The sequence below is a fragment of the Lactuca serriola genome, chromosome 9 (genome assembly GCF_051521515.1).
Source record: "Lactuca serriola cultivar US96UC23 chromosome 9, Lser_US96UC23_V15, whole genome shotgun sequence".
Classification (NCBI taxonomy): domain Eukaryota; kingdom Viridiplantae; phylum Streptophyta; class Magnoliopsida; order Asterales; family Asteraceae; genus Lactuca; species Lactuca serriola.
The window spans coordinates 213,823,048-213,883,995 of record NC_136416.1 but is presented as its reverse complement, the minus strand read 5'-3'; the positions used below and the strand labels follow the sequence as shown (position 1 = coordinate 213,883,995).

At 39.9% G+C, this 60,948-nt stretch overlaps 3 protein-coding genes across 3 annotated transcripts; 1 reads left to right on the top strand and 2 right to left on the bottom strand.

Annotated features, from left to right (window-relative positions):
* Positions 1–18,177: 18,177 nt before the first annotated feature.
* LOC145074121 (Glycine cleavage T-protein family) lies at positions 18,178–21,145 on the bottom strand. Its single transcript, XM_079020539.1, has 12 exons — positions 20,753–21,145; positions 20,217–20,318; positions 20,072–20,105; positions 19,903–19,976; positions 19,771–19,836; positions 19,622–19,686; positions 19,434–19,521; positions 19,246–19,311; positions 18,971–19,136; positions 18,790–18,873; positions 18,587–18,714; positions 18,178–18,510 (listed from the first exon to the last, which is right to left on the bottom strand). The coding sequence occupies exons 1-12, from the start codon at positions 21,017–21,019 to the stop codon at positions 18,325–18,327; spliced, it is 1,326 nt and encodes a 441-aa protein (XP_078876665.1). The 5' UTR covers positions 21,020–21,145; the 3' UTR covers positions 18,178–18,324.
* Positions 21,146–22,548: 1,403 nt separating this feature from the next.
* Positions 22,549–28,368, bottom strand: LOC145072447 (ARM repeat superfamily protein). The gene is made up of 21 exons (XM_079018866.1): positions 28,034–28,368; positions 27,520–27,652; positions 27,239–27,375; positions 27,114–27,159; positions 26,820–27,032; positions 26,241–26,747; positions 26,037–26,171; positions 25,729–25,944; positions 25,546–25,635; positions 25,211–25,458; positions 25,037–25,125; positions 24,814–24,854; positions 24,654–24,684; positions 24,429–24,551; positions 24,106–24,323; positions 23,932–24,027; positions 23,734–23,846; positions 23,506–23,641; positions 23,300–23,404; positions 22,892–23,211; positions 22,549–22,812 (listed from the first exon to the last, which is right to left on the bottom strand). The coding sequence occupies exons 1-20, from the start codon at positions 28,306–28,308 to the stop codon at positions 23,011–23,013; spliced, it is 3,153 nt and encodes a 1,050-aa protein (XP_078874992.1). The 5' UTR covers positions 28,309–28,368; the 3' UTR covers positions 22,549–22,812; positions 22,892–23,010.
* Positions 28,369–50,445: 22,077 nt separating this feature from the next.
* SAG18 (senescence associated gene 18) lies at positions 50,446–52,721 on the top strand. The gene is made up of 7 exons (XM_079021350.1): positions 50,446–50,716; positions 51,365–51,464; positions 51,561–51,681; positions 51,780–51,901; positions 51,974–52,095; positions 52,176–52,335; positions 52,462–52,721. Exons 1-7 carry the CDS (start codon positions 50,590–50,592, stop codon positions 52,580–52,582), a joined length of 873 nt encoding a protein of 290 aa, XP_078877476.1. The 5' UTR covers positions 50,446–50,589; the 3' UTR covers positions 52,583–52,721.
* Positions 52,722–60,948: the final 8,227 nt, after the last annotated feature.

Genomic DNA, 60,948 nt, shown 5'->3' with positions numbered 1-60,948 from the left:
TTCCAAGATCAACAATGGCCCTTAAACTTTGCTCCAGATGCACCCAATCGATTTAGGGTTCTTCTCAGAAGGCCAAAATGAACAATGACGGCCAATAAGTGCCTCTTATACGTCCCAACTTGAACGGTTAGGGTTTCCGCTGAACAGCGTCGACTCGCCGAGTCCATATCTGGACTCGTCGAGTCCAGTCGCGATCCCGCGACCAAGTCTGCGATCCTACTCGGCGAGTCTAGGCTCCAACTCGCCGAGTCCCCTCTTAAAACACCCCCAAATCATAATTATATCAATATTTGAAATTTCGGGCTGTTACAACTCTCCCCCACTAGAACTAGACTTCGCCCTTGATGTCTCACTCTGAAAATAGCTCCGGATGCTGCCCCCACATATCACGTTCCAGATCACAGTTCATTTTCGATCCCCTCCGGTGCTGCCACTGAACTAACACTAGAGGTATCTCCTTATACCTCATAGCCTCGATCTTCCGATTTCTGATGGCCACGGGTCTCTCAGCATAATTCAGGCCCGCATCCACCTGAATGTCTTCTAATGGGACCACTGCCGACTCATCGGTTAAACACTTCCTTAATTGCGACTCATGAAATATCATGGATTTGTCTCAAATCCGTGGGCAACTCCAACCGGTAGACCCTCAGGCCTACCCCCGCAATCACATGAAAAGGCCCAATATACCGGGGCCCCAACTTGCCCCTCTTCTTGAATCGAATCACTCCTCTCCAAGGAGAGGCCTTCAGGAGTACGAAGTCACCGACCTGAAACTCAAGCTCGGATAGGCGTCTGTCTGCATAACTTTCCTGTCGGCTCTGGGCGGTCAATAACCTCTGTCTCATCTGCTGAATTTGCTCTGTCGACTGAAGCCCGATCTCTGTACTGTCCATCGCTCTCTGTAACCGAGAATTACCCAAGATGCAACTCTGCTCTAAATCCCAACAATCACTCGACCAATAAGGGTTAGGAAACCATGAACCACCGGATCCCCGATCCAAAGCCCACTTTGTCCATCCCGGACCAACTGAGAGATCCATTCTCACTCTCAGAGTAACTCTCACAAGTTCTCCTCTTGCCATCATATACACATGCTGAACTAGCCCCAACACCCGCAGGTTGGAAGACCCGATACACTGATGATATCCTCGAACATCTCCCAAGATGAACCACTACATCCACCCTACACTCTGATCAGAATCACACTGAGAATTTAAGATTCTCTCTCCCCCTGCATCCCTTCTGAGCCTCAACAGACATCCCAAACCGGATGGGCTCCTACTTCGCTGCCGCGAACACGATGCTCAAAGGCATACCCGAAATACTCTAACCATAACTCTGCTCTGCAGCTTTCCTTCTCGTGGACTTGCACTCCCCTTCGGAGTTACACACCTTTCTCTTTTCCTTCCAAGGGACCCTCTTGGCCATACTGCCACTCCAACCGGTGCCACGGTGCTTGCCCCAAGCGACACCACCCTTTTTGCGTAACAGCTATTCACATACTCTGGTTCTCATTGCAGGGGCTCTCAGTCCCATGCACTCTCTCCACTCATCAAAATCACTGCCTTAGCTAAACAAGATCACTAACCCGGGGACAGACCTTCCAATGCAATCATACTGCAACATATACGATCCGCAATCTCAAACTGATCCAACAATACCAACAGAGTCTCCAGCATGACTGGACCGACTCTCATAACACATACTAGCCACTCGAGGCTATATCCTTGTGGGTCCGTACACCCAAACTCTGCGAACCCTCAGGTTCTAACTCTGGGAACCTTCCGGTTCCAGCTCTAGAACATGCGCAATATAATCCCGTGGGATTAATGCAGTACAACCCATCACGTACCTCAAACATACAAATACTCTGATCGCATAACCCCGGTTACTTACTCAAGCTTGATCCCGGCTTTCTCTCAGGCCTCCACAATCAAATGCCCTAGGTCTGTATCCCGCCCCGCATACCCGACACTCGCTCTCGTCGGCCTAAACTCTGAGCTGACATACACTGCTGAATCCCAACAGCTAAGCTCCCTCACATACTCATCGATCTCCCGGAGAATTCTCCAATTCTCCCCCACTAAAGCACTGACTAACTGACACCGATCGTCATTAACGACCTTTCAGAACAATCCTGCACAAAGAGAACATTTACACACTGACTGCTTCCCACAAGCATAAGCAACCCTCAGCAAAACACATCTCCTCCCTGATCAATCCACTCAAAAGAATCCGGTCTTTCAATTGTCCACTCTACGACTGCAGATGCTACCCGACATTCAACCCAGTGCCGCATCTCCACTATCAACTCTCACGAACGATAACCAACGAAATTCCCAACAATAACCCGTAACCAAACCCACCACCTGCCAAAGGATGAATACCACATCGAAAACCGCACAAGGCTACCGGCACCAAAACACCAAACTATAACCATACCAACCCATCAGGGAACAACGAATGCCAAAGCGAAAACCTGAAGCACCAATCCATAACCATGCCCAACCCGCGAAACAACGAATACCGCATCGAAATCCACACAAGATACCAGCACGAAAAATACGCCACAATCAACGCAAGGCAATCAAGACATCAAGAAAGCCTCATACCCGCAGCTGCCTCCGGCACTGCACCGTCTCCCTCTGCCGCAAGCCGATAAGCACGACCCTGAGCCCTTGGGGCTCCGCTCCATCCTGTCCTCCTCCTGAACTCCTCGAGGTGGCCGGTGCTAGAGCCTGCACCGGTCCTGCAGAAAGCTGTGGACAGTTGACCCTCAAATGTCCAACCTGCCGACACTGATAACAATCCTCAAATCCCGAATTGGCACTGACTGCCGGCAATCCCGTGCACCGTGCCCCTCCTTTCCGCACTTGCGGCATGCACCACCGGACCAACAAGCTCCGGTGCCATCCCTCCCACACTTCCCACAAGTGTGGCCGCTCCGATCCCCCCCATTCTAACATCTACGGTCCTGGACCGCTTCGGCGCCGACTGCGACTGCATCGGGGCCTGCCTCAGCTCACGCAACTGTAATTCAACCTCTAACTCACGCCACATAGCGGCCTCCTGCAACTCCAACAAGGTCTCACACCTCCGCGCAGACACGAACTGTCTGATATCCCTCTTGAGCATACTCAGATATCAGGACATCTAAGTCTGCTCCGAAGCGAACTTCAGGGAAAAACATCGCCCTCTCAATAAACATCCTGGTGATCTCAGTCACCGACTCCAAATCCTGCTTCAGCTCAAGGAACTTCCGAGCCAATCTCTCCTTTTCCTCCCGCGGAACATAGCGAGTACTGAACATCTCTCTGAATTGATCCTATAAAACCGCAGCCCTCTGCGCATCGGAAAATGACCTCGTAGTCAATCTCCATCAATCCTTCGCTCCTAGTCTCAACAGGTTCAGAGCACACCGCACCCTCTGATCAGCAGGGCATAAACTCGTGGAGAAATACCCCTCCACATCTGATAACCATCTCATAGCAACAATCGGGTCCTGAACCCTATCGAATGTGGGAGGCTTCGTATAATAGAAGTCCCAATACTGAAAACCCCGACTAGCTCCTCCCTTCGCCGCTACTACAGCCGTTGTAGCCGCCGCGGCAACCGTCTCTGCGAGAGCCGCATATCGCTCGTCGAAACACTCAATCATGGCGGTCTTGATCGACCCAAACAACTCCGGCAACTCAGCCCGGAACAATGCAGCAACCCCATCACGCAGGATCCCACGAATCCTCGCATCCCGCTCGCTCGTGCTCGTCCGATCGATAACCTTCGACGGCACTGATCCACCCGGAACTCGTTCTCCAGCTCCCGATCCTGATCCGGATCCGCTATCATCATGCCTCGAGATCTCCATAATGAAGACACCCTACCAATCTCAGACACTTCCCAAAATCCTGGGATCCAGCTCTCGCAACCCTACCCTAGAGACCATGGTTTCCCTGATACGCGTATGGGTCCTGTGCTTTCAGTAGTACGGGCCCATACTACCTTCCACACCTACCCATATTTGTATGAAGTACTACCACAATACCCTAGGGGACATGCATAACAACTATCAACCCTCCCCACTAGAGGAACACTGAGAACATCCCATAAGGGACCCTAGGCTACAGGCATCACATATCAGGCAACATTATCATGAATTCCTGAAGATCCCTAGCCTAACTCTAGCATGTTGTTCTATCAAGCTCAATAAACAAATATCATGTATGGTATCTTGGGGTTACTTACTGGCTCCGGCTGATCGTACCTCCGCGTCCTCCTTTTACTAACTTGAAAACCATTTTAATTTCTCATTTTAATTTTTCTTTTTAAAATCCTCCTCGATTTGAGACTGGAGTCACACGAATGTTTCCCCAATTCACTCAAACCAAGGCTCTGATACCAACTTGTAACATCCAAAATTTCAAACAAATAAAACTTTTCAAAATCACCCATTTTATTAACATCGTTGCAAAAAGGTTTTCAATACATTATTAAACAGAGTAATTTCCCAGGTTCAATTCATAAAACACCAACACGAGGAACGGTACGATCACGCCTTTGCCTTGCCGCAGACTCTTGAGAACCTGAAACATAAAACCACAACTGTAAGCCCGAAAGCTTAGTGAGATACCCCCAGAATACCAACCACGTATACGCCTTTCCAGGCCCTGACCTTCCGGTCCATGTGTCTCAGGGGACTTCCGTCCCTGCTGGGTAAACCTTCCGGTCCTACCCACGCCGACCTTCCGGTCCATCACACAACATAATCGCCTTCCGGCCCATGACATATTGCCTTCCGGCCCATAACATATCGCCTTCCGGCCCATAAGCATATAATGCATATATAAAATAACAACCAATCATATAGCAGTTCATAGACAACAATCGATCAACAGATCACATATCATAGCATTACTCTAACAAGATACCGCTCTAGCCGGTCACTATCATAACATTACCCTATGAATCAGTCAACATACTAAATGCATACATACGCCTTTCCAGGCCATGACCTTTCGGTCCACATAGTAATGCCTTCCGGCCTGTAACATATAATGACAACTTCCCGGATTTCCATCCGGTAAAAAGGGTCGGCCTTGGTGCCATAAACCCTAACGATATAGTGAGGATAACTCACCTCGAAACTGCCGACTGAACAGATAGCTCAAGCTGCTCCGATCACTGATACGATCTCCACCTCTGGATAGTCACCAATGCACTGAACTCAAACGATAACCACAATTACCAAAATACCCCTAGAACCACTGGTAAATCCTTGGTCAAAGACAAGGTCAAAGTCAACCCCTGACTGACCCTACTCGCCGAGTCAACCCTAAGACTCGTCGAGTCCCCAGGCTCAGAACTTCACTCAACCCGCGACCTAACTCGCCGAGTCACCCCAAGACTCGTCGAGTTCAACGAATCTGAGTCCACTCGCCCTTAACTCACCGATTCCTTAAGACACCCTTTCTACACGTCGAGTATCCCCTTTTTACTCGACGAGTTCCTCCTGGAAGAATCGCGGGGCCACCCCGACTCAACTTGCCGAGTCTGAAGAACAACTCGACGAGTCCCAGTTATTCTTCAAACTACTCGCCGAGTCTGTTCATCAGACTCGTCGAGTCCATGCCATGCAGTCGATCAAACTGCTTCCTGAGATAAGTATTGCCCCGAAATACACAAGCATGGGACCTTCTGGACCTCTAAGGTCCTAATACAGGGTTATAGTCGTTTGGGTAACAAGGGTAACACTTAATCTAATCACAAAGGGGTTCCATAAACCCTAATTCCATAACACATCAACATAGCAGAGGATAATTCGAGTTCTTACCTGAATAATGTGCCCTCTGTGTCCCCAAATCCTCAGAACGTGACTCCCTTGCTGTTCCTTTAGCCAAGCCCTTCTCTTCCTTGCACCACAACCCTTCCAAGATCAACAATGGCCCTTAAACTTTGCTCCAGATGCACCCAATCGATTTAGGGTTCTTCTCAGAAGGCCAAAATGAACAATGACGGCCAATAAGTGCCTCTTATACGTCCCAACCTGAACGGTTAGGGTTTCCGCTGAACAGCGTCGACTCGTCGAGTCCATATCTGGACTCGTCGAGTCCAGTCGCGATCCCGCGACCAAGTCTGCGATCCTACTCGGCGAGTCTAGGCTCCAACTCGCCGAGTCCCCTCTTAAAACACCCCCAAATCATAATTATATCAATATTTGAAATTCCGGGCTGTTACATAGAAAGAAAATCAGATGTAGTATATACAAGGAGATAAGTCACAAAAAGAACACTTGTCCAGAGAGAATACCCTAAAAGTTAAATGTGAAGAAACAAAAGAAACAAAAAGTTTGTGTGAAGCAGAATGTAGGATAGGTAAAACCATTTCAAATTTAAGTTTATTTACATATGATTTTCCACTAACATTATTATATCATGTCATGTAGGATAGTAGAAGTGAACCTCAACAAGATGAAGAAGTTGAAATGTGTGACATCCCAAAAATACGAGCCAAAAATTTCATTTTTAAAACATATACTTAGTAAAGCATTTAGAAGTAAAAGCGTCACCGATCATGACATTTCATAAACAAAATAATGTCAGAGTACAAATCCCCAGGAAGATCTCATAATGCGGAATACGAGGCATGTGTGTAATGGGCCGCTACCGCGCCGGCTCCTTCCCCTTCGAAGAAGAGGTACCTAAAACCAAAACTGAAAACTGTAAGCACGAAGCTTAGTGAGTTCCCCCATAATACCTCATACCATACAAACATTCAATGAATAGCTAAGAGATACGGGCCTCGCCCACACTCCGCTAGCTGGGAGATACGGGCCTCGCCCACACTCCGTTATCTGAGAGATACGGGCTTCGCCCACACTCCACTATCAGAGAGATACGGGCCTCGCCCACACTCAGCTGCTAACCCATATACAAGTATCACACAGACAACGAGTATAGACAAATCTATCATACTGGCATATATCATAATCAAACTCGACCATGAGATACGGGCTCTGCCCACACTCCGACACTAGCATATCGTCTAATCGGGCCGGCCTTGGTGCCTTAGACCCGTTACTACTGGAAGGAAACTCACCTCGAAGAGTAGCTACCGAAAGTCCGACTGCTAGACGTCTGGCTGCTGTACCGGTAATCCTCCGGCTACAAACCCATACACATAGATTAGCCACTCATAAATATCCTTAGGTCAATTGACTGGCTCATCCCTGGTCCAAGGTCAACTCCTTGGTCAAGGTCAACTCGCAGTTGACTGGACTCGCCGAGTCGTGGCACAGACTCGCCGAGTCCTTCTCCTACTAACCCGGTCCTACTCGCCAAGTCTCTCTTTCCACTCACTGAGTCACCCCTGACTCACTACTCAGGACTATGGAACCGACTCGTGATCCAACTCGCCGAGTCCGAGAGCAACTCGCCGAGTTCCACGAGCAGATCCCCTACTCGCTTCTAATCCTCACCAGAACATCCCGTAAGAGGATTTGGGGTTTTGGGGCTATGTTACACTGCTAATTCCGCGTGCAGATACGAAGGGTTGGACCTTCAACACTTAAACCCCTCTTACTTAGTGAAAGTTCATATGACTCGCCGAGTTTGAAGAACGACTCGGCGAGCTCCAGGCAATCTTCATAGGATTCGCCGAGTTGTTCATCCAACTCGCCGAGTCTAAGACCATCTTCATAGAACTCGCCGAGTTCCACTTTGGGACTCGCCGAGTCTCTTCGACCCACTTCCCATACAGACCAAAACTGAGACATGCAACGCTTCTAACCCATAGACCTATGCTCCTAGAGCATGATTATCACGTAAAGTTGCAAACTTTACATGCATGCATGGACATATGAACTCAAGAAGGCAAATCCAAGCTCTTTAAGGGGGAATACACTCAATAGGGACCTCAATAATCCCAACCACAGAGACTTTATACTTCTAGGATGTCCATAAGATCCCAATCTGAAGTCCCTTCAGAACTCAAAGCATAAATACATGGAATTTGAGGTTTTAGGGCTTGAAACCACTAATTTGGGACAAAAGGGGATCTAATGAACTAATGATCAAGGTAAGAACTTTTCTACCTGAATTGGAAGCTTCTCACAGTGTAGATTTCGGATCTACCTCCCCTCCTTGCACACTTCAACCTCCTCTTCCTTCCTCTAAGCTCCAAACCTTCTCCACAAAGCCAAAATCACTCTCAAGAACAATATGGGGGCTAGGGTTTCTTTCTACAGTTCTCTAGAAGTGTTAGGGACTAAGGAGGCCAAGTTAGAGCATTTAAATAGGGTGAAAACGCCCGAATTAGGGTTTTTGTCCAAACAGGGTCTACTCGCCGAGTCCGGGGACCGACTCGCCGAGTACAAAGTTCAAACCCCACGCCTTATCCCGCTCCTACACGGCGAGTTGGTCCTTCAACTCGCCGAGTCCAAGGCAAAAAAATGCATAAAATTAAAATATTAATCATAAAGAGTACGTACCAGGAACCAGGTGCTACAAATCTCCTTTACTTATTTCAAACTTCGTCCTCAAAGTCTGCTGCTCGATCCTGAAACAGCTCGGGGTAATGCTCCATCATCTCTTCCACCGGCTCCCAAGTCCACTCTGATCCCTTTCGGTGCTGCCATTGCACCTTCACGAGTTCCACCCTCTTGTTCCTTAGATCCTTCGACTTCCTGTCGAGGATCGCCACAGGCCGGTCGATGTAATTCAGGTTGTCATCAACCTGAATATCCTCCAAAGGCACTACTGTCGAGTCGTCCACCAAACACTTCCGCAACTGAGAGACGTGGAAAGTGCTGTGAATCTGGCTGAGTTCGGCTAGCAGATCCAACCTATACGCCACCTTGCCCACCCGGGCTACAATCTTGAATGGCCCGATAAACCTTGGGCCCAACTTGCCTCGCTTCCTGAATTGGATGACGCATTTCCACGGTGACACCTTCAGGAGAACCATTTCCCCGACTTGGAATTCCAAGTCTGAACGACGCTTGTCGGCATAACTTTTCTACCGACTCTGGGCAGTCTGGAGCCTACTCCGGACCTGCTGGATTTTCTCTGTCGTCTGGAGCACCACTTCGGTGCTTCCCATGACCCTCTGGCCAACCTCTCCCCAACATATCAGGGTCCTGCACCTCCTTCCATACAACATCTCAAAGGGAGGGCAGTCGATGTTTGCATGATAACTATTATTATATGAGAACTCTACCAACAGGAGGTAGGTATCCCAACTACCTCCGAAATCCAGAACACATGCCCGCAGCATATCCTCTAACGTTTGGATGGTCCGCTCGCTCTGACCATTAGTCTGCGGGTGAAAAGTGATGCTGAAATGCAGACGAGTACCCAACTCGTCATGGAACTTCTTCCAAAATCTGGAAGTAAATCGCACATCTCACAGTCATAATCCTTAACCACATCGAGCCACCGACGCTGCCTCATGTTCAGATTCGGCTGATCCATAAGGTACCTTAAACTCTTGTGGTCCGTGTAAATGGTACACCGAACCCCATAGAGGTAATGTCGCCACATCTTGAGGGCGAAGACCACCGCCCCCAACTCTAAATCATGCGTCAGGTAGTTCGCCTCGTGAGGCTTCAGCTACCTCGAAGCGTAGGCAATGACGTGCCCTCTCTGCATCAGTACCGCGCCCAACCCCGAAATGGATGCGTCACAATATACCACAAAATCCTCTACGCCCTCTGGCAGGGCTAAGATTGGCGCCACACACAATCTCTGTCTCAGAACCTCGAATGCTGCCTGCTGTTCAGGCCCCCATCGAAAGACCACAACTTTCTTAGTCAGCCGCGTCAAGGGTACGTCTATCTTGGAGAAGTCATGAATGAATCTCCGATAGTAGCCCGCTAACCCCAGGAAACTTTGAATCTCGGATGGAGACTTCGAAACCTCCCATCTCATCACGGCCTCCGCCTTAGCCGAGTCTACTGAAATCCCGTTCTGATTGACGAGGTGCCCAAGAAACTGCACCTCGCGCAACCAAAACTCACATTTAGAGAACTTGGCGTACAAGCTCTCCCTCCTCAAGGTCTCCAAAACTTCTCTCAGATGCTCCTCGTGCTCCTCGTGCGTCTTGGAATAAACCAAGATGTCATCAATGAAAACTATCACAGGCCGATCCAGCATTGGTCTACATACGTGGTTCATGAGGTCCATGAACGCGGCAGGAGCATTAGTGAGCCCAAACGGCATCACCACGAACTCATAATGGCCGTAATGTGTCCGAAACGCGGTCTTCTGTACATCCTCCTCTCGGACCCTCATCTAATGATACCCTGAATGCAAATCAATCTTGGAGAACCAAGATGCTCCCTGCAACTGATCAAAGAGGTCGTCAATCCTCGGGAGTGGGTAACGGTTCTTCACTGTTACCTTATTCAGCTCCCGGTAATCAAGGCACATCCGATGCGACCCGTCCTTCTTCTTCACAAACAGGATCGGGGCTCCCCAGGGTGAACTGCTCGGTCGAATAAATCCCTTGTCTAGCAACTCCTGCAGCTGCGTAGACAACTCCTGCATCTCGGGAGGAGCCAACCGATAGGGTGCCTTGGCTATCGGAGCCGCACCAGGAACTAGGTCGATCCTGAACTCTACCTGACGCTCCGGAGGTATTCCAGGAAGCTCCTCCGGGAACACATCAGCGTAGTCTCGCATCACTGGAACCTCGCTCACCGTCGCCTTACCCGCCTCCCGGGTATCCATAACGTACGCGACATATCCCACGCAACCCTACTGAAGGTAGCGCCTAGCCCTTGCTGCTGAATATACTGTGGGTCCATGCTGTGGCCTCTCGCCATGGATCACCAACTCTCCCCCACTTGGGGTCCTGATCCGCACTAACTGTTGTGCATAATCTATCACCGCCCCATTAGGGCTCAACCAATCCATGCCTATAATCACCTTGTTCCCCTGCAAAGGGATGGGAACCAGATCCACCAAATAGCGCTCCTCAAATAACAATAGGACACAATCCCTGAATATTGCCGACGCTCGCACCGGTCGATCATTGGCAATCTCCACCTCTAAAGGGCAATCCAACCTGCCCGAAGACAGTAAACCTCTTGCTAAGCGCAAGGGAAACAAATGATCGGGTGGCACCCGAGTCAAACAACACCTGAATAGGAATACCGTTCACATGGAACGATCCTAACGCATATACACAGAGCACATATCAATATCATAACATCATAAAAATAAGATAGAGGGAAAGAATCATATCCGTCACCACATCGGGTGTGGCGCGTGCCTCCTCTGTCGTCAGCTGAAACGCCCGACTCCTCACCACTGGAGCCTCTGCCTTGCCCTGCCGGCCATCTGTGATCCTCAGAGTCGTTGGAGCTGGCGCCTTCACTGGCGCTGATGCTGTCGTCAACTGGGGGCAATTGGCCCTCTTGTGGCCCCTCTGGTTGCAGTGGAAACACAACAACTCAGATGTCTGAACAACCGAGACAGGGGCAGTACAATCCCTGCTAAAGTTCCCCGCCTTGCCGCACTTGTAGCAGCCTGATGATCCTAACCTACATGCTCCCTCATGCGACCTGCCGCATTTTCTGCAGCGGCCCGGCCCCCTTGACCTTTCGGCCTACCATCTGATCCCTTGGGCTTCTTCCCCGAAGCCCCAACCACCTGCCCCGTCTCTGCCTTTCTCTTTCGAATGTGCTCCAAATCAATCTCCATTTCCCTCACCATGGCAATCATGGACTCCAGGGTAGGGCAAGCTGAAAAGCTGACATGCTCCCGGATGTCGGCCCGTAGCATGTCATGATAGCGGGTCCTCCTCATATCCTCATCTCCCGCATACTGGGGCACCAACAATGCTCTCTCCCGGAACTTGGCGGTGATCTCCGCCACAGTCTCCGTTGTCTGTCTCATGTCTAAGAAATCTCTGGCCTGCTGCTGAAGCTCGACAGTCGGCGCAAACTCTGCCCTGAACCTGGTCATGAAGTCCAACCAGGTCATAGCCTCGACAGCCAAGGCTCCCAACGAGTCACTAATGGACTCCCACCAATCCCTAGCTCGGTCTCGTAAACATCCCGCTGCATATCTCACCTTCGACCCCTCGGGGCAGAAGTTGGTCAGTTGTGCAGACTCAATGTCCGCAATCCATCGTCTGGCAGCAATGGGGTCCTTCGCCCCATGGAAATCCGACGCACCACTGCCCCTGAAGTCCTTAAAGGACAGTGTGCGAGATCCTGACTGGCCAGATGCCATGTCACTCCTGAACGCCTTGAGGCAGTCCTCCATCAGCTCAACTATCCCTTCCTTGATCGACCCGAAAATGACGGGGGTCGACTCAAGGATGCCCCTGGTGATCTCTGACGCCATGAACTCGCGTAGCCTCTCATCTACTGGCTCGGATCCTGATCCCGAACCCGATCCCTCTCCAGAACTGCCACCAGCTGGCCTTTGGCGTAGTACCACCATTCTGCAATACACACAGACAACCATTAGTGATACTGATACCTCTAAAGGGGTCACATTTACTTCAAGTTCCCTGGTCTTGTCTCAGCCTTCTTTAGTTCGGGTACGGATCCTCTGCTTTCAGTAGTACGGGCCCATACTACCTTCCACATCTATCCGTACCTTCTTCAAGGACTGCCTTGACTCCACCAGGTCCCTTTCACTATTGCTAATCACTGTTATACTCATCCTAGGCTTGCCCCAGGAAAATCTCTAACTCCACTCTACCCGGTCCTCAGCTGTTGAAGGCCTCCTTGTAATGTCAATTAGTCATTACCTGAATACCATCACATGCGGTGAGGCTCAAATAATCCTTCGAGTAACAGACTCGGCCCTTCAACGGTTAGACTCAAACAAGAGCTACGCAATAGGGCCAAATCCAGCACTCTAAGATTATTCAACCCTGACCACATGTGACGTGACGTATTCACCTAATTTCTAACTCCCATCACTCAGAGTCCCACGAAGCACAAAGCAAGCAGCATTCAGACAAAAAGGGAACATTCTCAAGCATATCTGTCCTCATAGAGAAAAGTTGAACTAGCATACCATGCTAAACTCATACTATCAGGCATAACCCTATTAGGCTATCCTACGGATGTCTACTCAATTCTAGCATGCAATTTTCATACACTTAAACATATAAAGCAGGCACATAAGGCATCACTCCTAGATCCTTAGTCCTATTCTAGCATGCTGTTCTACTAAAATTGATAAACATAACATAAGTTGGTATGAGTACTTTGGGGAATACTTACTTGAGCTCGGCCGGTCGCACACATCACACACTTCTTCTTAAAACTCTTTACTTAGCTTTTTAGAAAATATTTTCTGCTTTAAAATCTTTTAATCCCTCGATTTGAGTTCAGACACCCCCGAAAGTGTCTCCGAATCCCTCAAACCAGGGCTCTGATACCAACTTGTAACATCCCAAAAATACGAGCCAAAATTTTCATTTTTAAAACATATACTTAGTAAAGCATTTAGAAGTAAAAGCGTCACCGATCATGACATTTCATAAACATAATAATGTCAGAGTACAAATCCCCAGGAAGATCTCATAATGCGGAATACGAGGCATGTGTGTGATGGGCCGCTACCGCGCCGGCTCCTTCCCCTTCGAAGAAGAGGTACTTGAAACCAAAACTGAAAACTGTAAGCACGAAGCTTAATGAGTTCCCCCATAATACCTCATACCATACAAACATTCAATGAACAGCTAGGAGATACGGGCCTCGCCCACACTCATGAAGGTACGGGCCTCGCCCACACTCCGCTAGCTGGGAGATACGGGCCTCGCCCACACTCCGCTATCTGAGAGATACGGGCCTTGCCCACACTCCACTATCAGAGAGATACGGGCCTCGCCCACACTCAGCTGCTAACCCATATACAAGTATCACACAGATAACGAGTATAGACAAATCTATCATACTGGCATATATCATAATCAAACTCGACCATGAGATACGGGCTCTGCCCACACTCCGACACTAGCATATCGTCTAATCGGGCCGACCTTGATGCCTTAGACCCGTTACTACTGGAAGGAAACTCACCTCGAAGAGTAGCTACCGAAAGTCCGACTGTTAGACGCCTAGCTGCTGCACCGGTAATCCTCCGGCTACAAACCCATACACATAGATTAGCCACTCATAAATATCCTTAGGTCAATTGACTGGCTCATCCCTGGTCCAAGGTCAACTCCTTGGTCAAGGTCAACTCGAAGTTGACTGGACTCGCCGAGTCGTGGCACAGACTCGTCGAGTCCTTCTCCTACTAACTCGGTCCTACTCGCCAAGTCTCTCTTTCCACTCACTGAGTCACCCCTGACTCACTACTCGGGACTATGGAACCGACTCGTGATCCAACTCACCGAGTCCGAGAGCAACTCGCCGAGTTCCACGAGCAGATCCCCTACTCGCTTCCAATCCTCACCAGAACATCCCGTAAGAGGATTTGGGGTTTTGGGGCTACGTTACACTGCTAATTCCACGTGCAAATACGAAGGGTTGGACCTTCAACACTTAAACCCCTCTTACTCAGTGAAAGTTCATATGACTCGCCGAGTTTGAAGAACGACTCGGCGAGCTCCAGGCAATCTTCATAGGACTCGCCGAGTTGTTAATCCAACTCGCCGAGTCTAAGACCATCTACATAAAACTCGCCGAGTTCCACTTTGGGACTCGCCGAGTCCCTTCGACCCACTTCCCATACAAACCAAAACTAAGACATGCAACGCTTCTAACCCATAGATCTATGCTCCTAGAGCATGCTTATCACGTAAAGTTGCAAACTTTACATGCATGCATGGACCTATGAGCTCAAGAAGGCAAATCCAAGCTCTTTAAGGGGGAATACACTCAATAGGGACCTCAATAATCCCAACCACAGAGACTTTATACTTCTAGGATGTCCATAAGATCCCAATCTGAAGTCCCTTCAGAACTCAAAGCATGAATACATGGAATTTGAGGTTTTAGGGCTTGAAACCACTAATTTGGGACAAAAGGGGATCTAATGAACTAATGATCAAGGTAAGAACTTTTCTACCTGAATGGAAGCTTCTCACAGTGTAGATTCCGGATCTACCTCCCCTCCTTGCACACTTCAACCTCCTCTTCCTTCCTCTAAGCTCCAAACCTTCTCCACAAAGCCAAAATCACTCTCAAAAACAATATGGGGGCTAGGGTTTCTTTCTACAGTTCTCTGGAAGTGTTAGGGACTAAGGAGGCCAAGTTAGAGCATTTAAATAGGGTGCAAATGTCCGGATTAGGGTTTTTGTCCAAACAGGGTCTACTCGCCGAGTCCGGGGACCGACTCGCCGAGTACAAAGTTCAAACCCCGCGCCTTATCCCGCTCCTACTCGGCAAGTTGGTCCTTCAACTCGCCGAGTCCAAGGCAAAAATTGCAAAAAATTAAAATATTAATCACAAGGAGTACGTACCAGGAACCAGGTGCTACAAAATGACTCCAATTGATATGGATACTACTCAAAATGATATGCAAGCTATTCCTAATGTTGTTGAATCCAATAGCACATGAGATTTTAGTCAATATATGCAAGTTACTCCACCTAGAAGTTATAAATGTGAGGAGGGTGTTGTGGGTAAGGAGGTTGTTGAGGTTGAGGAGGGTGTTGTGGGTGAGGATGTTGTTGGTGCTAATGTTCAAGTTGATGAGGTTATTCCTAATGTCCAAGTTGTTGCTAATGTTCAAATGTAGGAGGTTGTTCCTATTGTCCATGTTCAGTAGGGTAGAGTTAAACCATTTCAAAGATTTTGAAGAAGATAAGGAGAAGAAAGTCAGAGGGAATCTTGAAGTTGAAATTAGGCGAGAAAATTGGTGGTGTTGATGATCCAGGAAATTCTGAGGGAAAAGCTCTTCTAATTGATTAGTGTTGAATTTTTCTTTGTGTTATTTGGATTTAATGTATGTGTATTAGGATGATGGTAATTTTCATTTGATTTTAATGTATGTGTATCTAGATTGTTGTTTGAGTTTAAGGTAATTGTCTTTGTTATGTACATGTGATTTGAAAAGGTTATGTTGGTCATATTTATTCCATGTTGTTGTTATTAGTAAATTAAGGACGAAAAGGGTAGTTTGGTAAAGTTTTAGAGTGAACTTTTAAAGTATATTTCATTTTGTATGTAAATTAATGACATAAAAGGATATTTTGGTCACTTATGAATGTATGTTGCCTTTTTTTAAGTAAACTCATGACATAAAAGGGTATTTTGGTCATTTATGAAATTATGTTGCTTTTTAAGTAAACTCATGACATAAAAGGGTATTTTGGTCACTTATGAAAGTATGGCTCCTTTTTAAGTAAATTAATGACATGAAAGGATATTTTGGTCACTTATGAAAGTATGTTGTCTTTTTAAGTAAAGTCATGACATAAAAGGGTATTTTGTGCATACATGTGAATGTGATAAAGGTGGTCTTTACGACAGATGGCTTTTTATATTTCTGCATGGAAAATTTTAGAATCATGTGCATGCATGTGAATGTGTTATATGGTCCTGGATATTGCTCTTAATGGGTTGAAAGGTCCCATTTTTCAATTATAAAAACATCCACCGACTATTAAGTGAAAATGGTCCCCATACATAGTGTACTTTTCATATGGACCACTTTCTACTTTATTCCTAATATAATACCATGCACTGCAACCAATTTAATTATATATAATAAAAGGAAAACAAGGCATGCATATTTTAATAACATAAACATTTCCAACATCTAATTATACAAAATGCCCTACAATTGGGACTTTCAATTTGGCTTTACAATAGTTATAAAATGCCCTTTCATTAGGGACTTACCAGCTTACAACATCAACACACCAAGGTTGACACCCCCAAATTCTAACTAAAAGCAGCTTCCAAACATACAAAATGCCAATCATTATTGAGTTTTCTAGTATGCCTTTACAAAAACATACAAAAGCTTACACCAACCCCCCTAACTAACTACAATCACTCCCTAACATCAAAACACAATATACCAAGCCAACAAACAACAATGCAAATATCATCTTGTATCTACATATTTCCTTCCTTTAATCAGAAACATCTTTCTCACTCTTTGCCACCTTACACTTCTCTTGTGACAGCAGGAACTCAACTACAGCAATCGTTGTCCTCAAATTGTTCATCTCAGATAAATCCTCTTTAGCATCCAGTTTTTGCTTCAGAGAATATAAAAGGTTTTTGTAGCGCTCTTGTTCCTGTTCATCGTCTTTCCATTCAAAGAAGTTACATTTCTTGAGCCTAGTGTGTAAATAGCCAATCCATTAAAAAAAATGAAAATGCTTTGATTTAGATAGTAAATAAAGATTAAGGAAATCAAATGCCTTTAATGTATTAACGAAATGGGTTTGATTCATGATCACAAAGATTCCTCAAGAAGAAAATAAAATTAGGGTTTTTTTTCAAAATACAAATCTAGCATGATTGGCTTTTCACGAAGAAACACCACAGTCAAACCCTAAAATACGAAGGTACCATGATTGGGATTATCGGGACCTACCAAACTGTTTTGACAATTTCAGAAACGCCTCCTAGGGTTTGTTATCTTCCAACACGTTTGTACTTTAGCTAGAACGTTGCAATCGCAAAGCTCTACCCCTTCTCGCACTTGAACACAAGTCACTTGTAGCCGATTCCTTGAAGTGGACAAGCTGGAAGACATTGTTTTTGAGGATGGCAAAAGTCGGTGGAGAGGATTTGACTTTTCACAAAAGGGTAAGTAACATTTGAATAATGGTCTAATTCAGGGTTTCAATTAAAAAGGGTTGTTGGACGAATCAGCTTCTTCGACACATCAATATCCCACATACGTGTTACAAATAAGCTTATTGGACACATCACCCAGCCACATAAGTATCGGAACCGGTAAACCGTCTAATTTTTTGAATAATGTACCAAAAAAAAACTTTAGTAACCAAATTTGACAAATACCAAAACTTTCATGTGCTAAAGTGTCATTTTCCCAAGTTTATTACAGGTTTAGCTTTGAATGTAAGGTATAGACTACACTATATTTACACATATTTTGTCTTTTTAAAATGAATGGTTTTTGAGTTAAGTGATGCCGAGTGTCTCAACTCAAATAATTGTATATCTGGGTTTCCTTCTTCACTTATGTTTCAGAATTTACATCGATAATGTCATCATACGATTCTCAATTGTATAAATGATATGGTTCTGATTCATAGATAATAGAAGTTAAAACTCAGTATACGAAAAATTATAGCTTTCCAGTAAAGGATGTTAGGAAGTTAAGGATTGGATAAAGTGTTTATGAACAAACAGTGTTTCTTTTTTAATCCATACTAAGATTTTGAACTCAACGCCAATGGCTGCTGTCGTGCAAGATAAGGAACTTCCACAACTGTCCCAATAACATCATCTCCAACAACAACTTTGTCCCCTTTTGAAGCAGCTTTTCTCTTGATATACCCTAAACCAAAATACTCATTTCCCCCTTTTCCACCAGTATAACTTGTCAACTTTCCAACCTACAAAAAAACATATTATAACATATCATGGTTTCTTTATTTTTAATTTTGAATTAAAAAAAAAATTTAATTATACCTTCTTTCCTTCAACTGTAATTGGAGTACCGGGTTTCACTGGGGATGAAAGTTGAATGCCCCATAACTTCTGTTTTATGCCATCGTATGTGATTAATCTGGATATGGTTTCTTGCCCTTTGTAACAACCTGATACGATTTTTTACCTTTTACTTTTTTTATTTTAATAAAATATTAAAAGAAAAATAATAAAATATTTAATACCTTTGTTTAAGGACACTGCATTCCAAAGACCAGCCTCCAGAACATTAAACTCATCGGTAAGCTCATTACCAGGTGATGGCCTTCCTGTACATTTGAGGAATCTATCCGATTATAGCATTGTACTTTTAATTTATTTTTTTAATTATGAAAGTAAGTTGCTATTTTTTTTTTTTAATTTGACCTTGAAGAATTCGATATGTTTCAAATGCATTTGAACCCATTGGAGTTGCATTATGACTTAAAAGAGTTTTCCAAACCATTCCTGCAGCTGATGGTGACATCATCAGTGAGAAACCTTCTTCAGAGATCACACTTCCCACTGCCACAGTTACTGGATTACCGCTGACCTGGAATTTTAAACTTTTTAAATAAATTCTCCAACTAAATAGTCACCAATTTTAGCAAAATAATAATTTTGTTATTACTTTAATAAAACTGCATACAGAAATAACTTACATTGTAATGCTTATGTGAGCCATAAGGTTGTCCAATAAGATCACCAAGATTCAAATCCACCATTACCTGTCAAAATACCATATACAGAATTATTAAAATCATTGCACTTTGAGAAGATAAATAATGGAATTTTTTAAAAAAAATTAAAAAAAAAAAACACTTAAAGTTGAAGTTCATGGAAGCCATACTTGATTGCTTTTTGGTCCAATTAATGCAAATAAGCATGTCTTGTTAGTAATGTCTTGAATTTCAACCTTGTCAGCAAAAAATATGTACCTAAATTTTAATACAAAGCAATAATTCAAGAAAGTTGTTTATGTATTAACTGTCAAAAAAGTTGGTTACATTCTGTTATAAAATGTGTCAAAAAACTTACTTATTTAACATTTCACTGATACTTTTACTTGTCGATGGTGATACAACTAGTGTAACTGCTGTTTTCTACAAAATAGAAACACTTGTGAGATTTATAAAACAACTTTTTTTAATCAAGTAATACGACATTTTTGGGATTAATAAAATTACCATGATCCATGCTTGTGCAATGTCAATTGTTCTAGCAGTTGGAGTAACAAAGACAGTGTCACATCCCTACAAGATTCAGTTTTAAAATAATCAAAACCAAGATTAGACAAAGTAACAAAAAGACTGGCTTACCCCTCCTTCAGAAAGTGCTTCAAAGTTTGCAGTACTTTGGTTGTGAAGAAATGGGATGCGATCTTCTCCACTCACTGTGTATCAATAGAAATTTGGAAATTCAAATACTACATAATTAATTCTGAGAGATTATAAAAAATATGTAGAAAACCTTTGTGTGAAAGTTTACCTCTTATTCTACCATAATGGGAAAGATCAACAACCTGCAAACAGTGGAAAAAGTAAAATTACTCTGAAAAATGTATAAAACATTACAATGTGAAGGATACAAGAAGATTAACAATGACAAGCATAAAGCACCTGTTAGTACCCACCACAGTGCCATTGTCAACTGCATCTAGCGCATCTTCATCGTTATTGAATGTTTCAATAATCCAATCTTCTGACACTTTTGCCCCTGCTATAGCCATGTCATCCTACAAGAACCAAATTATTCAATTTTTATTGGCTTAAAGTTGAAGGAACATTAGTGTATAATTATCTGGTTTCTGAGTTCTAAATCTAATAAGAAAGATATGGATAAAGCAAATGTCATCTTGGCTGTTCAATTATACTTATAAATGATCTTACAGACTTAAGATCATTTATAAGCAGCATTAAGCATACAACCTCATCACTTGAAGAAGTAAATTAAGGAAAGCAGTAAATCACTACAACAGTCGGTCAAATAGAATAACCTAAACTTTAAAAATGAAATTTTGGATGATTAGTACTACATTTAACACGCAATAAGACGAAATTAAATCTCAGATACCATCAATAGGTTTTAATCGAACACTTCTACACGACATCAGAATTGTTACAAAATAGAAAACTTGAAATTAAACACTTGTGATTCATAGCTGCTTACATAAAGGTCGTGGTCAATCGGAGGAGGAGAGAGGTCGAAAGGTATTGCAGCGACGGGTGCGAAGTTGGAAGAATAGGTGATTGGTGAGAGTGGCTTCCGACTACGGATGCAAACCGCATCGTTGTGTGAACCACGAGAACCGAACGCCGACAACTGAAAGGATGAATGAAGTCGGGAAGAGTGCGTTTGGTTGACGCTCCGGCGATGGAGTGTGGAAGTGGTGGCGTTAGAAATCGCGTGGCTAACAGAGGATAACAGTGCGACCATTCTTTCTATTTGTGTTTTGGCTTATTGCTGATTGCTCACTGCTCCCACTTTAACGCCTTCTTCCCGAGTTCTAGGAGAGAAATGGAAGGATAAGTGAGGGTGTGGAAGGAAACTCGTGTTACGAGTTTTCAGAGTTTATTAATGGAAGGAAAGTGAGGGGAGGGGAAGGATTTTGGAGTTATATTTTCCTTCCAAATTTTGCTCCCAAATTGAACGGATTTGGAAAGAAAGTGAGGGGAAGGAAAATTTTATGTTTTATTTTCTTTTTCCTCCTAACTCGGAAACACAAAAGCTTAAAATTTTTCTTCCATTTCCTTTCATTTCTTTCGAACTCGGGAACACGGAATAATGAATATTTTCCTTCACCTCCCTTTCTTTCCGTCAAAATTTTATTTCCCTTTCTTTTAATGAATTTACAAAAAAACCTCAGGAACAAGGCGTAAAGAATCAAGAATAAACTACATTTTTGTCGATGTGCTTGAGCTAACTTTTGGGATAACAGAAAAAACAAAATAAGTTGGATAACAATAGCATTTCAATGCAAAATACGATTTGTTATCATTTAAACACAAAGAACAGGTTTGAAAAAGTCATTAATAAGTTTGAAATTGGTGATATAATCAAATTCGAAATTCACAAATAAATTAGCAAACTCTAATCAAAGTGTTTTATTAGGTGATGTCCTCGATTCTTGAGGTCGTATATTGGATTAGATTTGTGGATTAAGCAGCATTTTAGAAATATATTAGATTTATGGATTCAAAAGTATTTTAGAAGTACATTAGATTTGGCATTCAAAAAAATTAGAAACTCTAGTTTGAAGATTTAAAAGTTTTAGAGGGTATTTGGCTAAACTTAAAAATTGAGTTTTTTAACATATTACCAGTTACACACCATTATAAGTTAAAATGAGTATTTAGATAAATCATTTTTGATAAATTATTCGCCTCTATCTTATCAAAACTCCTTATAACTTATAATTGTCCAACATCTCCAGAATGCTTTTTTTAGTCATTTTACCAAACACTAAAAGAGGTTATCAACTTATAGCATTTTTACACAGGATAAGCTAATTAAATTACTTTTTTTTAAAAATAGTTTTTTGTTTTGACACCATTATAAGTATACACACGCTTAAAATACATTTTTGTTAGAATAAGTACTTTTCAAGAACCTAGTTTTTCTAACAAAAAACATGTTAGGCTATGCAGCATGGTGCTTTAGGTGCTAAAGCGCCACAAGGTATGCTGACATGGCACCCCTGTTAATACTTCATAACTCTCTTATTATTTTTATATTAAAAAATTAGAAGTGTATTGGCATGACAGAATGTTGAGTATTTCCTTGTGTAAGTGATTGGAAACTTGTGTTGATATGGTGTTAAGAGGTACACCACATAGCAACTCAAAATGTGAGTTTAAATCTAACCAATTTTCAAACGAGGTGGTTATTTACAAATTTTGAAAAATTATTGGCTAATTCATAATGAAAACCGTAAAATGAGGTGAAATAATACAAGAGTATGCGACTTGACCAAACCTTTCATCACACTTTATATTAAATAAATCAAACCCTAAAACCCATCACTTAAATACACATCTCTCCAATGAGATGAACCAGAATTGTATCCTCACTATATCAACACAACCAACCATATGTAAAAGCTTTATAAATAAATCAACAGAACAGAAAAATAATAAATAATACCACACATCAAAACTGGAACAAGAAAACCATGCACCTCCATTAGGGAAAACTGGAGACGTTCTGGTTGACCAAGTCAAACCAAAAACCTGCATCCACCATATCATACATACAACAATTAATAAAGGAATGGAATTATTAACTCCATTGAAATGAAAGTCATCATACCTGAGTGAAAAATGATGGTCTTTCTAGCAAGCTGAAAACTTTCAAAAAAAAAAATAAGAATACTCCACAAGATGCCAAATTGGACATGAACTTGCACTTAATTACGGTCAACTCTTGGGTCAACTCTTTGGTGCAATGGCAGCCAAAGCATTGGCATGTGTAGGTGAAAGATTACTCAACAGAGGCTGCATTTGTTGACCATATATTGATAATAAATGAGCAAAAGCCCTTCCTATTTGAGCTTTGACTTCTGGAGTTTCAACTGGAGATAAAGCCACTTGTGCAAAAACATTAACCAGATCCGGAACTAAAGGAGCAATCTGTTTAAAATAAAACAAAACTTTAGTGGCCAAATCGGTATAAACAATACTTCAGGGGCTAAACCGTAAATAAACACTTAAATACTACCTGTGGGTTTGATGTTAAAACAAGGCTGCAAATGCAGTTGTAAACAGGCATGGATTCTTCATGGTCTTCTTTTAAAGGAAGAACCTTGACAAAAACAGGTAGCACCTAGAAATATTTAAATAAATAAATACAAGTTAGTTTCATTTATTTGTTTTGTTTATTATTTAATATTTATTATTTATTATTTTATATTTATATATATGAACCTGGTTTAAGGGAATGGAATCCTGATGTGCCATAATCATTCTTGCAACAGCTCCAGCAGCATTGTCTCTTACTGCATCATCTGGCTCTGATTCTCCAAATAATGGATAAAGGCCTCTTAACACATCACCAAAGTATCTGATTTATTCATAAGAGAGAAATAAAATAAATCATTACAAAATATTTGTTTAAACATCATTTATGTATGAAGAAAGTAGAAGAATAAATACTTGAGACTGGCGACACCACCATTTTTGCACAACTCCCCAACACAGAATGCAGCGTTTCTCCTATTAGTTGCATCTGATGAACCTAATTCTTTAAGTACCAAGGGCATTATGGTCTGAAACATGAAATGAAATATTCAAAAAAAAACGAAAACTGATAAACATGGAATTTGAGAAGTATGTAAAATGACAAGAAAGTACATCGACATAGGCAGCAATTGGAGCACCCATATCCTGAGCAACTTCAGCAAGGCATGCAACCACCATTGTCCGATCTTGTGATGGCCGTGATCCTTTCTGCAAGACAACAATTTAAATGACCAAAATACCCTTGTCATGTGTATATACTAAATAGATACATATAAGAAAGCTCACAGCGAATTTCATTAAAGGCTCAAAAAGAGTGGAAAAGATTGGTGCAAAGTGGGACCCCATGGCTTTAGCAAATGCAGGAAGAAGATCTGAAACAGCATCCATAAGCACTTCATCATGGCTAGTATCATCATCATCAACATCACTATCTGATTCTATTTGTTGACAAACTGATTCCTGTTTAAGCAAGACCAGAGTTGACTCTACAAGCTGAGGCATATCTGATGAGAACATTTAACAAGTTAGTTTTCATAATAAAAGAAAATTTAATTAAAAAACATTAACATGTTTCATATAAAAAAAAAAAAAACTAAAAATTTCCATACATGGTTCGACAGTAACATATCCAAAATCCTTGATCATGTCTGCTACACTCATGCAAGCTTGAGCAACAACTTCCTTGTCATCATCTTCATTCATTGTTTTTATATAAATAGTCATCACTGTATCTGAATTTTATCAAATTGTGAAAAGATCAAAGAACAGAGTCAAAATCTAGAGATTCCAAAAGTCATATGGTTTATTTTTGCCATAACAAGTCAACTACTCACCAAGAATTTCTTTTGCCTTTGATGCTCCATCCTGAAAAAAAAAAACACAAAAAATTTGACAGATGGGGACACAAAAGATGTATCTTCCATGAACAAACAAAATACCAAAAAACAACTACAAATAATTTGTAAAAGAAAAAATGGACAGGAAAATACTTACACTATGACCTTGGAAGACTGCATGTGCAGCTGTCAGAATATCTGCCATTCAAAACCAACTAAACATTAGATCTGGAAAGAACAATGTATACAACCAAAATATATTTTTTAGATGCAGTTTGGAATGGAAAATGTAATGTCCAAAAATAGCTCGTATCTTGTATTTTTATGTGTATATAACAATATTAATCTCAATATGTAATTATGGATGTTGCTACACTTACGTTTTAAGCCAGTGATGGCTTGAAGTCGAACATCTTCATGAAAATAACTAGAATGCTTCACCAGAATCCTCAATGATTCTTCCAAATATCTTGAATTTTATTAAAGAAACTACAGGCTACAGTTAAGTTGCTTTATAAAAAAAAAATTTACAAAACTATAAATCTAAAGGATACGGGGCATAAGCACTCTTTGTATGTAAGGCAAATAAACCAAGAGCTTGAGTTGCAGCAGCCTTTTCATCTAAAACACCAGTTCTTATACTGATATTTCTCACTCTTGGTTCATCATGAGTTTCATCATCAGATGAAACTCCACCAAATCCATTCACATTTTCATCTTCATCAGAATCATCAATATCAACAGCAGATCCATCATCAAGATTGCATGAAGAAAACGCCAGAGGGACAACATGTGGAAGATACTGTTTTTTATGATATAAAGTTATGTCACACATAACACAAACTAACATACACACATTCACAAATTTTTTAATTTTTTTTTCAAATACCTGAATCATTCCATCCTCCAAGATTTCTGCTACATTGCTGAAGAATCCATGAGTATACTCACGAAGTTCACTATATTCCAGCCCATATCCCTAAGTTGTATATTTAAATTACTAATCAAACTCAAAAACGCTTGAAAATATAAAGATTTAGATGGAGATAAACTATAAAGAGAGGGGTATTACGGTAATTGCGGCTTCAATGAAAGGAGGTAAAATCGGTTCCATTCTTGCCCTTCCCACAACCATGGCAACTATTCCTACAAGCTCTGTAGCTCTTGCCCTTGAACGAAGATCTTCATCATTTGTAAGCACCATGAAAGATTTCATGAGTTCCAAAACTCGTTCAGCATATGGAAGAAATGCTTGCTCTGAAGCAGATGCAACTGAACCAATTGCAGACTGTAGAAAGAAAATAGAAAGTTCTAGAATGTCATTAATGTTATCAAATTCAAATCATTTACAATATAATTACATAAAGATTGTGTTTTTACCATGCATGTTTCCTGTAACATTCGCTGACTGGTTTGCAATGCAGCAAATAGTTTTCCCATTAAAGAATCAAGAAATGGAAGAATTTCTTCACCCATGTTCTCACAAAACGCAGCTAATGCGTAGTATGATTTCTCCTGAAAAAAAAATAGAATTGAATTTCATTAACATGTGAAGATAAAGACTTTGTAATAATATCTATTTACCTTGACTTCATCAGAAGAATCTTCTAAGGCATTTAGAATGCAAGGAAGAACACTTTCATAATGTGAAATAATCTCAGGCTGCAAGTACTCTGCAAATTGACCTAATGCAAAAGAGGAAGCTCCTCTTACAACCTGTTCAGGGTCTCTTAAAGCCCCTAACACAATTTGCAAAATTGGTCCAAGTTTCTCTTTCATTAACTCCAAACACCCCTCTGAAACAACACCCAAAACTGTCACTGAAGCTTCACGAAACTTCGGGTCAACACTTTGACTGCTTAAAGTAGCAAATTCAAAGACGCCTGGGAAAACATGTTTTGGTAACTTTAATGACAAGGTGTCAAGAACTTCTGCAGCAGCACGATCTGGCGCCAGGTCATCATCGTCTTCTTCCCTATTGGTGGACTCTGTAAGCAGTGGGCACATGATTTGAAGGATTGGAGCGATTAACTTGTGTTTCTTGAGGGAACTGGATTTGAACTTTGCAAGCCATGAAATGATTTGAATAGCCTGAAACATGAATTATGTTAACAGGAAGCCATGAAATGAATTGAGGGCATTCACGTCTTTTGCACTGCTAACCTGATGTCGTGTGCTGGAGTCCAAATTTGGACTTGAGCAAACTTCAAGAGAGAATTGGACTATGGCTTTGACTGAGTCACCAAGAAGAGGTGCTGGAGATTCAATCAGTTCATCAAATATCTCAAAAGCAATTATTGCAACATCTTCATCACCAGATGCAAGGCATTGTCTTGAAACATTTAATATGCTTGGGATAAATTCACGAAATTTAATCTGTGTGTATATGATAGGGATGTAGCTTTAGAACAAGTAGAATAATTACAATATTACCCTCCAGGGAACAAATAGACTTACCACTTCAGATGCATCATGAGTGAACTCAATGAAAGAGCCAACAGCCCTGTTCAAGATGATGTCAGCATTATATATGTTTCTTAAAAACCAAATTTAAAAGGAGAGATAATGACATAGAACATTACTTGAGGGCAGCCACTCTAACATTATTACTAGTCTCATCTTGTAGGCACTTGAGTAGAAGTGCTTGTAAATCAGCAAAATATGGTCGAAAAGAATCACCAATTGTCTCTGTTAAGGAGCTGAACAATATCAATGCCACCTGGCATCATAGAAAAAGAAAGAATTGCTGAAAAAGTACATGAACCTGTGGATATGAATCATATGATGCTTATAGTACATGTATGTGTGTACATTGGTATTCCTAAAACAAAATTAAGATACAAAATCAAAAAAGGTAAAGCACCTCTCTATGATCTTCTTGCGCACTCTGGCTGCACTGGAACAAAAATGGAAGCAAATCTGGCCATTCTCCACCAGGAATGGCATACTTTGCAATGATACTCACCACGTTTGCACTAGCTCTCCTCACAGGTGGACTGACAGTAGAAGACATCCATCAGGCAAAATTAGTCTTACTTTGTTGATTAGATAATAAGGGGCACAAAATGAAGAAGAAGAACTACAAGGTGTCAGAATGCATAAAACACAAATGAAGAAGAAACCTAATTGATGCGTGTTCTTTAAACAAATGTTTCACTTTCTATAAAACTACTCAAACGTAATGCTTTGAGATGTTTGGTGATTTCCACCTCAAAAAGATAGAAGATTTCTTCAATTTCACGAAAAAAAATCTGATTTGGGACCACTGGAGTAATTAAATTACAATTAGAATCGTCACAGAAACATTCACAATAAATTCTACAGATTGAAATAGCTTGATATAACATAAACATTAATTAACAATGGCAATTCCGAACCTGTGCTCCATAGTGATGCTTTCAATAAGAGATTGTTTGACAAGCTGGCGAAGCTGAGGGGAGAGTTTAGCCCAGTGACCAGTGATCTTCTTGCGGAGGAGAACGGCGGCAAGCTGTCGGACATTGGGCGTCTTCGCCGTTCGTAGGTGGTGAACGAGTGCCGGAACCACCTGTGGATCCTTAGCCAGCCTCTTAATTTGGTCCTCCGCTTGCCGCCGTGCATCATTGTCGGGCATCAAGAACTGAATAAGCAAAAGCTCCAATGACTGCGACATTGTTGATGAACTGAGGGTTTTGCTCTTGACGGCGGCAGGACAATAGCTTTGGGTTTATAAAAAGAGTAGTGTTGGTACTCGGGGACAAACTATAAATGTTACAGTTTAGGTCCCCTTAGACGTACTTGGAGTTTAGGTCCCCTTAGATGTACTCGGTGAAAAGTATTACCCTTTACTTTTCTATTTAGGGTCTTTTTGTTTGGCCTCTTCATCATCTAAAGAGTTGGCTTTGGATCATTTAGATTCAGATTGTTCAGTTGAAGCTTCTTTAACCTTTTAATCAATCAGACATAAAAGAAATGGGATTGAATGGTCAGATATGTTGAGAAGTCTAGATGAAAATTTTCCGTCTGATACCCTTGGCCCCAAAGAAATGTCTCCTTCTTTTTTTCTTCCCCCTCTTCTCCCATCGAGCAACATTCTCTCTTTCTCTACTTCTTACCATCGATTCTCAGCTTGCCATCGGACCTCCGACGGCGCCGATCCACCTCCCCCTTCTTCGGTAAGTTTTCTTATTGTGTTCTTATGGTCGATTTTTTCAAGCAACTTTATGGTCTATTTTTTTCAAGCATCTTTATGATCGATTTTTCTTTGTTCTTGCTGTGTTATTGTGCTTGTCTGATCGATTTTTGTGCAATTGATGTTTTCAAGCCCTAAAAACCTGCTATCTTGTGTTTGAACTCCAAAAATATTTCTTCACTTTGTTGTTTGGTGTTGAGTTTGTTTTTTGTTGTTGATTTCTCTTGTTTTTGTTGTTCTATCTTGTGATTGAACTCCGAAATTTGCTATATTCTTGCTTGATTTTTGTTATTCATGGAGAGAGGGCTTTGTAGGGGCCAATCATCTGTTCAGATGCGAGGGCTAGGAAACTTCTTCAGCAGGGTTGTTCGGGATTTTTGGCTTATATTTTAGATACAAGGGCCAAGACCTCGACGGATTTGGGCAATGTTGTGACATCCTCATTTTCACGGCCAGAAAAGACCGATTTTGTTTATGCTTTGTTTAAAAATCAGAGTAACATTTTAAATAAAAGTGTTGCGGAATTTGTCCCAAAACAAAATATGATAAAGATTTATCAAAAGCATTTCCATAGAAATGTATTTCATGAAAAGGACTCGGGATGTCATGTTCGATACAGATCATAAGCATAAACAATACAGCATAGGCCTTACTACATTATTCCGTATTTACAGGCCTAAAATCCATTAATCTCTCATCCCAAGACATCGCAATCTATGTTTATGCGCCACTACCTGTAATACAAGAAACTGAGTGGGTCAGGCTTGGGAGTTTGGTGAGCACATAGGGTTTTCAACCCACAATAAATAAGTTTATTAACTTTATCAAACCAAACAAACCCGATTACTCATTCCCGTTATCCTCACTTTACGTCCCTAAAACATCTAACACAAGGGACCTAGTCTAAGGACTATCATCGGGATGGACACTACTGCTAAGGGGATTCCTCAGCAATAAATGTCCTTAAGGCAACCATGTGGGGGATGGAGTACACTTGGCGAGCACACAGTTCAAATAAACACCTACAGGTTATGAGCTTGCTAGTGTTCCACTGGACTGTCTAGAATAGTCTGTGGTAGTCATCTATACTCCGCTAGATGACTGGATCATCAATAACATCTATAACGAAGCCTCTCATTATTTCATTTTATCACACAGCAACTAATACATCTACCCATGTTTTACCCCAACATTTTCTTAGATATAAAATACATATATAGTTTAAATCATTGAAAACATGTATAAAAATGTTCATCCAGCATAGATAGCAAGTATTCAGATAATATGCACACATTGCACGTAAATTATATAAAATACTTTATATCTATGTGTAAGCTGAAAGTAACTGTGCACTCACCTGAAAGGTGGTGACTCAGCACTCGGACAACGCTTCGATACTCTCAAAACAATTTTCCTTCGCTAAAACCTAGTACCAATACCAGTAGGGTTTAGTCTAACGATAACCACGACTAATTAATAGTCTAGATATTATTACTATTATATAAGCTTTAAACAATACTTATATAACCCATCATAATAGCCCAAGTATTTATTATAAGTTCCTAATAACGTTACTATAATTAAATAAGAGCTATATTAAAATAGCGTAGGCGTAGCTTACTTACAGCGGATTTTTCTTAAAACCGGGCGCTGCTGGAGCAACGTTCCCGAGCCAAAAGGGTCTTCTTCTCGGAGCCGTCGGGCACTTCGGGGCTTCCGCCTCGCGCTAGGGAGGTTCCCTAGGCTTTTCGGGGTGTTTCGAGGGGGGGGGGTGGGGTTTCGGGGCTAGAGAGAAGTTCTAGAGAGAGGGGGAAGTGAGGGGAGGTGTGAGGAATGAATGGAGGCCTCACTGCTTATTTATAGGGGCTGGAGGAAGGTTCACGTCGTGAATTTTTAATATTCACGTCGTGAGCCAGGCGCAGCCTGGTGCTGACACGTGGCATCGCATATAGGGTGAAAATCAGCCGATTTTCAAAAATTCATAACTTTCGCATACGAACTCCGTTTTCGACGTTCTTTATATTCACGTGTAGGTAAAAATAAGATCTACAACTTTCATTTAGACTCCGTCGGCTGATTCTCGACTGATCTTAAATTTAACAGTAGGAGGAGTTTAGACTGCTAAATGACCGCGAAGAATTCGTAACTCCTTCATACGGAATCCGTTTTCGTCTATCTTTTTACCGTTGAGTTCCTATTAATGAGATCTTCAACTCTCATTTAGGTCGCGTAAGCCAAAAACTGCTCGAACTAAAATTCGAGTTTCGGGTCGTGCACTGCTAAGCCGAATCTTAGAAAAATCATAACTTCCTCATACGAAGTCAGATTTGGGCGTTATTTTTATGGATGTTATCGGTTTAACATATACTACAACTCTGGTTTAGATCACTAGGCTAAAAAGTCCTCCCTCATAAATTCACTATTTACGTCTCTCGGTGTCGTACCGATTTTGTCGTAAAACTTTGACGGGCCATAACTTCTTTGTTATAACTCAGATTTCGGCGTTCTTTATATCCCCGAAATCCTTGTTTCGACCACTACAACTTTATGTAAAGATATCGGGCTTATCTCACACTTTAATTTTGACGCTTATTTTTATTCTTTATTAATTATACATTTATAATTAAATAATAAGCACATAATTACACACAATTCACATAATACTCAAATATTTCATCTTTATTACTTCAAACAGAGTTACAATAGTTGACCTAGACTATTAATTGTCAAAAATGCTTAGCCCTGAAACCCCGGCGTTACAAATGTACCGGTTTTACAAAAGTTTCGGAATGTCTTTCCCGAGGAGTTACCTAGAGTGCCTCAGGAGAGGCAAGTGGAGTTTCGCATTGGTTTGGTGTTGGGTGCCGCTCCGATAGTCAAGGCATTGTACCAACTAGCTCCGCCCAAGATGCAAGAGCTATCTACGCAGCTTCAGGAGCTACTGGACCAAGGATTTATTCGTCCGAGTAGTTCTTCGTGGGGAGCACCGATCCTATTCGTGAAAAAGAAGGATGGGTCACACAGGATGTGTATTGATTATCGAGAGCTGAACAAGCTAATGGTGAAAAACCGTTATCCGCTCCCGAGGATAGACGATTTGTTCGATCAGCTGCAGGGTGCATCTTAGTTTTCCAAGCTTGATCTTCGGTCGGGGTATCGTTAGATGAGGATTAGGGATGATGATATACCGAAGACAACTTTTAGAACTCGGTACGGGCACTACGAGTTTGTGGTGATGCCAGTTGGGCTCACCAATGCCCCAGCAGCGTTTATGGATCTCGTGAACAGGGTGTGTAGGATAATGTTGGATCGGTCGGTGATCATGTTTATCGATGATATTATGGTCTATTCTAAGACTAAGGAGCAACATATGATGGAGGTGTTGGAGACACTGAGAACAGAAAGGCTTTATGCCAAGTTCTCAAAGTGTGATTTCTGGTTGAGAGAGGTGTAGTTTTTGGGGCACATCATCAACCGGGAGGGTATTTTGGTTGATCCAGCCAAGGTTGAGGCAGTGATGCGGTGGGAAGTACCGAAGAACGCATATGAGATTCGTAACTTGTTGGGTCTAACGGGGTATTATCGAAGATTCATCTAGGATTTCTCCAAGATCGTCGTACCATTGACCCGTTTGACAAAGAAGAATGTGACTTTTCGGTGGGGACCGGACCAGCAGTTGGCTTTCGAGACCTTGCGGCAGAAGTTATGTGAGGCCCCGATTCTAGTGCTACCGGAGGGGCTGGATGATTTTGGTAGTGTATTGTGATGCATCGATCTCGGGGTTTGGCGTTGTATTGATGCAGAGAGGGCATGTGATCGCATACGCCTTGAGGCAGTTGAAGCCTCACGAGGCGAACTACCCCACTCACGACTTGGAATTGGGGGCAGTGGTGTTTGCCCTCAAGATATGGAGGCACTATTTGTATGGAGTTCGGTGTACCATCTTCACGTATCACAAAAGTTTGAAGTATTTGATGGATCAGCAGAATCTAAACATGCGGCAAAGGAGGTGGTTTGATGTATTAAAAGATTATGATTGCGAGATCTTGTACCACCCTGGGAAGGCCAACATGGTGGTCGATGCTTTGAGCTTCAAGACGGCAGGTTCTCCGATTGGGAACGTTTGTCTGAGGATGACGATGGTCTCTCCACTACTAGATATGATCAAGAAGGCTCAAGTGGAGGGTTTGAAGAAAGAGAACTGGAAGATACAATGGATTCGAGGGCAGTTTCCCTTATTTGTACGAGATGGTCGGGGACTCTTGACACAGTGTGGTCGGGTGTGGGTGCCGGTAACTGTGGGAGTGAGACAGAAGATATTAAAGGATGCACATAAGTCCAAGTTCTCTATACATCATGGAGCTACAAAAATGTTTAGAGATCTGAGGCTGAACTACTGGTGGCCCTACATGAAGCGGAAGATCTCTTGGTTTGTGGAGCGGTGCTTGACCTGCAGGAAGGTCAAGGTCGAACATCAGCGGCCACATGGCAAAGTTTAGCCGCTACCCATTCCTATGTGGAAGTGGGAAGAGATTACATGGACTTCATCACAAAGTTACTAAGGACAGCAAGGGGTGTGGATGCCATATGGGTGATTGTGGATAGATTGACGAAAAGTGCCCACCTTATTCTAATTTACGAGAGCATCTCTGCTGAGAAATTAGTGGATGTTTATGTGCGAGAGGTGGTGGTTAGGCATGGGGTGTCAGTGTCAATAGTCTCTGACAGGGATGTTCGATTTACATCTAGATTCTGGAAGAAGTTCCACGAGGAACCGGGCACTCAATTACTTTTCAGCACGGCATACCACCCCCAGACAGATGGCCAGAGTGAGAGGACAATCCAGACACTCGAGGATATGCTTCGGGCATGCGTGTTGGATTTTGGAGGGAGTTGGGATACATACCTCCCACTAGCAGAGTTTTCATATAACAATAGTTATGATGCTAGTATCGATTGACCTCCGTTTGAGATGTTATATGGTCGGAGGTGTAGGACCCCTGTTTGTTGGGGTGAGGTTGGACACCGAGTCGTGGGGAGCACCGAGTTGGTGCTCAAGACTACTGAGTTGATTCAGCAGGTGCGTGACAGGCTACGAGTCGCACAGAGCCGTCAAAAAAAGCTATGCTAACCGACGCCGATCGGATCTTGAGTTCTAGGTGGGAGACTTCGTCTTGCTGAAAGTATCACCATGGAAAGGTGTTATTCGGTTCTGGAAGAAGGGCAAGTTAGGGCCCCAGTATATTGGCTCGTTCAGGATTTCGATCCGGGTAGGCAATGTGTCTTACCGTTTAGATCTGTCGGATGAGCTTAGCCAAATTCACAACACTTTCCATGTGTCTCAGCTTCGAAAGTATGTCACAGACGAAGCTGCGGTTATATCTTTGGATGATATTCAGGTGGATGAGAGATTGAACTACATTGAGCGGCCCGTGACGGTTTTGGATAGGAATGTAGCACCTGGCTCTTGGTATGTAATATATTTAAGTATTTTGCCTTTTTGGCCTTGGACTCGGCGAGTTGAAGGACCAACTCGCCGAGTAGAAGCGGGATGGGATGCGAGATTTAAGTGATGGACTCGTAGAGTCGGGCCCCGGACTCGACGAGTAGGCTCTGACTGGACAAAACCCTAATCTGAGGGTTTGCACCCTATTTAATCATCTTTTTAGCCACCACTCGTCCTTATTTCTCCCAGAAACCCTCCATAGCAAACCCTAAGTGTTTTGGTGCAATATCTAAGGCTTTTGTGGTGATTATGGTAGTTTTGTTCACAAAGAAGAAGGAAGAGCATAGAAGGATCAAGAGGAGACTGAAGGATTCGATTTTGGTGCATCATCTTCAGTCTTTGAAAGGTATAAAGTCTGTACCTTGCTTGTTCATTTGTCAAATCCCTTTTTGGGGAAGATTTAGGGCTTTTTAAGCCATATGAGGTGGCCAAACGTGATTGCAAACATGGTTGGGGGTCATGACTTCGGATCTAAGTCTTGGGAGGAGTCACAAGGCAGATTTGGGTTGCTTTTGCACCCAAGGAAGGTCCCATGCAACATAAGAGCCATTTTAGAGCCTTTTAGTCTCAAAAGTCCCATGCATGCACGTAAAGTTCGAAACTTTACGTGCTAGATCGAGCTTAGGGGCTTGGATCTATCATTTGGTCAAAGGTTGTACATCATAAATCAAGGAAATAGGGCATGGACGTTATCGACTCGGCGAGTCCGTTCTTGGGACTCAACGAGTCCAAGGCATAAAGTCTCATATCTGTTGAGGGTCAAAAGAACTCAGTTGGGTGTTAGAAGGGTTGTAGAAGGACCGAAGGAGTGACCCAACGTATTGGACTTAGCGTTAGACCTGGAGTTCATGGGACTCGACGAGTGCTAGAACAGACTCGGTGAGTCCAAGGCAATCTCCTTATGGTTGAAGATGAACTCGATGAGCTGTTCATACAACTTGGTGAGTCAAGGACAGAACTTGTTCATCAGATGAAGGTAAACTCAACGAGTTGTTCATACAACTCGATGAGTCAGATGAAGGTTCATTCGATGTTCATATGAGGAGGAACTCGTCGAGTCGTTGCTAAAGTTGATGAGTCGAGTCGTAGACAAGGAATGATAAAGGGTTAGGGACTCGATGAGTTGATGACCCAACTCGGCGAGTCGGGTCAAGTGGAAGTTAACTTTGACTTGGACTTGGTTGGGGGTAAAATAGTCATTTTACCCTAAGAGTAGATATCAGTTTCTGACTGAGTGTTTTGTGGGGATTATAGTCGGAGGATTTCCGGAGCAGCAACAGACAGAGGTTTCCCCGCACAGATTATCAGCAGCTACTCGTACGAGGTGAGTTACCTTCTAGTAGCGGTGGGTCTACGACCACAATGCCAACCCACCAGTAGGATTTGTATGATAGATGATTGTCTTTGTGATATTCATCTAGGTTTGCTACTACCTGATATGTTATGAGCTAGTATGATATGATATTAAATGCTAGTAGCAGTAGGGGAGATAGTCCCCAAGGTTACCGGTCGATAGGTCCAAAGGGGGTGGTTATACCCAGTCATACTAGATAGAATATGGTTATGTGTTACATGCTATGTGGTACTAGTAGAGGGGTGAAATAGTCCCCAACATTCGGTCGAGAGGACCGAAGGGGAGGCCAGCACCCAGGTATGCTAGGCATTACCCGGTCAAGAGGACCGCTAGGGAGGCCAGCACCTAAATATGTTAGGCAGTATCCGGTCATGAGGACCGAAGGGGAGGCCAGCACCCAGGTATGCTAGGCAGCATCCGGTCGAGAGGACCGAAGGGGTAGGTTGGGTACCCTGATATGCCTGACAGTATGTGTATGTTATGTGATTGTATGGTATGTGGTACGATAGGGGAACTCACTAAGCTTCATGCTTACAGTTTACAGTTTTGATTTCAGGTACCTCTTCAACGAAGGGGAAGGAGCTGGCACGGTAGCGGCACATCATACGCACACTCATTATTTTCCACACTATGGATATTATGGGATTGTACTCTGACATGTTCTTATTTTATGACTTGGATTTTCAGACATGTATGCATGGAATTTAGGGTATATTTTCCCTTTTTGACTATTTTGACTCCAAGACATGCATTGGACATGCATGTCCATAAAGTCTCCAACTTTGGAACGTTTTGAGGATTATAACTGATGGGTTTTGGTCATAAGACATCCTATGTGCTCATACAAACCCTAAAGCTCGGATCTAGGTTTCTCTATTGTACATACTTTGAATCCAAGACTTTGAACCCTAAAACTAGCATATGGAAATCAGAATTCACATGTAAATAGGTTTAAGAACATACCTTGATTGTTATATAGCAATAACAATCCAATTCCTCCTTGAATTGACCTTGGAAAGCAGAGAGTCACAAGTGTCACTCCTCTAATGGCTCACAAACACCATAAGCAAGTGGAGAAGGTATAAAGAGAGAGGAGGGAGGTTAGAATTCGTATTTGGGACTTCTTGGGAAGGGATACCCGAATTCATGACCTTGGGGTTGTTTATATAGGTGTAGAGATAGGGTTTCAGTCATTATCCTTATCTAGTTGATTATCCATTAAGCAACCAATAAGATAATCCTTGAATCCTTATCATACTCGAATTCTAAGGCTTTCCAACCTTAAATTCGTCCACCATATATATAAGATAATCCTTACCTTATTTTGTAACTATCACATAATTACAAATCAGCCCCTCTAGTTTAATTAATTACATTTGATCACAAAACTAATTATCGACCAATATTAATTAAACAAATATGATTTCTCCTTTAATATTATTCTTATAACATATTAATAAATCATATTATCCTCTCTCTCTTTATTCATTTCTCCAATCAAGTTGCTTTGGTGAAGGCAACCCAAAAGGACCATGCACCATCGGGTCAAGTACATACCAAAATAGTTATGGACTTAGACACTAATCCAACAGTCTCCCACTTGGATAAGTCTAACAACTATTCTGCGTATGACTTCGGATCTCGATCTGCAATCGTAGCTTTCCAAAGCCGCTGTCAACTCTGATCATATCAAATACGCGTGTCCTTAGATAAGGGATCATATATTCCTCCATTCTAGATATCATATGAGATATGATTTCAAATCATTCTCTTTGTACTATATCTCGATTCCGATTTATGACGACAGACTAATTGAACAAATCAAATTAGCCCTAGCCCGGCCGAGCATTTACGTTTGTCATCACTAAACCATCGAGGGGCCCAAAGATATCGCTTTTATCCTACTTTGGATAAAAGGAACGGATAAACTTTGATACAATGCTTGCTTGTACTCACGCACCGAATCACACACAACAATATGTTTTATAACACCAAGTTACTGGTGCGTTTACATATTATCAATGTGCAACCGATTTGCAAGATACAATTCACACATCTCGGTTTCAAGAATATAAGATGTTATCGTCTCACCAATCACTCGTGATACAATCCATGGAGTGATCCAAGTGAGCGTGGGTCTAATCCAATGCTCAAATCACATTCATAAGCACTCATGAACGTTGCAGCAAACATTTGCTTATGTCTAATACTTTTCTAGACAATCCACACACCAATTCACGACAGTCTTCATTCATATCTACTTCCAACATATGAACGACTGTGGCCCGTTTGAATAATTCGATTATTCTTAATAAACTCAATTATTCTGGAAGTCAAAACATGCAAATGTGAAACACAAGAATAATATTAATCCCATATGGCCTCAAACCTTTGAGCATAAATAAAACACCTTTTATTTATCACCATATTGATTACTCATTATTTGTCGTTTCGGGTAATCAACTTCTTACTTGAATTACAACACTTGTCTCATGCTCCTAGCATGCACACAATGTTTACCTATGGTTCTTACTTTGTGAAATAGATCACATTGAACACATTTCCAATCATTCTCATTTCACAACTCCAAATCCTTTTCATAAGTGAAAGAATATCAAATTCTTGCTACTTATAGAATATGCTAGATTCTAACATTTTATGCAATGATCCTTTCGTAATGTCACTGCACTAAAGTCACAAAGACTATTGCCAATTATATTACAAAGTCTTCTATCGGAGATTGTTACAAGACAATTCCATAGATGTGATGTCTCTCACTCAAAGTACTTTCTTTGAACATCCTTTTGCATAGAAGTGTCTAATCTAGTCATAGATTTCTCAATATTCAATTCCCAATATGGACACACTTCCATATGTTCCATATGACAACTCATTCTTAATAGAATCTTATCTATTCGTAATGATGTCGATATGGTCCATCCAATATGGAAACATTTCCATATTTTCCAATACTATACTTCCAACTACTCACAAGCGACCAATCCTCGTCGAACTTGGATTGTCCTTTGATAGTTGTTTAATTATTTTAGTCAAAACCAATTCTAGTCCCTTTTCCCTCTAAATGCGCTCGACATTTGGAAAATTTTAGAATGGTCAAACATTAAAGCATTTGCAATCGATCCTATACCCGAAGCGTATGGGACACGACGCATAATGTTTTATTTGCTATGTTCTCAAAATTCGAATTGTGAAGAGGGATGCCGTAATCATAATCGAAATTTTAAGAACACACTATGTACCTTTGACTAAATTTATTAACATTTCTCAACCTAATCCTTTAGATTTGAAATGAAGCATAATATTCTCTCCCTTAATTATAGCAAAACAACCTTTCAACTCTTACAACTTTGCAAAGTATGACTCTTGTTTTCTATAATTAATATTGCTAACCTTGCAATACTTTCCTTAATAATCATACAATCATAACTTTTATGCTCCCACTATCTTGATGATTATTATAAAACATAACACTTATGCTCCCACTAGCTTCGACATGTATTCATAAGCATCTTAACTTTCAGAAAACAATGCTTATTGAATTTCTTAAGTTCATGTTTCTAGTGCTTTGATAATCTTTTATCAAGGATTCTTTATACACCTTTGCCTTCGATAGTTCATATGTGTATCTAAACAATTAAGACTAATTGCCAAACCTCACAATTCAAATTATGGAAAGGGATGCCGTAACCATAATTGAATTCGAGAATGCAATTTCACTATCTTCTTAAAATCTTTCTTAGTGAAAACATTTCCTCACAATCATTTTCATGAAGGAGGAAATCTTATGACACTTAGATTTTAAACGGTGTAAATGTTCCTATCCATGTGAATTTGTCAAAACCAACGTTTACGACAAATTCAAACTCATATGGATCGATCTTTCTTAATCTTGATTTCTTGCCTCATGGTAGCACAGCTGCCCACCACGTCTTCCAAGTAGTTAAGCATCTCACCCTTTCTTATCAATGTACCTTTCATTGATTAAGGTGCCTTGCCTTTTATGCATTCAAGATGAGAACTCATAGAACTCATATGCATAATTAACTCAATTGGAACAGCACATAATCAAAATAATGTCAATACGATAGGTTGTCAATCTCAACTCGTGTGCTAGTGATGATTGGTAAGGTTTATTTGATTTGTTCTTGAAACTATTCAAGACCATTAAGACTCCCACTGACTCCTTGACATATACTATTCTTTTGTCAATAACCATTTCTTGACAAACAAATATTCAAGAGTTAGTGTAGCTTTTATCAAAACACTTCATAAATTGGTACTAGTTGGCCTTTGTCTTATTCAAGACATCACAACTTCCTACATTTGATGAATGTTATAAACCTTTAATACTTTTCACTCATTGTCACAATCTTAACTTTAAGACTTGTTATTGGAACGAAGTATGATTGACTTATTGATTTAACCATTTCTTCAATTCTTGATTCCTCTTCTTAGACATACAATTGTACTAAGACTCACTTAGAGGATCAATTGAGGTATGGTTCCTAATCATTAAGACCTATCATAAAGCATAAAAGGTACTCTCCCATCTTCTTAGAATGGAGAAACTTTTATCTTTCTGCCTACTTGATTCTTCTTATTCGTTCTGCTATTGATCTAAACCCTTTAATCAATTCAGAATTACACTTAATCTTGTAAGTATAATCATATTTACTAAACCTTTAGTAAATCATGACGAATATCATTGTTACTCTTATGGTGGTCTTGATCAACACGCAACATTGTGTGCTCGATCTCTTAGTCCTTCACTTGACACTTTGTCAATGAATTAGTCTAATTTCCAAATATGAAATTTCTCATTCATCATGCAACCAAGTTGCATGATTCCAAATTTCTGTCCAATTGAAACTTGGGCGATGAGAAAACTCTCCCTATTTGGTAAATTTTCGATTTTTCCATAAACACCATAAATAAGAATCATATCCATTTGTTGTAGAAATATTCAAACACCAATTTTCATAACGATTTTATTGCAAGGAGATAAACAAATAAATAAATAAGTCAAACGAAAATTTATTTTTATTTATAAAAGCAGCGGAAAACATTTGTCCTTACAATGCAAAATCCATTGAAAACTATGTATTTCAAAAGAAAATTTCTAACAACTCTATCATAACTATCTAAGCTCAAAATCTAATCTTCAAGTCCATGCGATCAAGATCCATTCCTTGTGATTAGATTCATCTTGCTCTTTCACCAAGCTTCCTTTCTTTTCACTGATCCTATAAAACATTCAAATGCAATCTTATCACATTATGTATCAATGAATAGGAACTTAATGGAGTTAGATAGTGGATTTTACCTGAATCGCAGCCATACTCTTTGACTCTCCTATCTTCTGGACTCTTCAGGCTCATTGGGCAGACTTGTATCCAACACCCTTTCTTTTGGCAACAAACGCAGGTCGGTTCTCCTAGAACGTCCTCGGAAGCATGGTCGGTTGACTTTCTCAACAAATACGCTCCATTGCTTCGCCAAATCATTTCTGATTCAGCAGCAATGAGCATGTAAGTTAGGTCAATGAGGTTGTCGTCATGATTCATCATATAATACTTTCTTTTGAACTCATTATATGATTCAGGAAGTGACTGCAAAACCCAATTCACAGCCAACTCATCTGGGAATGACACACCCAACATTATCAACCTATCAATGTGTGATTTCATTCCTAGAACGTGGGCACACACGGGTTTACCATCTTCATGTTTCATTTCCAATAGGGCTTTAGTGATATTGAACCTTTCAATTCTTCGATCTTGTGGGTTGGGGAGAACAATAGGAGGAGGAGGAGGAGGAGGAAGTGAAGCATGATTTCTCGTTCCTCGATTGAATCGTGGAATACCATCTTCATGTGGAATGCTTGTTCCACGGGATTTGGGAAGACCATAGTTGTCGAACTTTGACATCTACAAAACGGGAGAAAAAACAAATTCAAGTTAGTTGATTGATTGAGTCCTTAGTAAATCACCCAAATGAAATACTAAGGCTAGGACCCAACACAATATTCTACAACTCGGGAGAGGGATGCCGTAACCCTAATTGCAGAATATTTGAAGGTAAGTGAATGACGATTCACTAATTTCCACCATGAAAAACGAAAAAGAATTTAAGTTTTAAATCTATGAAAACTCCTAGATCCTTTGAGATTCATTCAACTTTCAATGGCATGTTTAAATCTCGATATGCCCCTCTTGTTTGTGACTGGGATGCCGAGGATCACAAAGCGGGTGTGAATGACCATGCAAACTTACATGGTGCCCTCACATGTTACAGTCACCTATTCGATGTGCCGGTAAACCACACACGCTCCACCGAACTATGACAAACATTGAGTCACCCTTTGCTACCTTTGCTTAGACCCATTTAGTGTGCCGGTTAACCACACACGCTCCACTAACGTCTTCGCAAGGGCACAAAGTGTAATTTCATGGAATTGCATCAATTCACTTTTGCCTAAGTAACTAAGATTGGGAATTTTATGAAAACATTTAGTTACTTTAGTAATTCATTATACTTATAATGGAAGGTTTCGTCCTATCCTACCCGTTCGGCTAACGACCCTCCACTAGTCAAGAGTGCGGTGGGTAAGAGTGGATACCCATTCAATCGTCATTTTATAGGCAATTTCCTTAAACACCCCTTATAGACCAGCTTCGTGAATGAGGCCTACTAACGGTAAGACTGACTTTTACTCATATATAATGTTAGACTTTTAATGTTATATATAGTATAGGGTGTATTTTACACTTTTAAAATATTTGGTGGTTCAATTTAACAATTATACTTTTAATTCAATTAAATTGTAAACCTAAACTTTAATGGATTTATTAAATCTCTTTTAATTATACACCTTAATTAATTAATAAAACCATAAGGGTGTGATTTGAACCTTTTCAAAACTTCTTAGAGTTTTAGAATTTAACATTCCTAATTAAACATTTAATCAACTTTTAAATTCCAAAACTTGAGGGCAAGTTTTGAAACATTTCAACACATTAGGGTTTAGAATTTAAATATGCATCAAAATTAAACTATTTAATCAAAATTTAAATTCCAAAACTTGAGGGCAAGTTTTGAAACCTTTTTCAAAACATTAGGGTTTCAACTATTTAAATTTCAAAACAACAAAACTTTTGGGGTTCAAATTTAAACTATAAAACCTAAAGGGCCAAATATGAAACTTTTCACAACAACAAGGATCAAATAACGAATAATTCAAATTAACATTTAATCACATAATTATCCATATTTGATGATTTCTTGCAAAACAATTTATCAATTTACTTAAAATAATTAATCAATTATCTTATAAGGAAACAATTATCTTATTAATTGATAAATATCTTCAATTAGATTAAAATTATAGTCAAATATATCATATAATCGGATTAATATTAATCTAACATGATAAGGTAATTATCCCAATGCAAAAACAGCAAGAAATCCCGAGATAAGCACTGTCTGACGCACCGACTCGCCGAGTCACCCTCTGGAACTCGCCGAGTAGGGCTGACTCGCCGAGTCCAAGAGTGACTCGCCGAGTCAGGTCGAACAGTGAGGCCAAAACTCGATTTTCAGTTACATCAAGCATCAATACAATAGAAACCAATCATGGCTCTGATACCACTGATGGGTTTTGGTCATAAGACATCCTATGTGCTCATACAAACCCTAAAGCTCGGATCTAGGTTTCTCTATTGTACATACTTTGAATCCAAGACTTTGAACCCTAAAACTAGCATATGGAAATCAGAATTCACATGTAAATAGGTTTAAGAACATACCTTGATTGTTATATAGCAATAACAATCCAATTCCTCCTTGAATTGACCTTGGAAAGCAGAGAGTCACAAGTGTCACTCCTCTAATGGCTCACAAACACCATAAGCAAGTGGAGAAGGTATAAAGAGAGAGGAGGGAGGTTAGAATTCGTATTTGGGACTTCTTGGGAAGGGATACCCGAATTCATGACCTTGGGGTTGTTTATATAGGTGTAGAGATAGGGTTTCAGTCATTATCCTTATCTAGTTGATTATCCATTAAGCAACCAATAAGATAATCCTTGAATCCTTATCATACTCGAATTCTAAGGCTTTCCAACCTTAAATTCGTCCACCATATATATAAGATAATCCTTACCTTATTTTGTAACTATCACATAATTACAAATCAGCCCCTCTAGTTTAATTAATTACATTTGATCACAAAACTAATTATCGACCAATATTAATTAAACAAATATGATTTCTCCTTTAATATTATTCTTATAACATATTAATAAATCATATTATCCTCTCTCTCTTTATTCATTTCTCCAATCAAGTTGCTTTGGTGAAGGCAACCCAAAAGGACCATGCACCATCGGGTCAAGTACATACCAAAATAGTTATGGACTTAGACACTAATCCAACAATAACCTCTTCTGGAAAGGAGGGATTCCAAATCCCTAGAGTCTTGAACCACATGGCTAAACTTTTGAGCTTTCCAACCTTTGTTAAGGGCTTTAGAGCATTCGAAGTGGTTCTAGAGGATAAAGTTGGAAACTTCATCCTTCTATACACCTTTAGGTTTCAGAACTAAGCTCTAGAGTCCCTGCAATCAACATATCATCTGAATAAGCAAACAGGGGGGAAAATCGACGAGTTGCCTTGGCAACTCAATGAATTGATCGGGTTTCCCCGCCGTTGAGTTGATGAGACAACTCGACAAGTTGGCTAGGGTTTGTCTCGATTTTCTAGACTCTAAAGGAACTCGACGGGTTGCTAGATGCACCCGACGAGTTGGGGTCAACATGGACTGTTGACTTGGACTTTGACCATGATTGACCAACTTTGACCTTGAGGGTATTTTTGGTATTCTGGGATTTTGACAAGACCGGTTACATGATGATTGTAGGCAGCTGAGTTGGAGTTGCGCGTTGGGACTTATTCGATCTTATCTTTTGAGTTCAACATTTTGAGAATGTGAGTCTCCTCACCATACCAATGGGTCTAAGGCACCAATGTCGGCCTATTAATTGTTATGTGATATGCTAGTTGGTTATGAGATATATGGTATGCTAGTTATTTGTGATACTCGCATGAAAGACCTCAGTGGGTTCCCGAGGCACTCATGTATAAGACCTTGGAGGGTTTCCATGGCTAACTAGTATATTTGCATGTGTAACTTGTATGTTATTTCTTGGTAGTAAAGACCGTGAGGGGTTCCCATGGTAGGAAGACCATGTGGGGGTTCCCATGGCAGGAAGACCATGTAGGGGTTCCCATGACAGGTAGTTAAGACCACGTGGGATTTCCAGTGGCACTAGGTGTAAAACCTTGAAGGGTTTCCATGTCATCCTTGTATGTTGTATGCATGTCTTATGTGGTTTATGTAGCTTTTATAGCTAATATGGATTATGTGATTGTGTGGGGCATGCTTTGGGGAACTCACTAAACATTAGCTTACAATTTGTGGATTTGTTTCAGGTACATATGAGCCTAAGGGCAAGGTGTCACACCCCGAACCAAACGGCAGAAACGTCCGAGGGCTCGCGTCACTAACAATTGAATTATCATCACAATGAATATACATGAAACATAACACATTCACCACCAACATTACATATAACAACCAGCATTGTTCACATTAAGTACAATGTTATAAATTACATAAATTCAAAGTATTAATTGTACGATGAGTGATGTTACACAAAATAAATCCATACATACTTGAAAATCTTCCTGCTTAACGATTACATGAGAATACAAGTTATTTTGAAAACGGTCAACATATATAATGTTGGTGAGTTCATAAGTATGTTTGAGTAAAAGTCTTTGTATCTTTCGTAAAAACCCAGAAAATCCGATATTTTCTGTAAAATGTTTGAAAATGATGTGAAAACCAAGTATAAATGCATGTGTGAATTTCATAGTTGTAACATATATGAATGTAGTTTAGATTTCTTGTATTGTAAGTAAGTGATAATTGTAGGCCTGACAATCGTGTCGTGTTCGGGTTGGCGTGTCGCGGGTTGGCGGGTTAAAATATGTCAACCCAAACACGACCCATTTAAATATACAGGTCACAGGTTGGCGGGTCATGGGTTGGCGGGTTTGGAACATAAACCCATATATGACCCGCCAACCCATTTATTTATACGGGTTCATAGGTTGGCAAGTTAGTGGGTCAGATTTGAGTTCGTGGGTCCGAATTTTAGACATTTAATTCTTAAACATCCAAATGAAAATTAAAAAAAATTCATAGAAACATGTTACAGACTTAACCTTATAGGTTACGACTTACGACCTTAGACCATCCACCACGAGTCAAAATATCAAAACAGTCAAATGGTCTATGAATCAATGGTATATATAATATAATACTTATTAAATATTAATAGTTGAAACATAAATACATTTAAAAATAAAATAAATTTTTTTATTAAAAATATAAACGGGTTGGCGGGTCAACCCGTTTATTTTTTTAGAAACCCATATATGACCCGTTTAATAATCGGGTTGGCGGGTTAGCGGGTTTGCGGGTTGAAAAACTCAACCCAAACCTATTTATTTCGTGTCGTGTCGAGAATTGCCAACCCTAGATAATTGTATATGAAGATTTCCCCAGAAAATCCGATATTTTCTGATTTATAATAATGTCGAGGTTCTTGTATCATTAAATAAGTTATTTTGTATTGACACAATTGAAGGGTTAATCTTCGAAATGTTAAATTTGGTATTGAATCTCTATATAAGTCGTTATAACTTAAAATGACGATATTTGTTTAGATCTAACACATTTTTACAAAATAAACTAAGAAATCACACAATACATGCATATAACACATAGATCTACACATTTTAATTGAATTATCCCCCAAAAATCATATGAAAACTGAAAATAAGGGGGTATGAACTCACCTTTGCTTTGATGTTTCGGTTTTGAAGAAGAGATGAAGAGATTTTTGGTCCTAGCAAGCTTTCTTGGGTGAATCTCGAACTTAGAAGGTTTCTAGGAGTATGATCACCAAAAACTTGCTTAGAAGGAGTGATCTAACATGAGAATGAAGTTATATTTCTTGGATATGTAAGGACTTACCAAGAGAATAATGACTTTTAGTGGTGAAAACCTTCTTGAAGATGCTCAAAATCTCGAAAATTAGAGAGGAAATGAAGGAGTGTTCTTGGGTGGTTGAGGGATTATTTGAGAGCAATTTGTAAGTGAAGTGTGTGTGTGTGTGTGTATCTTCGATCGAGAGTGAAAGAAGAGGGGAGAGAGACTAGTCTTGAAGCATGTTGGATCATACAAGCTTGCATGGAAGTATGAGATGCAATTGTCTTGTTACATGGTGAATAATATGGAGGTGGCATCACCAAAGTCAACCCCCATTTCATTTTTTTACTCATGGGCCGATAATTTTGGGCTAGGAGATAGGTTGGAGTAGTTTGGGCCTTTACTTGTCTTTACTCAAAATCATGAGTCCCAATGATTACTTTTCGGCCCAATGGGATCATTATATGGTTCACGGCCCAAATAGAATAAAAGAATGGGTTCATGGCTCACTAAGGTTAATTGGATTAGTTATGGCCCAATAAGGCCCATTAGGGTTAGAATGAATCATTTTAGGCCCAAATGATCCAAAATGTTATAGATTTGTGAATTGGGTCCATTTAGAATCCAAATAGGGTTTCCAAGCCCAAAATAGTTGAATTGAATGCTTATTGGTCCATTAGGCTCAACAAGGAAATCCTAGTCCAATATGAACTCAAACTGGGATTCTTAGGGTTTTCAGACTCTTTGTTGAACATGAAAGGTGAATTTAAATGAGCACTGGGTGATATTTACTTAGAGTATATGTTTTACAATAGTTGAATGATTACATGAGAATAGAATTTCCTAGCTAAAATGCTAGTTGTGACACAAGGGCAAGGCTTGGATTGCGCGTCATGCACTCTTCAATATTTGTTTTGATGGGACACTCTGATATTTGAAATAAAATGTCAATGTTATGGATTTTGAAAATGATTGTCATTGAGATTTCATATTTTATGAGAATGTTTTGGTTAATTAAAAATGAAAAAATATTCGAAAATTTGGGTCGTTACACTAATAATGAAGTTTAATTGTCATTTTGGGTTGACCTCGACGTGGTGAATGGATCGCCACGCGCGTGGTGAATGGATCGCCACACCGTGGTAGTGTGCTGGAGAAACACGCATAAATAGTACCTTCCATGGCGTGGAAAATTTTGGCCATGACGTGGTGGCGGCTGTTTGAGCAAAAATCCTAATTTTTGGACTTTGAGACCCATTTAAAGGAAGTAGTAGCTAGCGTTTCATCCCTTATCAGCCTCCATCACCCTCAAACACTCAGAAAACCTGACCATTGCATCCTTTGCACATTATGAGCCCATTTTGGTGCTTTTGGTGATCCTTGAAGGAATAAGAAGGAAGCGTGGTGCAAGATTCAAATAGAGATCCATCTCACTCCTTGTGTTTACTCTCTGGACCTTTGGTGAGCCTTCTAGATCCATTCTTGTTGGTGTTATCTTCATAGATCTATAGTTTTAGCACATTTTGGACTTTTGGTTACATTAGGCAAGATATAATAGATAAAGTTTGCAACTTTGTAACTAAATAAGGGTCCCAAGAATATTATATCTCATGGATATGAGATTTGGTTGTGTTTTGACACCCATACATGAGTTTTGGTCACCTTTTTACCCATTTTGACCTAATTTGGATTCTAGACATGTTTTGGGCATACATGTCTATAAAGCACCAACTTCATGTCGATTTTAGTATTAGAAACTCTTATGGAGAAGATGGACTTCAAATTTAAAGGAATAAGTGCTTAATGGTTAAGTTCATACCTTATGAACCTAGGGTTTGAGTTTTTGACCTTTTGGATGGTCTTAAGGGTAAAGTTAGAAACTTTATCCTTCTAGATCATGTTTTAATTGAGATCTAAGATTTGTAGCCCGAGAGGTTAGAGAAAACAACATAATCAATTAAGCTGTTTGGGACCCCGTTTCCATGACGTGGTGTTAGGTCACCACGTTGTGACGACTGGGGGTCAGATTATCTGTTTTGTCCTTTAGGGACCACGACATGATGAAGGACTATCACGACGTGGAAAGTTAACGTTGGCTTTGACTTTTGACTTTTTGACCTTTTATCTTGGACCAGAGTTTGACTTGAGAGTATTTTAGGTATTTTGAGTTATATTTGAGATTGGTCACTATTTCATGAATAAGTAATGGGTAGAGCTGATATTTGAAGTCGATACCTATTCATCTATTTGTTTAGACCGAGATGTGAGCTTCCTTCACTATGCTCGTGGGTCGAAGGCACCAATGTCGGCCCACTGAATTATGTCTAGAGGTTGGTAGTTGTCTTTGTGACAATCTCCTGCTATGTTGTATGTTATCTTTGTAACTCTTGTTGTTATGATTCTATGCTAGTTGTACGGTGTAAAATAGACTTGATACCGGTTGAAAGAGGCTGAAGGGGGTGAAATAGACCCAATACCGGTTGAAAGAGACCAAAGGGGGTGAAATAGACCAAATACCAGTTAAAAGAGACCGAAAGGGTTGAAATATACCTAGTACCGGTTGAAAGAGACCGAAGGGGGTAAAATAGACCCAATACCGGTTGAAAGAGACCGAAGGGGTTGAAATATACCCATTACAAGTTGAAAGGATAGATGGGGGTGAAATAGACCCAATTATGTTTTGACTATTATGTATGTATGGTATGAGGTATTTTGGGGGAGCTCACTAAGCTTTGTGCTTACAGTTTCTACTTTATGTTTCAGGTGCTTCCTGCTTGAAAGGGAAGGGCCTAGATTGATTGCACCGCATCCGTCCATGTTTTCCGCATTATGTGATTTTATGATTTGTACTTTGATATTATTTCACTACGATACATTCAGTTGTTTTGACATGATTATTGGATGTTTTGAAATGAATTAAAAATGAAATTTTTTTCTGGAATTTTTGGGATGTTATAATAAATTTCTAGTCCTAATTGTTGTGTTTCATATTATATATCGTGGCTTATTATGTTGCTTTTGCTTTGCCTTCGCATGTTAGAACTTGAGCTTGTCTCTATAACAATAGACTTTTGCTTTTGCTTTGCTGTTCGTTTTTCAACATGTAAAACTTCTATCTCATGGTTTACTATTGTTTTACCATGATATATCTTTTGGAAGCTTTTGAATATATAAAGGCTTTCATCTTCTCGTCTTATTTCCTAGTTGGTGTTTCTAACATTGGGGCGACATCTATGTGTATGATGGGTGTTTCACTTATGAGTAAATGCACTATCCATGTTTCCAGATTGTGATTACTAGTTGGATTAGAATAAAGAGGTCTGTCATTACTAATTTCGAAGATAAAATACTTATATCAAAACCCATGGATTATTGAGACACCAAATCATGATGTCATGGACTTCAAATTATGCTTATATGTGATATAACTATATGAAATGATAATATTTTTTTTAAATCCATATATCTAAGGGCACCTTTAGGCAAATCCTTATCCATGCTACAATGTTGTTATAAAACAATATGTTAAAAGGTCAAAAGGAAACATACTAAAAGTGGAGGGTGGTTTTACGATAATCATCGGATGGTAACATAGACAAGCCAAAGTACAAACTTAGTCCAACGAATACTGAAAACTACACTTTCACCCCTTCAGTCGCCTTTAATACACCGGTTTACGAGATCAGTCAAACCTGATACATTCACCGACGAATCTCTATCTCTGACAACCAACTCGCCGGTAATCGAATACTATTCCAGACTCAAGAACAGTTGCTGGAGCCATCTTATTTGCCCAAATTACACACTCGTACATGTAGCAGTAATTATGGCTGATCGGACTGTATTGGTATGGATAGTTGCGATAGTATGCTTTGTAGTGTTGATGTTTGTTACTCCGACCATCCCTCAAGATCAGGATTACCACGATTTCGCGGATCAACGTGAATTCTTCGGTAAATACTTTTAATTTGAATACTGTTTAAGTAGTGGATTCAACTCCTTCTGTTCGTCTGGTTTCGTAACTGGCCATACTTCATGGCGATAATTTCTATCGTTTTAATTTTATGCTGCTATGTTTTGTTGATAGTATCGTAAAGATGCATCTATCAGTTGTTCGTTTCACGGATAGATGCGGCTCAATCTGTTCGGAGAAAAAAATGTACTCTGGGCTTAAAAGTTCAGACCTAGTTTCGTATGGAATTTTTTTTGTTTGCGTATTTATTACTCTGACATTGTTCTGTGTTACTATATATGAAGTTCAATGGAGTTTGCAACTTTTATCAGGAAGTTTGAAGTCCATTTAAAATTTGAAGTTGAAAAATCATCTATCTAACATCCCAAATCAAGGAAATTCTGAAAAAGGGGACTAATACAGCTGTATATGGTCTGTATGCTCTTAGTTATGAACTTATGATTAATTTAACTTGTTTACAATGTTGGATTCTGGTGTGATTGTTTAGACTTCAGACAATTATTCTTCCACCAGATTAATGATAAGGAAATGTGAGCCTATGTGTTTGGTTCTGGTGTTTAGTTGCATAATGTTTATCACTTTATAGTTTGTTTACATCTGTTATAAACTTGATGTTTTTCACTTTCAGGCATACCTAACTTTCTAAATGTCATTTCAAATGTGCCATTCTTCATTGTTGGTGTCATAGGGCTCATGCTTTGCTATCATAGAAACTTCTTTAAGTTGAGGTAATGCTTCTGGATCTAAGTTATACAGGGAATCTTTAAGTTATTGGACATGGTTTTACAAGTGATAATTTATGTTATGCATATTTGTTACCCAAGTCTGCAAGGTGAGCTTTGTGGTTGGACATGCTTTTACATTGGTGTGGCTGCTGTTGCTTTTGGATCCTCTTATTATCACCTCAAACCAAATGATGCTCGCCTTGTTTGGGATCGTTTGCCTGTAAGTTTGCTCATTCATCATAGTTTTATCACATTTCAATATATAAATAAATAAACTCATGTTTTCTATCTTTTCTTTTTCTGATTTAAATGAACCAGATGACCATTGCATTCACTTCTATAATTGCAATATTTATCATTGAAAGAATCGATGAACGCAAGGGAACATACGCCATCATTCCCCTGCTTTTGGTTGGTGTAGTAAGCATTTTCTACTGGAGGTAAACATATTCTTTTACATAAAATTAGTTTTCATTTCTTTTTGAAAATTAATTATTCTTTTTTTTTAATAGGTTTTATGATGATCTTCGACCATATGCTTTGGTTCAATTTGTACCTTGTATTGCCATTCCTGCAATGGCCATCTTGTTACCACCCATGTACACACATTCTTCATATTGGTTATGGGCTGCAGGTTTAATATTTTGCTACTTCATCTTTTAAATAACACTATAAAATAATCTCAAATATTGATTTTTAATATACAACTTTCAGGGTTTTATCTTCTAGCTAAGGTTGAAGAAGCTGCAGATGATCCAATTTACAAATGGACTCATCAAATTGTTAGTGGACACACCATCAAACATTTATTTGCTGCAATGGTTCCCGTATTTTTGACACTTATGCTTGCCAAGAGAGATATTATATCCGAGAGGTATATCTTCTTCTGGTAACTGGTAACTGGCAACTGGTAACTGACAACTGGTAACTGGCAACTGGTAACTGACTTTGTTTGAAAAGTTTTATTTTCTCTCATGGATTTGATGTTATTCTATTATAGGAAAAGCTTATTGCAAATATGGAAAATATCATGGACTAAGTACAAAGGAAATGGTGTGGAGACTGAGAATCATACAATCACCTACACAAGTGTTCCTATCGAGGAGGAGTCACGCGAATGACTTCATTCATGTTTTTTTTTATAAAGTAATAGTATTACAAACATAAAATGTACATACATATAAACATGTTTAAACAAATCTCTGGATGTTTGCTCTGGCAGTAAAGAGGTGAAAATCCAATTCCAAACTTTAAAGTTTAGCGTTTTCGAAGATACAAACTTAAATTTTTTTTAATCTTTTAAGGTGTAGACATTAACATGAATAAATGATAATTACCATTGATCTATGTAACGTTGGATCTTGATCATTTTATCTTCATAAATATTTGCAAGGATACTAACTCATAGCTATGTAAATGTAGACATATACTATATAGTCTGTACAAATATAAGGTTTAAATCGAAATATTAAAACGGTAACAAGGATTATAAAAAAGATATTTGTGTTTTGGCCATAATTAGAATTGTTATCTGACTATTCGTGAATAAAAAAAATGCCTATGCATCGAGCATTTTAAGTTGAATAAATCCTCTTCGTCAGAACATTTATCATAATGTTTAATTGTTTATAATTTAGTTAAGTAAGATAAAACTTAGGAATAAACACAATTGGGGTGGTGGAGCAGTTGGCTAGCGCGTAGGTCTCATAGCTTCTGAGTTATCCTGAGGTCGAGAGTTCGAGCCTCTCTCACCCCAGCTTATTCTTTTTCGGACTGCTCAGAGTACAAAAAAATGTTGTCAAATACTTAAAGATACAAAACAACCAGGGAATTTGTTGGTGGTTAAATAATACAAAACAAGTAATTAACATATTTTCTTGCTAAATTCAATGGTAATAAGTCAAGTTTAGAAAAATTAGGATTCTTTTAGTTTCTAGAGACGACGATTATCTTTTTTATTGGAAATAGTTACTACATCTAAACAATTATTAATAAAAATCATGCTGTCTTTTTTATTGGAAATAGTTACTACATCATCTTTTTTATTGGAAATAGTTACTACATCTAAACAATTATTAATAAAAATCATGCTGTCGTAAAAGAAATCGATAAGGATTTAATCTGAACACATGATTGATCGTGCATGAAATAAGTAATATGATCTTTCAACTATAAATAAAAAAAAAAGTAATGTTGCTTGGCTAAGCAAAATAAGTAATACTATTATTTTCAACTATAGCATGGATTCAAGCCATGTTTGGCTCCCATGTCTCACTGTGACATTTTTAACAAAACATGTAATTTATTTGTTATCATACCACCAACTTTACGCATTTGTTATTAGCACAAATGTTATCATCTAGATTTGACCATCATGAAATACTTGAAAATGTGTTGCCATTCCTACGCTCGTATTATCATCCTCTTGTGTATCCAAAAATTATTTGAAGCGCAATTATATACAAATGAAGATTGACGGAATTACTTGTCCCCTTTGTAGATCATACGGGACCACTGAATATTAAATGCAATATGAAACCCAATTCAAAATAAAATTACTTCATACAGAACGTTACAAAATTGAGAAGTTAGAGTAGTTGTACTTAAATATTTCAACAATGTCAAGTGTACATAAATTTACATGGGAGGGAAAATTCATAGCTTCAATGTAAGCTAGCTTCTAACCAATTTAATCCCTAAATTATGATCATAGTTGATGTGACTTGTGAGTAAAAGGCATATGGAAGCATCATACATGTAATATTGAATAGTATCTAATATGGGTCTACATATAATAACAATATACTTAGAATAGCTAGTAGGGTCACACACAATCTGGAGTTTTTCATCTAAAGCTAACTATTTATCAGCATGCACACATAATACACAAGTTCACAATGTTATTTTGTCATGTTTTCAGGTAAATAGTAAGAGTGGATTCTTAACATGTACGATTGCTAAAAAACATGAAACAAACAGGTGAGTTGACACTTAAAAAGGGTTTTCCATCATTATTATTTTTCCAAACACTCAAGGTAAATACTTAAGTCAAGTTCTACGTTTTGTAGGTAGAAAAAACATGAAAACCTGATTACACATGAAACTGAAACAATAAAAACTAATAAAAGGACTCGTACAATTATAGATATCAGTAAGCACCTTTATCAATTTGTCCGCATAAAGTTTTTTCTGTCTCTTTTAGAATATATAAATATATTTTTTAAACTTATGTTTTTCAATATTTACATATATAATATTCTATTTTTTAAACCATTTATAATAATTTAACAGGTGGACATATACATCCCAGGTTAGAAGCTCTAAAAATATGTCAATGACTTTCATTAATATAGTGGATACATATTAATTTCTAAAATTTCAAAACTAAATGCTAACTTTTGGTAATAGGAGTAGCTACTTACTTCATGATAGAACATGATTGTCCATTCTTGAGGCCCTTGGTCCATGTCCCAAAATAAGAACTACTATGTGGCAAATCAACAAACCCTTGATCCATGCATGTTTACATATATATGCAACCTAATTATAGCATTGTACTTTCAAAGCACAATGCTTTAAAATGAAAAAACAAAATCCCATATATGATTAATTAAAAAAGGCCCATGTATAAGTAAATTAATATTATAAAATGGTTTAGTTTATTTAAACTACAAAACAAATAGAAGTAAATTTGTTAGTAATAGTGCATCCCTTAGAAGTAATTGGCAGAAGGAACCAAAAATTGCACATCAACTAAAATGGTGATACGTTTTTATTGTTGAATACTCAACAAGTCAACATTACCACATATAGAAATTTGGGTGATCCACTATAAAAGAAATCCAATAAGTCTGCAAGCTATTGGATAAAGAAGAAAAGGCTAGCCAGATAGTGGATCGAAACGGTTGTCACAATACCAAAACTTCCATTTATTATAGCACAATTTCATGGACCTGACATGTGAGAATCTCTGATTTGCAACATTGCAAGTTCGTTAACACCATGTCCCAAAGCCAATGTGAAATGTTACAGAATCTTTTATGTCTTTGTATTTATTGCCAAACAGGAACAAAAAATGGGGTTACCAGTAGACTGCAACCTAAAGTGTAACTAAATTTATATTTGGGTCTAGTCTTATCTGGATCTAAAGCTATAAGAAGAATTAAGAAAAAAGATAACATCACGACTATGAAGTGATAAACAATTTTAGCTTGAGACTTTGCAAAAAAAAAAGAGTAAATTACACAAATGGTCCTTATGGTTTGGGGTAATTTGCATGTTGGGTCCCTAACTTATTTTTTTAACTCAGAAGGTCCCTATAGTTTGTTTTTGTTGTGCGCTTGGTCCCTGTCTTACCTAAAAAGACTATTTTTCCCTTGATTTTTTAATTTATTTAAATAAAATAGGATAAATAAGGTAAGGTAATGTAACATCCCAAAAATAGGAGCCAAAAATTTCATTTTTAAAACATACAATTTGCAAAACATTAGAAATAAAACATTCACGGATCATGTCGTTTCATAAAAGATGTTGCTTGTCTGGAAACCATTTCATAAAACATAATACTATCAGAGTACAAAACCCCAGGAGGATCCCATAGTGCGGAATACAAAGCGTGTGTGTGATGTACCGCTACCGTGCCGGCTCCTTCCCCTTCGAAGAAGAGGTACCTGAAACCAAAACTGAAAACTGTAAGCACGAAGCTTAGTGAGTTCCCCCATCTTACCACATACCATACAATCACATATCATACACACTGCCGGGCAATTCTGGGGTGCCCGACCTACCCGGTATGGCCATTATGGGGTGTCGACCTACCCGTGTCAAACCGTTTTGGGGTGCTGACTACCCATGTCAAGCCATTCTGGGGTGCTGACTACCCATCGGTCCTAACAACCGATCCTCGGGGACTATTTCACCCCTACTGCTACTATCACATATATCATAACATAACATATTATCAGACATATCTGGGTGTCCGATCTACCCTTCGGTCCTAACGACCAAACTTGGGGACTATTCCCCTCCTACTACCACTATCACATATAACATAACATGTCAGCATATAAACATATCGTCACATACTGTAAGACGTATCTGGGATGTCTGACTACCCTTCAGTCCTAACAACCGAACTCTACTACTATCACATACAACATACCATGCTAGCATATAACATATCAGGTAGTAGCAAATCTAATGATATCACATAGACAATCATCTAACATACAACTCCTACTGGTGGGCTGGCATTGTGGCCATAGACCCACCGCTACTGGAAGGTAACTCACCTCAAAGTAGCTGCTGATCTGCGTGGGAATTGACTGTCTTCTGCTGCTGCTGTCCCGGAAGTCCTCCGGCTAAAATCCCCACAAAAGACCCAGTCAAATACTGCTAACGGTCCTTAGGGTAAAATGACCATTTACCCCTGACCGAGCCAAGAGTCAAAGTCAAAGTCAACTTCCAGTTGACCAAACTCGCCGAGTTGGCCTGCCAACTCGCCGAGTCCCTATCCTTTTGTCTGACCATAACCCCGTCTCTACTCGTCGAGTTAGGCGTTGACTCGACGAGTTTTCCTTTTAATCCAAGGTCTAATAGTCCTTCATCCTACTCGCCGAGTTGTATGAACAACTCGCCGAGTTCATCTTCATCCGAAGAACATGCTATACTGAGATGTCACAACTAGAAATTTTGTGCCTTGTAACTACAACAATTGAGTAAAATTATGAATCAAAGACTTAAGAGCATGTATGATGATTACTTTATGACAACAAAAATTCAATCAAATACACCATGCAAGCATTTCAAGTAGTCAATAGGCAATTAGAAACCCTAGAAGTTCTTGTTTAAGTCCACTTTTGGACTAGGACTTCCTTATTGGGCCCAATGGACCAATAAGCTTCCAATTTGACCATCTTGGGTTTAGAACTCTTAAATGGGCTCTAATTGGACCCATTTCCATTTAATTCAATATTTTGGGCCATATTGGGCCTAGAATGAAAAAGATTAATTATATGAACCATTTTGGACCATAATTAACCTAATCTAGCCTAATAAAGCATAAAAATCAAACTTATATTTTTATAGGGCCAAAAATCATTCAACCTAACTAGAACATGGGCCTAAGGGCAAAAAGCCCAAAAACCTCCCCTCACTCTCCCCATTCTCGGTCCAAGCCCAAGAGAAAGAGGAGTTGACTTGTGAGTGACACCTCACCATTATCCATGGGACACCCATGCATGAGAACTCAAACATCCATGCACTCACATACTTCCAAGCTTAGCCATTCCTTTATCCTTCTCTCTCTTGCTCTCGGCCGATTTCAAGCACACACACACACACACATTTCACTCATCTTTTTCTCTCAAGAAACTCTCTCATTTCTCCTCCAAAAATTTCGAGATCTAAGGAGCTTTCAAGGAGATATCTTCACAAATTCTTCACCTAAGGTAAGATCAAGTTAGGATCTATGATTTTGGTACTTTTTTTTTATCAAAATCTTTTTCTAATCCATGTAAAAGCCTTGATCACTCTCCTAGAAACTCTCTAAGTTCGAGATCTTCCAAGGAGAGGTACTAAGGCCAAACTTTCTTCTCACTTCTTCTAAAGGCCGAAACCACACCCAAAGGTGAGCTTCATACCCCCTATTTTTCGGTTTTTATAAGTTTTGTGGGTGGGGGGGGGGGAATACAAGCAAATGTGTAGATCTATGAGTATATGTATGCCTTGTGTGATTTCTATGTTTATATATATGTTCTTATGTGATTGTGGTGTTGGATCTAGTCAAAAAGTCCTTAAAACTGAGATTTACATTAGGTTGTATGAAACAAGTATAAATCATATTATTACACACAAATCATTTCTAGAGAAATAACCAAGTTGGTTAATATGAACATTTTTGGGCTCAAAATGTTGAAAATATAAATTCAAAGGGCCCAAAATGACAAAATGCAAATTCTGATGGTTGAGATGAGTCAAAACAGTTTCAATAATGTATTTTTTTGAAATTTACTCTTTTGAAGGATTAAAATGTGAATTTTTAAACATAATGGGCCAAAAATGAATTTTCGGCCCAATAAAGCCCAAATTGCGAGATTTTCAAATTAGAGGGGCTGAAACTGTACTTTTCTGTAAAACAGGGGACTACTAGTGCTCCAAGTCCATTTCAAGGGTTAAAAATACTTTTCATATTTAAAAGGGACCAAAGATGCAAAAAATTTATATTTTGGGCCAAAAGTGTAAAAATTTCGAAAATAGAGGTTTCAGCCGGGAAAACTTCATTCTGAGGGACTAAAACTGTTTTTCAAATAAATTTGAGCTGAAAAATACCTTTTCAACAAGTTTTGATACTAAAGTGTCAAGAAAAATGGTTTAAGGACTAAAATGGAAATTCTTTTATACAAAGGGTCAAAAGTGTAAATTTATCCAAAAGAAAGGGGCTGCAAAAAGTAAAATTCTAATGTTTTAAACAATAAATCCGTCATGATGAAATACTAGTACCACGACTACTGACGAAACATAATACACCTTCAGCACCAAAAATCGTTACCAAACGAATTGATTCGGTCTCGAATCAATAATGAATCAAAATCTATACACGACGATACTACAATACACACGCTGAAATTACGGGAAGTCAATACACATGTGGGAATTCACCAGATGTCGATACACTATCTTTGGGCCCGAAAGTTTCAAATCGTGCTTGTTGGGCCTAGCTAGCCCAATGACATGATCTTTAGGCCCGAAGGAAACTCGCTTACATGTTGTTGGGTCTTACATGACCTAATTCCATGTAAAAGGACTTTCAATGGCTTTTGTGCTGTTGGGCCCCAAGGGTCTTTTGGTACTGCTAGCAAAGTCAAGAATTCACCAATGCGAGTCGGGCCAAGGGCCTTTTCGCATTCACGATAGCCTTGAACGACTTATGGAAATAGCGGGGGCTTCGCTCCCTCTTTTCTCCTCGGTTGTGGGGCTATGAGGAGTTAGGGTGGTTGGATTAAGTGAATAGTACGGACGACGCCTAAGGGATCGTTTGTATAGTTGTAAACTAGTCGTTTTCATTAATGCGTGTTTATAACAATTCACAATCCATAATTAATCCAATGTCACCTGGAATTATCGAATACACACGTCACAACGGTATAACAAAATATAAAACGTGTATTTCAAAGTATTAGGAAAACATCGGGTTTTCATAGGGTTTTCAATTCATACACCTACAAGATGCATACCAAGTCTAGCAATTTTTTTTTTCATTTATAGAAACAAACAAGCATACTTACGGATCTTCACACTTTTTACACGATACTCTTTTAAGAAAATATCGGATTTTCTGGTGGTTTTCAAAACAATACAAAACATTATATTTCAAACATTACTTATGAACTCACCAACATTTTATATGTTGACGTTTTTCAAAATACTTGTATTCTCAGGTAACAGGTAAATCGAAGGGAAAAATGTAGTCAGTGATGTCTTGTTGTTTGTTTAACTAGTATCGAACAATCTACTTTTTGGGAATGTAATGTTATGAAACAATGTACTAAATGTAAACACTACCAGTTGTACTATTTCAATGCATGGTGATGAATGATGTTATGTTTCATGTATATTCACTGTGATGGTATTCAATTGAGTCACAATAGCCCTCGGACGTTTCCGCCGTCTGGTTCGAGGGTGTGACAGGTTGGTATCAGAGCTTTGTTTATAGTGAACTAGCATATCTAGCCACATTGATATGCAACTATAAACCAAAAGAGGGACTAACACAACTCTGAACAAAACAAGTGAAACACAACAATAAAACACCCTTGCTTGCATTAGGAATAAGAACATAACGCCGAATCAAACAAGATAACGCTAGTATCCCGGTTAATTCAGGACTGTTCTTAGCGGTATCAAGGAGTGGATGTGGCCTGATCAACTACATTCCCTCCAAGGTATAACTAACACATGTTCTGATGAGACCGCGATAGCTAAGGAACTTAAAAACAAACCCCTTTATCACCAAAAAGCGAAGAACACCTGCATAGCCTATACAATAGTTGTAGCATCCTAGGAATAATGTTAGCATATTTACACACACTCGCAGACAGCATGGCTGGTTTTCATCACCCCGGAGATCCTTATTTCCCTAACCAGAGAAATAACGGATGGTTAGACGAGGAGCCTGAGGAAGACCCCGAAGAGGAATCTGACGGGGAACCGGAGGCAGGAGTCGAGGGCGAGCCCGCTGAACCAGAAGAGGAATAGGAGGAGGAAGAAGATGAAGGAAACTTCGAGGAGGAACCCGATGACAGTGAAGGGGGTGATTCGGACGCAGAGTCCGTGGTCATCAACCCCCCTTACCCGATCAGGGTGCCTGCTTACCGGGTGGGCCCCACTGGTCCTACACCTCCCTGGGGTATTGATCTCTGGAGATGGAGCAGACAACAGGGATAGCGACCCCCGTACGGCATGTCACGCAAGTTCTTTGACCTGCGGG

Bases quoted from the DNA above. Each gene is read 5' to 3' on its own strand.
- SAG18 (XM_079021350.1), top strand. From the start codon at position 50,590: ATGGCTGATCGGACTGTATTGGTATGGATAGTTGCGATAGTATGCTTT. The intron at 51,465-51,560 runs GTAATGCTTCTG...TTGTTACCCAAG, and splicing joins AGAAACTTCTTTAAGTTGAG to TCTGCAAGGTGAGCTTTGTG. The intron at 51,902-51,973 runs GTAAACATATTC...TTTTTTTAATAG, and splicing joins GTAAGCATTTTCTACTGGAG to GTTTTATGATGATCTTCGAC.
- LOC145072447 (XM_079018866.1), bottom strand. From the start codon at position 28,308: ATGTCGCAGTCATTGGAGCTTTTGCTTATTCAGTTCTTGATGCCCGAC. The intron at 27,160-27,238 runs GTAATGTTCTAT...CATCTTGAACAG, and splicing joins GTTAGAGTGGCTGCCCTCAA to GGCTGTTGGCTCTTTCATTG. The intron at 24,552-24,653 runs GTGAGTAGTTGA...GATAAAATTCAG, and splicing joins AAAGGCAAAAGAAATTCTTG to ATACAGTGATGACTATTTAT.
- LOC145074121 (XM_079020539.1), bottom strand. From the start codon at position 21,019: ATGGTCGCACTGTTATCCTCTGTTAGCCACGCGATTTCTAACGCCACC. The intron at 19,522-19,621 runs GTAAGTTTTTTG...ATTAAAATTTAG, and splicing joins ATCAGTGAAATGTTAAATAA to GTACATATTTTTTGCTGACA. The intron at 19,137-19,245 runs GTAAGTTATTTC...TTAAAATTCCAG, and splicing joins GCTCACATAAGCATTACAAT to GTCAGCGGTAATCCAGTAAC.